A 60,948-nucleotide genomic window follows, 5' to 3' on the forward strand; every position below is an offset into this window, starting at 1 on the left:
TGGCCTAGGCAGTCATTGGCAGTGACACTCAATCCCAAGAGTGATAAAGTCTCTGAATTAAAGTTCTAATGCACATGATAAAGTGTGATGTACACAGTTTAAAGAAGAAACATAGTGATCTTTAACACCTTTTGGTTTGTTTACCAAATACAACCACTTGGCTCCATGTGTAACTAGCTCAGGGTAATAATCTTCTTCCTGTTCTGTTATTTAGGTAAATCTGTGGGTGTCGATATATCTACTGTCATCCCGTTCAGTGGTAAAGGTCACATCCTCAAAGGCAGCAGTCCTAACTCAGCCATTCAACATGAGTCCCCAGGGAATATTCCTGCGAGATTGCTCACTCAGTCATCCCACGGTGCTCCGTGGGATTCTGAACCTCCTTTGCGGTCCCGGACTGCTGAAGCTGCTGTGAAGGCCTCAAGTTCATCTAACTCTCTGCTGTCAGATTTGGGGTCTCCTGGAAGCCCACCAAGAAGTCCAGGAGACCACCCAAGCTCAAAACTTGCTAAAAAGTCTGTTTCCAACAGCAAGGCTTTTGTCAGCATCGATGGATCACCTGTTCGGATCAATGGTGCCATGCTAATGAACTCTGTGAATAAAGTGCCAAAAGGTTGCCCGAAAAGGCTCATCTCTGACTTGGACAGATCTCCTCTCCAAAGGGACAGGGGAGATGAGAAGAAGGCAAGGCCTGATCCACCCTTTCCCAGAGGGACCATTTTGCATGCCTTTGGTAAATTGACTACAGTCAGACAGGGAGGTCAATCCACTGGGGCAAGCACTTCCAGTGAGGCGGACTCTGAGAATCTGCAGAGCCCGAAAGGTGCTGCCGTGTTACCACTGCAAGCCGGTGCTAAGGCTGGTAACAGTGGTGGGGATGATAGCAATATGCCTGTTAACTGCCCAGTCTGTCAATCTGCTGTCCTGGCTTCGGAAATTAACCAACACTTGGATCTGTGCCTTCAGTGACAGAGTTTATTATGAAAATGTAAATTGTAAATTCACTTCAGAATTGTCAGGGTCGGTAAGAATCAAGAGGGTGGGAGTTAATTTGGGAGTGGTTTATTTTGCCCACAGATATCCTGTGTTTTAACTTAATCCCTGCTGTTTGTCTCTGTGAGACCTTTTAAAGTGAGAACGTATACTTGGAACATTTATTGAAAGATGATACTTTTTACAGTTCTTTGGCATTTAATTGTATTAATGTTAACTGATACTTCTGTAATTCTGACAGCCAGTTAAAATGGTAAATATTTTTCAATGCAATTTCTGTAAAACTGTTTTTGGATCTAAGTTATTTGAACAATTTTTTTTCCTAATAAAGATGACAGTGACCTATTTTCCATTGTGTTTGTACTGGCGTAGAAGATGAAACAATACCAGTAGATGTATGTTGCCCCTGAGATAGTTGCATTCTTTAAATTCGCATCTCTTGATTCATCTACGAATCTGCTTTGATAAACTTTTAACAAAGCTACCAGAATTTCTTCCTAAATATCTCTGCTCTGGTCTTTTCTTTCACTTGTGCTCATTAAAACCCCACCTTCTGACCAAGCTCTTGATCCACACTGTTCTGTTTGTGACATGACATCAGTTATTGCTTGCTCAGAACTCCCCTAAAGTGCTCCCTCATCTTCCGCTGTGTTCAAAGTAGTTGTTGATTTGATCAATATGCTTGAGCCACATATTTTGGGGTTTTAGAGCACCAAATATGGAACACAGAACACTGCAACACAGTTCTGGTCCTTTGGCCCATGAACTTTTAACCTACTCTAAGATCAATCTAACATGCATATCAGCAGTGTGCCCCTATACAAGTGTTTAAAATCCCCCTAAATCTATCTGCCTCTGTCATCATCCCTGGCAGGGTGTCCCATCCACCCACCCTCCACTCCTTTTCAAAAAAATCTTGCCTCCTGCACTTTCCTCCAATCATCTTAAAATTATGCTCCCCCCCCCCCCCCCCCCGGGTATGAGCCATTTCCACCCTGGTGAAAAGCACTGGTTGTCCACTCTATCTGTGCCTCTTGTACACCTCTATTAAATTACCTCTTGTCCTCCTTCACTGTTTTTAAAAGAACAACTCCGGTGTCAGACACCATCTTGTTGAAGGTGGTCAATGCTCGGCACCTTTGGTCCACACTTGGCTTGTCTAGGTTTTGCTGTATGTAGGCATAGGCTACTTTATTTTCTGAATTGTTACCAAGGTCACCTACACACGGTTTGTATTCTTCCCTTTGAAGCCTTGTACATTCTTCCCATGACCATGTTGGTTTCCTCCAGGTGCTCTGGTTTCCTCCCCCATTCCAAAGATGTACAGTCAAGCATGTTGTGGGTATGCTATTTTAGTGCCAGAAGTGTGGTGACACTTGTGGGCTTCCTCCAGCACAAGCTACGTATTTCACTATGTTTTTGTGTAGATGTGACAAATAAAGTTAATCTTTACTCTCAATTCCACCAAGTTCTGTCTCACTTGGGAATATTTGGATCAGATTTGCCTCACTGCAGTCTGCCTTGCTCTCAAACTGATGTGTCCTTTTATCATCCCACTCTTATGCTCCAAAGTTAATCCTGAACTTCTCAGCACCCATGATGGGTTTGCCAAAGCAAAAATCTAAATCCAGTCTGGAAATTCTGCTTTCTATCTTTTACTCTATTGCTGTTTGGCCAATTCATATCTTTTGCTACTACCAGCCTAATATTTTTGCACATTAGTTTACTGAATTGTCCTCATTGGATTTGGAGCTACCAATAGTGCAACTTCCTCCTCCTGTTTGCACTTTCATTGAACCCTTGTAGTCTTCTATGATTTTGGCATATTCTGGTAGCTGATTTTTTTTTCCCTCTCTACTGTCCATTATTATTGGACCCCTGCTTTTTATCCCCATCTCCCACTTGACAGATCTCTAATGAAAACTAGGCTGGCATTCATGCTTCTCCTGAAACCATGTTTCCATTATAGGCATGGTTAGTTCCACCTGTTGATGCCTTTAACTGATCTGCATTTTACACTACATTTATTTAAGTACAAGCTCCATTTTTTTTGCCCAGTTTTATTTTCCATCTTACAAACCCTTCATTTTAAATTTTTGACTTCAAGACCTGTGATTTTTTTTTTCCCTTTTGAATCTTAGCTCAGCTTCCCTTGACCCCTAATAAACTTCATTAAACACTTAAGATACTGGTTTTGCCAAGGACATTAGTTTTGGCCTTACTAAGTTTGCCTTCCTCAGAACTCGTTCCAATAAAGTCTTCTCTCCTGTATCATCTCTTTAGCACTGCACTTATCCATCCAAACCTAGCACATAGTACTGGGAGTAATCTGGAGATCTCTACTTTTAAGGTAATAAAGTACTTCAGTGCAGAAACAAGCTCTTCAGATTATCTATTCTATGCCAAACTGTTACTCTGCCATCTAATTGAACCACACCTAGACCATAGCCCTCTATACCATTACCCAAACTTATTAGTCAGGTCCTGACTAATCTCTTTCCTAACTCCAAACTGCCTGCAGAACCTCAATCTGTATTCTTCCCACCTCACTTGTAGAGAAGCTTTCCTCTCCAGAATTCTCTCCCTGTACCCACCCACTCACTTTCTAATGTGCATGTCCAGACCTGTACACTGCAGTGACTGACTGAAACAATGTGTTTTATAATTAGGCTTTTCTCCTTTCGAAATCTGACATCGTATACAATCTTATGACCAAGGAACAATTCTGGGTACCATACCGTTAGAGCAGCGGTCCCCAACCACCGGGCCGCGGCGAAACGATACAATTTGGCGACATGAGTCAGCTGCACCTTTCCTCATTCCCTGTCACACCCACTGTTGAGCTTGAATGCACGCGAGATCATGACCCGCGCGTCATCCATGTCAGCGCAGGAAGAACATCAACTCCTCGAGCTTGTAAATGACGGCGGGCTGAAAATTATGTTTGACATAACATCTCTGCCGGCATTCTGGATCAAAGTCAAGGCTGAATATCCTAAGATAGCTACGGAAGCACTGAAAACGTTGCTTCCATTTCCAACGTATCTCTGCAATGAATGCAATGAAAACTAAATTGCGGAATAGACTGGACATAATAAACCCCCTTCGAGTATCGCTGTCTCCCATCACCCCTCGATAGGACTGTCTTGTTGCAGGGAAACAAGCCCAGGGCTCCCACTGATTCAGCGATGTTGGTGTATTCCAATGGTTTTATATGTTCATACGAGGAAAATATGCGCTGTATGTTTGATAGCCAAACGTTACTTAAAATGTTATGATGCTATTATAAGTGACTTATAAAACCATTTAACAATTACAGCACGGAAATAGGCGATCTCGGCCCTTCTAGTCCGTGCCGAAAGCTACTCTCACCTAGTCCCACCGACCTGCACTCAGCCCATAACCAACCATTCCTTTCCAGTCCATATACCTATCCAATTTTTCTTTAAATGATAATATCGAATCTGCCTCTACCACTTCTACTGGAAGTTCTTTCAACACTTACTTCAAGCTCCCCGTCCTCCCCGATGATTGACTTATCACTGTATTCATGCGAGGCAAATAAGTGCTGTGTGTTTAATATTAAATTCGTTAGATAATCCCTTTTAGAAACGAAATTGAGTGTATTAGACACTTATTACCAATATCCCGGTCGTGATTAACACCCCCCCCCCCACTTCCACCCCCGAACAGAATCACCAAAAACGGTTTGCAGAGAATAATATCGGCAGGTACACGCTACGCGGGTCACGCATACGCACTGGTGCCCGCGCAAGGCTTCATGATCATTGTAGTCTTTCTCGGGGTAAACGCTACTCTTGTCCGTTGGCAACCCTACCACCAAATCCCGCCCCCCCCCCCGTGGTCGGCCGGTCCGCAAGAATATTGTCAATATTAAACCGGTCCGCAGCGCAAAAAAGGTTGGGGACCCCTGCTTTAGAGAGTGAAGAACTGAGGATTTCTAGTTGTGTGCAGGAATTGGAAGTTAGGTCTGTTCATCAAATAGAAGCTCAAGAACCAATTTTACAGAGGTGATTAAAATTAAGTATTTTGAGCAAATACATGTTCAGTGGCTTGAGTCATGAGTTTAAAAATGTTGTAGATATTTGGGTTAGCCAGCATCTATGGAGAAATTGAGTTGATTCAAAACACTACAGTGCTGGTTTTCTGACTAAGATAATGACCGACCTGTATTTTCAGCGTTTGATTTCCAACATCTATGTTAAAGATTGGTTTTATTTGTCACATGTACTTCAGAACATACATTGAAGTGCATTGTTTGTGTTAATGACCAACATAGCATGCCTATAAAATTACTAACCCTAATGTCTTTGGAATGTGGGAGGAACAAACAAGCTCCAGGAATTGAACTGAACCTACAGCTAGTGCTGTAAAGTGCGCTAACTTCATGTTACCATAGTGCCCTCAAAAGTCTAAGGCACCGGGTAATCCCAAGGGGTTTCCCATCCAAGTAGTTATCAAGCCTGAGTCACTTCAGCTTCTGAGATGGATGAGAATGGTATTTTCAGGCTAGTATGGCTGTAGTTTTATTCTAAGCATACATGTAATTTTGTTCCAAACATGGATTTATCATTAACAACCAGCAAATGAGAACATATTTACATGCACTGAATATTTTAGGATTTATGGTGGAAATGGATTTGGTTGAAGCTACAGAAAACTGTATAAGTAGTAAAATTGAATAAGTAGAAAAAGATGCAGGCTTATGAAGCAGGAACCAGGTAGTAGGAATTAAATGGAGAGGCTGGGAGAGGAGCTGGCACAGACTTAAGAGCGGCATGGCTTATCGTGCAGCAGTTTTGTAATTATATCAAAACTCTTCCATCTTGTTTTGACTAACTCACACTACCAATTCAGTCCCTCATCTCAACCTCTTCAGAACATATCAAATGTGATCAAAGACTTAATGCCTTTCAGATTGTAAAAGATAAAATGCTGTGAAACTTTGATATGGTACCTGATATTTGCCAAAAATACTTTTCTAAAGTTAATTATAATGATTTGGAGAAACAAATTGCCTCTTGTCGTCAAGATTTCTTTCATTCATCAACCTAGTAGCTGTGTGCTGCAGATTAACAGGGGGAGGAAGTTGTTGCTGTGGGTGAGCTGGCATCCTTTGTATTTAATCCACAAGTTAACTGACCTGGGTTCAAATATAGACTGATTACAAAATTGTCTTATTAATCATGTTGATCAGCAAAGTGCTTAAATTGTATTTAATCTCTACTTCCTCGATATGAAGGAGTTTATAGAAGGTATTCATAATTCAAAAATATTGATATCCACTTAATATTTTTTAAAGACAGCAGTTAGCACATTCATTCAGAAATGATTCTTTGGCTTGGGATAGAATTATCCAATTCTGAAATTCCTAAGACTGATTGAGGATTACCTTTGGGAAGTAAGACCATTAACTGGTCAAGAACAAAAATGATTCTGCAGATGCTGGAAACCCAAAGCAACACAGACAAGTGCCTGCAGTGTTCCTTCAGCATTTTGTGTGTGATGGATTGGTCAAAATGATTTTATTCAAGTGATGACAGAAGTCACTGCTAATCCCAATTATAACAAATTAAGTGTTCCTCACCAGTATGAATTAGGAGCACACACAAAAAACATTTTAAATTAACCAGAAATAAATTAGGCCACTGAAGTATGAGGTGATCTCACATTAGTTAAGGGAAAGAAACACAAAGTACGATTATCAATAAATTTAGGCGTTTAATTGGATTAGCACTGTTATTAAGGAATATTGCAAATATCCAACCACATTTTAATTGTTTTTTAAACAAAATGGTTGGAGCAGGGTTTCATATTACTGATATGGTTGAGTTCCATTACCTGTGAACCAATTCATCTGAATGTTGGCTGTTAAACTAATGTATCGAAGTGACCACTTCTTTAGAGACAATTACTGAGGTAACCATGTGACACTTCATGTCTTCAATAACACATACCCATATTTCAGGAGTGACCCTACTATCAGAGTAACCACAATCTCCATTGTGGGATTGACCCAAATATCTGAACAACCACAATCGCCAGTTTAGAAGTGAAGTGACCCAGATACATATCAGACAAGAACCGTGCACTGTCTGTTCACTTCAGGAGTGATCCAAACATGGCTCAGTTTTAGAACTGAGCCAATCAGCAAAGTGAGGGCACAATTCCCATTTCTGGGGTGGCCCGAACTGACAATGAGTGTATATCAGGAGTAAACCAATTATGAGGCAGGCTGTAAACTCTGCATTTCAGTAGTGACCACACATCCCCACTTCTAGAGAAAGCTAACTAACAGAGTGACCATGTATGAGCTAACAAGCAGAGTGACCATTTTGGAGTGGTTCAATTTCCGGAGTGATTTCCTGGATCCAAATAGAACAAATTAAACAAACCTTCAACTGCCCCTCAGCACGTCCTGGGTGGTTTCAAATCTATTAAATTATCTCTCCCTCAAGTGCAATCGTCACAATATGGAAAAGCCACCTCCAAACTAGACAGCTGCAAAGCTAAAACTTTTTCTGAATTCTGACAATGCTGTCAAGCACACAGCAAGAACAGATGTTAACTGTGTGTGGCCATTTCATTAACATCCATGTACAAAGTAAAAAGTGCTCAACCCTGGCCATTTTTGCTACCTTTCTTAACATTGCAATTCCCACTGTCTGTTGTGCCCTGGATTAGATTAAGTGCTTTTACCCTAGGCATTTTCTGCATTTGCAAAAACTTCTGATTTTGTTGTCCCATCCACAATATAAAAGTTAAAAAAACATTGTTCAATTTTAAGGGACTTTAAGAACAATATAAACCCCACCACCACCTGTGTTTGAGCATGCCACCACCCTTGGCATTTAAGGCTGTATGTGAACTGAAGAGATGAACTTAGGTGAAATTTTGAGTCTGAGGCAAATGCAAACAGGCCTCTCTTGCTCAAAACAGGTCTTACTCCACAGTAGCTATTGCTTGGAAATGGTGACAACAAAAAAAGCCTTGTCCAAGACTAGATTTTGAAGACAGATCCACCGAATCTCCAGATTAAACAAATGCTTCACAGAAATTTATGATAAAACAGCATTGTCCCATTAGAGGCTAAACATTATACTGTAAACTTGACCTTTTAGGCTCTGCTGCACTTTTAACTGAATGCGGTTCTGAAGAACATATTTCAATACTACTATGTATTTACATGAAACAAACTCTCCACTTACATAGATTATAAAAAAAAGACACAGGTGAAAGCAATTTGAAGCATAAACTGAGTAGTTACAGGCATTTCCTGCTTCTGATCAGTGCAGATCATGTTCTTGTGACCTTGCATTCTTGAGTAAGTCGCCAGCCCACTAGATCCATTCGCAGCAACATTTTTTGCCAGCTGCATTTGGTTCCCACTTTCATTGACTTATAAACCTAACAATTTCCACCTTATCCAGGAACAATCATGCATTGTTAGACTGCACTCAGAGTCTGGCTACAGCAGCACTTTTCACTGGCATCCTGGGCACTGCAAAAGAACAGAGAGACAGCTTTTTAAAAATCTTATATACACCTCAGATAACTATTTGGTCCATCATACTCAAATTAACACAACTTACTATGTAAAACAAAATAAAAGTAGAAAGTTCAAAGATCAAAGTACATATATGTCGTCATATACAACCCTGAGATTCATTTTCTTGCAGACATTCACAGTAAATACAAAGAAACACAACAGAATTAATGAAAGGGAGTCCTGCCAAATATTAATGGATTAGGTGTATAAGATGGGGATGAATTTCCTTGAGCAGGTTAGTGTGGTGGTGTGATAAAGCGTAATATTTTACAGCACCAGCAAGTTTAGTCCAATTCCTGCCACTATAAGAAGTTTGTATATTTTCCCTGGGACTGCATAGGTTTCTTCCATGAGTTCTGTTAACTTATATATTTTTTAATTTGCACCTTAAAGTCTATAACCAATCAGAAAATTATAGAGTACAGCTACAAGGCATGACATTGTGTACCCCCAATCTGTTCCAATCACGTAGCAGCAACTCAAAGCATAAAAGCATGCAGACATGGTCAAAAGGTTCAGATGTTGTTCAGGCCAACCATCAAAATGGGGAAGGAATATTATCTAAGTGATTTGACAGTGGAATAAATGTTGGTGCCAGATGGGGTGGTTTGAGTATCTTACACAGCAGTCTCTAGAGTTTACAGAGAATGGTGCAAAAAACAAAAAAAAACACTTAAGAGTGAGTGAAAATGCCTTGTTAAAGAGAAAGGTCAGAGGAGAATGGCCAGACTGGTTCGAGCTGACAGTACTCAAATAACCACATATTACAACAGTGGTGTGCAGAAGAGCATCTCTGAACGCATAACACGTCAAACCTTGGAAGTGGATGGGCAACAGCAGCAGCAGACCGGAAACGTACATTCAAGTAGCCACTCTTTAGCTACAGGAGGTACCTAATAAAGCTGCACTGAATGTATGAAGCAATCTAAACCACAAGGCTGGCAGGGAGTTATAAGGTGTTCATGCAATTATTATGCTGGTGGAAACTGATGATAAGAAAACTTACCCAACATGTCCACCACCCTACTGACAGTCTGTTTATTAACCTTATAGACGATCCCATCAGCTCTGCAATGAAAGAGAAATCAATCAGATGCAAATACCATTTCTGAAACAGAATTGTTCAGATGTGTTTTTTCGATACATACGTCTTAAGTTTTTCCACAGCACCTAGACGGCTTAAAGCAGCCAGTGCATTTTTTTGCATATCCACTGAAAGGACCTCATTGTACTTTATGGCACCTGTAATCAGAAGAGAAAGGGCAAGTCAGCCTCTGATGGAATGACACTGGTACTGTAATAAACCAGGGATATGATGCTGGACAACTGATTATTTTAATCATAGGTCACAAATTCTCACCCAGGTCTGATCAGCAATGGATTCATACTTGTACACTCTGCAGGTCTCTAACATTCAAGTTTAAGTTCATTGTTGTCTGACTGTACATATATAAAAACAAACAAAACAACATTCCTTTGGACCACAGTGCATCTGCAAAACACCGCACTCAGCACATAACCAAAATACTACCACTAGTTAATAAAATTTCATTCCAAAATGCATGCAGTGCACAGCACAGATAAACAGTAAATAGTACAGAACTCGGTGGTGGCAGGGTATTCGTTAGTCTCCCAGCCTGAGGAAAGAAGCTGTTTCCCAGTCTGGCAGTCTTAGTCCTGATGCTCCTGTGCTCCCTTCCTGATGGTGGTAGCTAACAGAGATTGTGGGATGGCTGGTGGGGATAAAGCGTATGGAGGACGAGAGGAGTACACCTGATAATTAGTACAACCCCCCAGCACCTCTAAACACAACAGGTAGACATTTTTTTTAAAGTTATAGCTACTTGGCCCATGTGAATAAGGCCTTAACAATGATGCACTCAGGAAACAGGATAGAAGTACTGTGCTTGAAGTATTGTGAGCAGTTTTGGGCCCCTTATTGAAGAAAGGATGTGCTAGCATTGGAGAGGGTCCAGAGGTGGTTCGCAAGAATGATCCCAGGAATGAAAGGTTTAATGTATGAGGAGCATTGATGGCTCTGAGTCTGTACTCGCTGGAGTTTAGAATTTGGGGGTGGGGGGGGAATCTCATTGAAACTTACCAAATATGGAAACGCATAGACAAGAGTGAGCATGGGGAGGATGTTTCCAATAGTGGGAGAATCTAGGACCAGAGGGTACAGCCTCAGAATACAAGGACATTCTTTTAGAACAGGGATGAGAAGGAATTTCTGGACACAGGGTGATGAATCTGCAATTTGTTGCCACAGTCAGCTGATCAGGGTATACTTAAAGCGGAGGATGATAGGTTCTGCATTCATAAGGGTGTCAAAGGTTATGGAGAGAAGGCAGAAGAAGGGGATTGAAAAGGATAATAAATCAGCCATGGTGGATTGGTGGAGCAGACTCGAGGGTCAGATTGGCCTAATCCTGCTCCTACAGCATGTCCCATGGTCTTAACTGCTCCAGTGAAGGTATACTCAACACCTCACAATCCCAGTTCAAAACAGGCATCATTAAAATCATAATCACAGTTACTTTTATACAGAAGCTCACTGATAATGCAAAATCAAAGCTTCCAGATCCAAATACATCAGGGACACCAAGAAGAAATCAGTGGGAATGGGTACCTGTTAGAATGAGCTCCGCTGCATAGTTTCGGAATGCAGCAATAAACTTCTTCTCGGTAAAATCATCCGTAAATTCAGAGTGTAACAGGTACTTGCAAATAACCTACAAATTCAAACATTTTTGAGAGACTTCTGTAGAGTTTTTTGAAAAATGAAAGCATTTACTTAACCATACATATTTGTAGAGAAAACCAGAGAATTAAAAGGTTTGTTTACAAACAAAATAAAAATCCTGAATTTTAAAAATTAGTGTTCTAAGATGCACCATTAAACACTTAAAAAAATTAGCAGAGGGTGCTTTTTTCATTTCTTAATGTTTGCGAAATATTGAAGCACAATAGAGTAACACAGAAATTAAAATATTATACAGAACTGTAGAGCACAGGAACAGGCCCTTGGGCCCACAACGTTGTGCCGAACCAATTAAATAAATAATCAAATGGCCAACTAAACTAATCCCTCTGCCTATACAATGTCCATATCCTTCCTTTCCCCTCACATTGATGTGCCTATCTACATGTCTCTTAAAAGTCCCTATTGTATCTGCCTCTACCAGACAGCGCATTCTGGGCACCCAACACTCTGGATAAAATACCTGCCTCTCACATTTCCTTTGCACTTATTCCCTCTCTCTTTAAATGCATGCCTTCTGGTATCAGACAATTCAACCACGGGGAAAAGCTACTCTCTGTCTACTCTCATAATCTCATATGCCTCTATGCCTCATAATCTTATGAACCTCTATCAGACCTTCCCTTAGCCTCCGCTGCTCCACAGAAAACAAACCAAGTTTGTCCAACCTCTCATTATAGGCACTTGCCCTGTAACCTAAGCAGCAATCAGGTAAGCATCTTCTGCACCCTCTCCAAAGCCTCCAAATCCTTCCTATGACGGGGCACCAGAACTGTATGCAATATTCCAGATGTGGCCTAACTAGTTTTTTAGAGCTACAACACAACTTCCTGACTTTTCAACTCAATGCCTCGACAAATAAAGACAAGCATGCTATATGTCTTCTTATCCCCTGTCAACCTGTGTAGCCACTTTCACGGAGCTATGAACTTGGACCCCAAGATCCCTCTGTTCATCAACACTGTTAAGGGCTTTGCAACAACATAAAATGAGCCACCTCTGTCAGTATCAAGGGCTACAATTTCAGTCTACCAGCATCAATTAGGCTATTTATACTGCCTTATTGTTGCTGCTGACACCAATGTAGCAGAGTTTGTCAGACAGCTATAGAATTGTTCAGTAAAGCATGGCAAAGACAAAAGCAGTCACTAATCAGAGCTGGTGGGCATCCACAGTTTGGCTTGGTTTAGCAGCATTCAATAATGTCAGCAGATGATCACACTGTACTTGCACAGCTGTATTTTAGGCTGTAGTTATTTGTGATAAAGGGTTTGGGCAATCAGTTGTCACTAGCTGCAACACAACCTATGCAAGTTGTGAAAGATTTTACAAGTCTCATACTGAGGCAACGTGCACAGTGACTCAGGACAAGTGTAAAAAAATGGAGTAATTCTTGAATCTACAACCATTCATGGTGTATATAAAATAAGCTCTGGAGAAACCATACCTAAATTGTGCACTTGTACAGATATACACAAAAACACATAATCAATGCCTTATGCTCAATTATTTGGTATTATGATGTACACTGCCTAACACTACAGGGATGAGGTCTAGGGCACTCTTATTATGATATCAGCCTAATCATTTGTCAGAAATCACATGGGAATATAGTAATACACCAGTCTTGCTACTAAAAGGGGTTGCAATTAATTAATTTTTGAATAACCTAATTTTTAAACAAATGAATCTATGATCAAGGATATTTCCCAAGTTGACTTCACCATGATTGTGCCACATGTGTTCTTAACATTTGCAAAGATAATCCCCTGCACAAACAAGCATGATAATATAGGCAGCAATTCAGTACTTGCATCTATTATATATACTGGAGCATGTCAATTTATCCAGTGGTTATGCTTCAGACACTTCCCATCAATCACTGCCTTCACAGTTAGATCTAGTGGTGCTTCTGTCCGGCCAATATTTAGATTACACCAAAATGGACAGACAATCTTCTTATTATCACACAGCTGCTATTTGTGACAGAGGTTGGGCATAAAAGGCTGCTGCAATTTTAATATTACAGGAATATTAAGAGTTAAGAAACTGTAAAAGACCCTGATGTGAGTTATATACAGGCCCCTGAATGGTAACCAGGATGTGAGCTACAAATTACAATGGGAGACAGAAAAGGAAAGTAAAGAGGGCAATGTTACGATTATCATGTGGATTTCAATATGCAGGTAGATTGGGAAAATCAGGTTGGTACTGGATCCCAAGAGAGGGAATTAGTAGAATGCTACAGGGTGGCTTTTTAAGAGCACCTTGTGGTTGATCCCACTAGAGTAAAGGCAATTCTGGATTAGGTGTTGTGTAATGAACAGAATTTGATTAGGAAGCTTAAGGTAAAGGAACCCCTTTAGGAGGCAGTGATAATATGATAGAATTCACTGCAGTTTGAGAGGAAGAAACTAAAGACAGATGTATCAGTATTACAGTGGAGTAAAAGGAAATTACAGAAGCATGAGAGAGGAGCTGGCCCAAGGTTATTGGAAGGGGAGACTAGCAGAGATGATGGCAGAACATTAATGGCTGGAGATGTAGGCAGATAAAATGTAAAGTGAATGTAAAATATTACATATAGGAAGTAGAAATGTTAGATATAAATATATAATGGGGGAGGGTCTTGAGTTAGAAAGTGCACTGCATGAGAAGGATTTATATGTCCTGGTTGATCTGTCACTGTCAAAATCTAGACAACGTACAGAAGCAATTAGGAAGGCTAATAGAATGTTCAGCTATATAATGCACCCAGTGGATCTCCTTAAGCTGTATAATGTGCTTGTGAGGCCACACCTTGAGCACTGTGCACAATTTTGGTCTCCCTATTTTGTGAGGGATGTGAAGGCACTGGAGAGAGTTCAGAGAAGGGCAACAAGACTCATTCCAGGTCTGCAGGGTATGAGTTATGAAGAAAGATTGAAATAATTAAATCTTTTTAGCCTAAGTAGATGTAGAATGAGAGAAGACATAATAGAAGTGTTCAAAATTATTAAGGATATAAGTAAGGTGGATGCCAGCTGCTACTTCAAAATTAATCCATCAATGAGGACACAGGGCCATAGGTGGAGACTGGTTAAAGGGAGATTTCAGACTAACAGCAGGAAGCATTTCTTTTCAGAGCGAGTTGTGGATACATGGAATAAACTACTCAGTTGTGTAGTTGAGAGTAGTACCTTAGAGACTTTCAATTATAAACTCAATAGTTATTTCAACATAAGACCATAGGAGCAGAATTAGGCCATTCAGCCCATCGAGTCTGCTCTACCGTTCCATCATTGCTGATCCTGGATCCCACTCAACCCCATACACCTGTCTTCTTGCCATATCCTTTGATGCTCTGACCTATCAGGAAACTATCAACTTCCGCCTTAAATATACCCATGGACTTGGCCTCCACTGCAGTCTATGGCAGAGCATTCCATGGATACACTATTCTCTGGCTAAAAAAATTTCTCCTTACCTCTGTTCTAAAAGGTTACCCCTCAATTTTGAGGCTGTGCCCTCTAGTTCTGGATACCCTCACCATAAGAAACATCCTCTTCACATGCACCCTTTCTAGTCCTTTCAACATTCGGTAGGTTTCAATGAGCTCCTCCTTGCATTCCAGCGAGTTTTAGCCCAAAACTGCCAAACATACTATTTGAAAGCCTATGTATGATTCCCATAATGGCTTTTTCACCCTTGCAGTTTATTAACTCCACCCACAAAGATTCAACATTCTCTGACCCTATGTCACCTCTTCCTAAAGATGTAATTCCATCTCTTACCAACAGAGCCACACCACCACCTATGCCTTCCTGCCCGTCCTTCCGATACAAAGTATGTCCTTTGATGTTAGGCTCCCAACTACGGCCTCCTTTCAACCATGACTCAGTGATGTCCACAACCTATCTGTAATTGTGCCAGGAGTTTGTCCATGCTACATGCATTTAAAAACAACACTTCCAGTCCTACATTCTTCACTCTTTTGAACTTTGTCTCTGTGGTACAATGTAACTCTTTGCTCTATCTGTATTTATACCCAATCATTGGCTTGTCCTTCCTTATATTCATGTTACATCCATCATCTACTATGTGAATGTGTGAATAGGAATTTGGCAAGCTTTGCTGGGCGAAATGGCCTGTTCTTCTCCAAAACTTTCTAATGTTCTGATGTTCTGAGAGCAATTCAGAAGGTACTGGACAGATACATCCCAAAGATGAAGTATTCTATTGGAATACAGATATCTAGAAATATTTTCAGCATAGTATTCAAATCAAAATCTTCTAGATTAAAGTAATCCATTTTAAACTATGAAGAAACAATAGTTGGTGTTTGAACAGGAAAATCGCCACATACCTGATAACCTTCTAGAAAAGGTGTAAACATCACTGATAAAAAGGAAATAGTGGCATTCCCCTTCTCAGAGATGTAGAGATCTGCCTGAGATCCCTGAATAGCACCACTCTTCATCAGCAAGTACAAGCCTTCATCAAAATCCTGTGGATAGAAAGAGAGCAAGCCAGTTACACATTAACAATATTTAATGCTGAATGAACTGTGGTTCATGGTCAAGCAAGCAAGGAAGACAGGATGTCAAGTGACACCAGTATTGGCCAATTGTGTGACCAACAAATTCTATATTCACTTACTGATTTAGGATTTGGGTGTAATACAAGTCTAAAAAAAGTACCCATCTTAAAAATGTTTTATTTTTTAAAAATGTTAAGTGCATTATTGGAACCAGGATGTTGTCTAGTCCTTTGAAGAAACTTCTTCCTACTTAGGATAGAAATGTTATGACAAACACTCAACATACATTTCAATTTTCTGATCTTAAAAGTTTAAGTGACTTTATGAAGTGTACCACCTTCTTAGTAACACAGCTGATTTTTTTCCTGTCACAGATCATTATGGGAGTAGAAATATCCATTTCTAACTTTTCTCCAAGGGTTACTTACACTGCACTTGGCTAAGATTTACACATGTTTTACTTTACATTACCTTGACATGATTCCCTGGTGAGAAAACAAACTCGTCAGATAGAACTTCACGCAGGTAGCTGAAGCAGCCGTAAATGTCCTCTGAAAGATGTCAGAAAAGGGAATTAGGTGCAATCTGTAGTTCTGGTTAGAAAACCTGAAGCCTGATATGCTTTATTTTATTTATTTGGAGATACAGCATAGGACAGACCTTTCTGGCCCAACAAATCATACTAACCAGCAACCCACCTATTTAAATTCTAGCTTAATCACAGGACAATTTACAATGACCAGTTAACCTACTAAGTGGTACGTGTTTGGAATGTGGGAGGAAACCCTGCAGTCATGAGGAAACATACGAATTCCTTATAGTCTGCACCCAAACTGAACTCCAATACTCCAAGCTGTAATAGCATCACCCTAACCACCACGCTACATGGTGCCCCTTCTCTTACTGGTATGCAGAACTGGATTATACTTTAAAACATATCTTTACTTGTGTTAGCAAACAAAGGTGCAGTCTCTCATCATCTTATACTGTCAGTTTATTCAGGTCATCTCTTGGTACATTTCATACAACATACACCTTGGTAAAACCCACTATCAGATACCATTCCTTAGTCAGTAGGAAAGGGTAGCAGGAGATGTGCTACATTATTGGAGAATGCTGTAGAAGAGCGACAGAAATTCATCAAAACTTTGTTAGAATCAAGTTTTGTCCCTAGTTGGAATCTCAAATTCAGTGTTTCTTTGTTGGTGTGTTTAAAGTCCACAGACAAATAACAATATGGATACTAAGACTGGCAGATTCAATATATCCAATTTAATTAAAAAAGGCCTGAACAGGATTTTCTTTTGTTGAATTTGAGTTTAAGGTAGCTTTTCAAATTAAGAAACTGAGCCTGGTGCCAGAAGATAACCCCAAGAGCCACCAAAAGGAAAATTAATGACAAGATGGGTGAAGAGAAGATGAAATAAACTGGTAAGTTTTAAAATCTTGCCACAAGGAGGAACTCCTGGCAGGTTGGAGCTTCACAGTTCTGAAAGTCTGGGAAACAATTTATAAAGAATCAGAATCAGGTTTAATATCACTGGCATGTGTCGTGAAATTTAACTTAGCAGCAGCAGTTCAATGCAATATATAATATAGAAGAAAAAAAGGTAAAAATAAATAAGTAAATCAATTACAGTATATGTATATTGATTAGATTAAAATTGTACAAATGCAGAAATAATATATATTAAAAAATGTAATGTTCATGGGTTCAATGTCCATTTAGAAATCAGATGGCAAAAGGGAAGAAGCTGTTCCTGAATCACTAAGTGTGTACCTTCAAGGCTTCTGTACCTACCTGATGATAACAGTGAGAAAAGGGCATGCCCTGGGTGCTGGGGGTCCTTAATAATGGACGCTGCCTTTCTGAGACACCGCTCCCTGAAGGTGCACTGGGTACTTTTGCAGGGTAGTACCCAAGATGGAGCCGACTAAGTTTACAACTCTCTGTAGCTTCTTTCAGTCCTGTGCTGTACACTACCACCCCATACCAGACAGTGATGCAACCTGTCAGAATGCTCTCCACAGTACATCTATAGAAGTTTTTGAGTGTATTTGTTGACATACCAAATCTCTTCAAACTCCTAATGAAGTATAGTCGCTGTCTTGCCTTCTTTATTATTAAGATTATTAAGGGATTGGACAAGATAGAGGCAGGAAATATGTTCCAGATGCTGGGAGAGTCCAGTACCAGAGGGCATGGTTTAAGAATAAGGGGTAGGTCATTTAGGACAGAGTTGAGGAGGAACTTCTTCTCCCAGAGAGTTGTGGAGGTGTGGAACGCGCTGCCTCAGAAGGCACTGGAGGCCAATTCTCTGGATGCTTTCATGAAGGAGCTAGATAGGTATCTTATGGATAGGGGAATCAAGGGTTATGGGGACAAGGCAGGAATCGGGTATTGATAGTAGATGATCAGCCATGATCTCATAGTAGTAGTGCAGGCTTGAAGGGCCGAATGGTCTACTTCTGCACCTGTTGTCTATTGTCTATTTATAACTGCATCGATATGTTGGGACCAGGTTAGATCCTCAGAGATCTTGACACCCTGGAACTTGAAACTGCTCACTCTCTCCACTTCTGATCCCTCTCTGAGGATTGGTATGTGTTCCTTCGTCTTACCCTTTCTGAAGTCCACACTCAGCTCTTTCATCTTACTAATGCTGAGTGCACGATTGTTGCTGTGACACCATTCCACTAGTTGGCATATCTCACTCCTGTATGCCCTCTCATCTCCATCTGGGTTTCTACCAACAATTCTACCAACTATCATCAGCAAATTTATAGATGGCATTTGAGCTATGCCTAGACACATGACTGTGTGGCTATAGACAGTAGAGCAGGGAGCTAAGCACATACCCGAGGTGCACCAGTATTGATCGTCAGCAAGGAGAAAGTATCACAGATTGTGGCCTTCCAGTTAGGGTGTTGAAGATCCAATTGTAGAGGGAGGTACAGAGGCCCAGGTTCTGCAACTTCTCAATCAGGATTGTGGGAATGATAGTGTTAAATGCTGAGCTATTGTCGATGAACAGCATCCTGACATAGCTGTTTGTATTGTCCAGGTGGTCTAAGCCTGTGTGAAGAGCCATTGAGATTACATCTGCCATTGACCTATTGTGGTGATAGGCAAATTGCAATGGATCCAGGTCCTTGCTGGGGCTGGAGTTTACTCTAGTTATGACCAACCTCTCAAAGCATTTCATCACTGTAGATGTGAGTGATACTGGGTGATAGTCATTAAGGCAGCCCACATTATTCTTCTTAGGCACTGGTATAATTGTTGCCTTTTTGAAGCAAGTGGGAACTTCTGCCCGTAGCAGTGAGAGGTTGAAAGTGTCTTTGAATACTCCCACCAGTTGGTTGGCACAAGTTTTCAAAGCCTCACCAGGTACTCCGTTGGGGCCTACCGCCTTGCGAGGGTCACCTTCTTTAAAGCCAGCCTAACAATGGTGTCTGAGACAGAGATAACAGAAATTTGACCTGCTGAGTTCCTCCAGCATTTCATGTATGTGTTAGTCATGAGATATGTTGTTGTGGCAAAAGTACAATGCAATATTTAATAATAAAAGCCATAAATTACGGTAAGCATATATAAAAAATAAATATTTAAGTAATGCAAAAAAATAGATAAAAATACTGATAAAAATTCAAAAATCTGATGGTGGATCTGGAAACACTGAGTATGTGTCTTCAGGCTCCTGTATCTCCTCGACGGGAGCAATAAGAAGAGAGCATGTCTTGGGAGATGGGGATCCTTAACGATGGGTGCCACCTTTTCAAGGCATTGCCTTGCGAAGGTGCCCTGGATGTTCAGGAAACTAGTGTCCACGAAGGTGCTGGCTGAGTTTACCACTTCCCGCAGCCTTTTCCCAATCCTTTACAGTTGCCCTTTCCACTCTGATCCCTTGAGGAGGACTGAAGTGTGTTCTCTCAACTTCCCCTCCAAACAGGCCAGATATCACAATCAATTCCTTGGTTTTACTGACATTGAGTGCAAAGTTGTTGCCTCGACACCACTCAACTAGCAGCGTTACCTTGCTCCCATATGCTTCCTCATCACCACCTGAAATTCTGCAAACAATAGTTGTATCATTGTCAGATCGATAGATGGTGTTTGAGCTGTGCCTAGCCACAACATCGAGGGTGTAGTAAGAGTACAGCAGTGGACTAAACTCACATCCTTGAATGATTGTCAGTGAGGAGGAGATGTTATTTCTGACCCACAGACTGCGGTCACCTATTCAGAAAGTCAAGGATCCAGTTGCAAAGGGAGGTACAGAGACCTAGGTTTTGGAGCTTTTGATTAGAATTGAGGTTATTAATGTGTTGAATGCTGAGCAAAGGTGATCAAATTTGTAAACAATTACTTGGGTTTAAATACAGAAATACATATTTATCACTTTAACCTTTAATTTGTTGTGCTTAGTAAAATATTGGGTAGATTGAATAACAAAATTAACTTCTGTTGACGTTAAGTCTCAGGTCAGGCTCAAGGAAGATCATATTCTCTTTTGACACCTGAACAATACAAGTTTACCCGTACTCTTACATTTCTTGTGGAGTTCAGTATCATTATTTCTATGACCAATGCCTAGAATAGAAAGTCTGCAGAATTTTTTAAACAATGATTCCCACTGCCAGCAGAGAGACAACCTTCACTGAATTTGTCTGGTGTACATTCTGTGGCCACTTTATTAGGTACACCTGCAGATATCTAATCAGCCAATTGTATGGCAGTAACTCAATGCATAAAAGATGAAAACATGGTGAAAAGGTTCAGTTGTAATCCAGGCCAAACATAAGAATTGGGAAGAAATGTGATCTAAATGAGTTTGACCGTGGAATGATTGTTGATGCCAGATGGGATAGTTTGAGTATCTCAGAAGCTGCTGATTTCCTGCGATTTTCATGCACAAATGTCTCTAGAGTTTACAGAGAATAAGTACCCCATAAAGTGGGCACAGTTTGTAGATATAAATCCACATTCCTTAGATGAAAGGAAAACCTACTGTCTCATTTTAGATGAAAGATAGTAGACATATTTCTAGAAAATTGCATATTTACCTCTCCTGCAGCTTTGTGTGCTTTGAAATGCAATTGCTATCAAGGCAGGGCGTACAAAGACATGCAGTATCTGATTTCTGTAGGAAGCACACACTAGCACTGAGACTGTGTGCTTGAAAATCTTTTCCACTGTGAACTTAGCTGGAGTGTCTTCTTGGCAGAGCATGACCTGGTTTTTGATTGTCTTCACTATATTGTGGTGTAAGGCCAGATTAGAACGAATCACTTTGTCAGGTGTTACGTTTTCTGCAACAGATCACAGATTATCAGTGCATTTATTTCACTGTACACATGCAATAGAAACAAAAAAACTGATAGATGTTGAACATATCAATAAGTGTGACTAAAATTTTGAAAAATTAGAATATTTAATAACGACTATGATTTTAATTTTGGTTCAAAATGTTAGTCTAGTCTGTCAGTGGCATCTTTGGATTGTGAGATTAGAGATTTGAAAGAGGCCAGCTTCATATGTCACATCAACATCAAAACAAGCAGTGGAATGCATCTTTTGCATCATGACCAACCCAGTCCAAGAATGTGCTGGGGGACAGCCTGCAAGCGGCACCATGCTTCTGGCACCAATATAGCAGGCCCACAACTTACTAACCCTAACCCATACGTCTTTGGATTGGGAGAGGAAACCAGAGCAACTGGAGGAAACGCACACAGTCACGGGAAGAATGTACAAATTCCTTATATACAGTGGCAGTAACTGAGCCTTCATCTTACAGCTAGGACTGTTAAGTATTACGCTAACTGCTACACTACTGTGCTGCTCCTTTTTTAACAAGGGAGAAAAGACTGCCTTTCAAAAGTCTCAGCTTTTGATCACTGCAAAATATATCATTCCTCCATATGAAGAATGTATGATAGAATGCTGAGATATAACGATCAGCAGACAGATGGTTAACAACACACAGTATTTGACCTCAACAGAATACACAAGTTAGCTGCTGAAGTTACAACATTTGTACCTTACTGCACTCTCACGGTGCTGTACTTAATACGCTTCAGGTACCACTATGTGTAAACTATCAACATGCATACTGTTCAGAGAAAGCCATAAAGATCTAATCTGGCCTATTACCACCCCCATCTGTCCTCTAGACTCTTGGCAAGCGACTTTACCTGTGCCTACATGGTGAAAAACATTTCACTGTGCTACAGGGTGAAAAGCCATCTAGTGGTACTTTATGATCATCTGTTCACTCACACTCCTTTTGGTTTCCATCAAAATCACAGTAATTTTTAAAAAAATCAAAGTATGTACAAGTCACCATACGCTACCTTGAGATTCATCATCTTGCTGGCATTTACAGGAAAATACATACAATAGAATTTATGAAAAACTATACATAAAGACTGATAAAAAACCAATGTGCAAAGACATCAAATTGGAAAGTACATTAGGGGTATTGAAGAGACTCTCAAATAGACACATGGATGATCAATAAAATGGAGGGAAGGGTTAGAATGATCTTAGAGTAGGTTCAATGGTCAGCACAACATCATGAGCCAAAGGGCCTGTTCTGTGCTGTTATGTTCTGTATTTTAAAACAGTGCAATAAGAAATAAGACTGAGCACCAGTTGTATTTCCCTAAAGCAAGCCTGGAGGTTGTGGAATCAGTTCAGATTGAGGTAATAACTTTGTGAACTGGGTGGTGTGGGACCCAAAGTTCCTGTACTTCTTGCTCAATGGTAGTAGTGAGAAGAAAGCATGGCCTGGATGGTGGGTCCTTCATAATGATGCTGCTTGCTTGTGGCAACACTCCTTGTAAATATGCTCCATGGTGAGGAGGTCTTTCTACCCACTACTCTCTGTAGACTTTTCCATTTCTCAGCATTGGTGTTTCCATACCACGTTCAAGGCCATTCTCTAGTCACTGTTACCACCGACTAAGGAGCTGAATTCCAGAGATTGCCCTTGATGTAGCATTTATCTGACTATGGCATCAAAGAACTCTAGTATATTTGAAATTCCTGACCAGCAAGCAAACAGAAAACTTTTTACTGTCTACAGGGATACCCAAAACAATCTTCTTTGAGGATCGTCACCTTGTCATGGTGGAGAAGCTCGAGTTCCTGTGATCTTGAGAACGATGATGTCTGGAGCTTAGCTCCTGGTAGGGTCATCCATGGCAGTAAGGCCAATACGGAATTTCCAGACAAAAATGATCCAACCAAGACTCAACAGTGCAGCTGGCAGAAGATGATGACACATCACAATATTCCAGATTAAGTCCTGTGGTGATCCCAGATTATCCTCTACAGCCACCTTTTTTTTCAATGCCTATTATACCACTGGTGTTAAGGGCAGCAATGAAGGTCCTCCAAACCTGTATACAAGGACTCTTCATTGCTGTTTCCATAACAATTTTTTTTGACCAGTCAAGGTGGTTAGCCCTGAGCTGAACCCCCAAAACCTGGAGGACTGGTGGACCACTCCTAGTCTGGCTTCTACCCTTTGACCTATTTGGCATGGCTGACCCTACCAAGAGCCAAAGCACAAGGCCCTGACCCCAGCCAACATAGGTCCCTGGGTCATCGAGGCATGCAAGCCTCCAAACCCTACAAGGTTGTGATCTGCTCAGAGGTCTATAACCACCTGAAGACCTACTAATAGTCAACCCCTTAGGGGAACACCATACTCAACTTGAGTAATCGCACTATACTATTATTACCCAATGTAAAGGAAAAGGGCTGTAGGTATTGAAAGTGAATCATCTCTGTAGCTGAAGATCAAGATAAAAATGTTCTTGTTATGCTCATTTAATCTCAATAATAACATGCCAGTAACATAGGGAGACATTTCAAAGCAACAAAAAAAAGAGAGGTTAGCATTACTCTTTGAAGGAGTTTTAGCAAAGTAACCAGCTACTGTCTCTGTTCTTGGTCAACAGCAGCTGCCTGACTGGAAAGGAAATGTGCAAATAGGACCAGACAATGTCACACCTGCTGGACCCTTACAATCGGAATAATAATTTAGGTAAAGTTCTGGAGGGAAACAAATATCCATGAGTTGTTGTAAAACAGTATTTTTCATGAGGAGCTTTAACGTATTATGTGTCACTTGGTAAAACAGGTATGGGTTGGGGACATCGGATGTTTTCAAAATAAATAATTTTTATGAAAGTAAACCCTTACTTACCTGGCCAGTCGATGAAAGCACCAAATGTTTCTGCAATTGCTTTGAGCCATAGTGTCTGCCTAGTTAGATCTGACAGAGTTAGGCCTGGCAGGTTCTGGATGACCACTGTAGCCATCAGTACCCAGGGACTCATTACCATATTTTTCTGTTGAAGGATTACTATTCTATGGCCGAGAGCATCAAGAAAACTGTACACATCTCCAGAAGGCTTCCGTGGAATATGCCTATTTGAAAGTTCAAAAGAATCATGTTAAAAAGGTCTTTCTTTGGGCACCTTCTTATTCAGTTGGAGTTGGCAGAAACATAAACACACAAAAGCAGAGTCACAATAGTCAATTTTATCTCAAAAGCTGATTGTACACACGTATTGAGCTCAGTGTTTTGCATATTGAGGGTTTTGAACTTTTAATGAACATTTATACCATATTAATCTTGATCTTATTACCACACATAACTTCTGCCTTTGGTTTACTTCAATCAAACCAGGACTGGGACAGGGAACCCCACTGACCATGTTATAAAGATATAGAAATTATTTGTTTTAATGTATTGCACTAGGGGATGTTCATGATGATGTTTTAGTTCTTTTCTCTTCTCCTCACCTGCCCATCTCCTTCCTCTGGTAACCCTTCTCCTTCCCTTTCTCCCATGACTCACCGGTCTCTCCCATTTGATTCCTTCTTTTTCAGCCCTTTACCTCTTCTACCTATCACCTTCCAGCTTCTCACTTCATCCCCTTTTTCCCACCCATCCACATTCTCCCTTACCTGGTCTTAGCTGTCACCTGCCAGTTTGAAATCCTTCCTCCTGCCGCCATCCTCCTTATTCTAGCTTCTTCCCCCTTGTATTCCAGTCCTGATAAAGGGTCTGGGCCCATAACGTTGACTGCTCATTCCCCTCTGCCTGATATGCTGAGTTCCTCCAGAATTTTGCATGTGTTGCTCTGGATTTCCCGCATCTACAGAATTTCTTGTGCTTATAAGAAATAAGAGAGCTTGGACACATACATGGAATTATGATGTAGTGGCCATTACAGAGATTTGGCTGGCACCAGGGCAGGAATGGATTCTCAATATTCCTGGATTTCAGTGCTTTAAAAGGAATAAAAAGGGCAGAAAAAGGGGAAGAGGGGTGGCATTACTGGTCAGGGATACTATTACAGCTACAGAAAGGGTGGGTAATGTAGCAGGATCCTCTTTTGAGGCAGTATGGGTGGAAGTCAGGAACAGGAAGGGAGCAGTTACTCTATTGGGGGTATTCTATAGGCCCCCTGGTAGCAGCAGAGATACAGAGGAGCAGATTGGGAGGCAGTTTTTGGAAAGGTGCAAAAATAACAGGGTTGTTATCATGGGTGACTTTAACTTCCCTAATATTGATTGGCACCTGATTAGTTCCAAGGGTTTAGATGGGGCAGAGTTTGTTAAGTGTGTCCAGGACGGATTCCTGTCACAGTATGTTGACAGGCCCACTAGGGGGAATGCCATATTAGATCTAGTATTAGGTAATGAACCAAGTCAGGTCACAGATCTCTCAGTGGGTGAGCATCTTGGGGACAGTGACCACCGCTCCCTGGCCTTTATCATCATCATGGAAAAGGAAAGAATCAGAGAGGACAGGAAAATTTTTAATTGGGGAAGGGCAACTTATGAGGCTATAAAGCTAGAACTTGCGGGTGTGAATTGGGATGATGTTTTTGCAGGGAAATGTACTATGGACATGTGGTTGATGTTTAGAGATCTCTTGCAGGATATTAGGGAAAAATTTGTCCCGGTGAGGAAGATAAAGAATGGTAGGGTGAAGGAACCATGGGTGACAAGTGAGGTGGAAAATCTAGTCAGGTGGAAGAAGGCAGCATACATGAGGTTTAGGAAGCAAGGATCAGATGGGTCTATTGAGGAATATAGGGAAGCAAGAAAGGAGCTTAAGAAGGGGCTGAAAAGAGCAAGAAGGGGGCATGAGAAGGCCTTGGCGAGTAGGATAAAGGAAAACCCCAAGGCATTCTTCAATTATGTGAAGAAAAAAAAAGGATGACAGGAGTGAAGGTAGGACTGATTAGAGATAAAGGAGGGAAGATATGGATTTTAGTAAGGCATTTGACAAGGTTCCACACGGTAGGCTTATTCAGAAAGTCAGAAGACATGGGATCCAGGGAAGTTTCGCCAGGTGGATTCAGAATTGGCTTGCCTGCAGAAGGCAGAGGGTCATGGTAGAGGGAGTACATTCGGATTGGAGGATTGTGACTAGTGGTGTCCCACAAGGATCTGTTCTGGGACCTTTACTTTTCGTGATTGTTATTAACAACCTGGATGTGGGGGTAGTAGGGTGGGTTGGCAAGTTTGCAGACGACACAAAGGTTGGTGGTGTTGTAGATAGTGTAGAGGATTGTCGAAGATTGCAGAGAGACATTGATAGGATGCAGAAGTGGGCTGAGAAGTGGCAGATGGAGTTCAACCTGGAGAAGTGTGAGGTGGTACACTTTGGAAGGACGAACTCCAAGGCAGAGTACAAAGTATATGGTAGGATACTTGGTAGTGTGGAGGAGCAGAGGGATCTGGGGGTACATGTCCACAGATCCCTGACAGTTGCCTCACAGGTGGATAGGGCAGTTAAGAAAGCTTATGGGGTGTTAGCTTTCATAAGTTGAGGGATAGAGTTTAAGAGTCACGATGTAATGATGCAGCTCTATAAAACTCTGGTTTGGCCACACTTGGAGTACTGTGTCCAGTTCTGGTCACCTCACTATAGGAAGGATGTGGAAGCATTGGAAAGGGTACAGAGGAGATTTACCAGGATGCTGCCTGGTTTAGAGAGTATGCATTATGATCAGAGATTAAGGGAGCTAGGGCTTTACTCTTTGGAGAGAAGGATGAGAGGAGACATGATAAAGGTGTACAAGATAATAAGAGGAATAGATAGAGTGGATAGCCAGCACCTCTTCCCCAGGGCACCACTGCTCAATACAAGAGGACATGGCTTTAAGGTAAGGGGTGGGAAGTTCAAGGGGGATATTAGAGGAAGGTTTTTTACTCAGAGAGTGGTTGGTGCGTGGAATGCACAGCCTGAGTCAGTGGTGGAGGCAGATACACTAGTGAAGTTTAAGAGACTACTAGACAGGTATATGGAGGAATTTAAGGTGGGGGGTTATATGGGAGGCAGGGTTTGAGGGTCGGCACAACATTGTGGGCCGAAGGGCCTGTACTGTGCTGTACTGTTCTATGTTCTATAATTCTACCTGTTTTTTTTAAATGAAACTTGATCACTTCTTTTTATAACATCTCATTTCTGACATTGTTCCAGTATTCCAGGCTCATGTCTAGCCTGACAAAGTGCCTAACAATTAACATGTGTAAAATATTTATTGTACAACACAGAATTATGATGTTTTATTTTATTAACACGCTATTTTAGATATTGATAACTGACCTGGGTAACAAATTATAATGAGCTCTCCTAACAATTCCTGTTGCTATGGATCGCACTGACACAGGTTGGCCAAAGTAAACATGTATGCTTCCAAAGTTTTCACTTAGAATCTTCCTAGCCTTCAGCAAACCCTATGAAAGAAAACTGGTTTGGTCACCAACTTCCATTTATTTTTCTAGAAAACAGCTAAATTAGAGACATTACAACAAGAAATATGAACACACCGAAGTTGATTCCTTTGGCTTTGGAACGCCTAAAAGTTCATGTGCATAGAGGGACTCCTCCAGGATTCGCTCATAGCTTATACTTATGGGAATTAAGTACATGTCAAATACCTCCCCCATCAGAAAAGGTTCAATTGCTATGTTTAACAGCCCTGTAAGAGAGAACATTTAAAAAATGTAAAGTGAAAAATACAAATTGTCTACAAATATTATTGCTTAAAGCATGCAATATTCACATTTACATTGGAAGTGCAAGTTCTAAAATACAAATATATGGTAAAATATAATGAACTTACTTGACAGCCACTTGACACTGTATCTATCAGCCTTAAACCAGTGACACGTTTGCCTGGCTCTGAACTGCATGGAATCCAAGCATTAGCAGCACGATGCTGGTAAGACTATTATTTTTTTTTTAAAAAGAGGTTGAAAAGCATTTAACTTAATGATTGTCTGTTGCCCACAGATCAAAATCAAAATTAACCTTCAGATTGATATCCCTCTTGCAAAGATAGAATTATATTGCATTGATTTGAAATATAGTTGGCCACTTTCATGCTGAAAATTACAAACATAAACACAAGCGATTCTGCAGATGCTGGAAATATTTAGGAGCACAAAGTGTTGAAGGAACTCAGCAAGTCAGACAGCATCTATGGAGAAGAATAAAGGAGCGTGAAGTTCGAATAGGAGACTGGACTGCTGAAATTGAGAAGGTTGATGGCTCTTTGGCAGTTGGTGATGAAAAGATCCAAAACAGGGTGTCCACAAAGAAGAGGAGGCTGAAGGAGTCATTGATGAGAGTGGGGTGTGGGGAATCCTTGCCAAAGAAGTAGCCTTCGAAATAGGGCGACAGAAGAAGAGCTCAGTGTCATGGCAGGTGCAGAACTCACTGAGGTGGACATGCAGAAGGACAATTTTAAGGTCCTTGCTGAGAACAGAAAGTTCCTCCTCAGAGAGTGGAAGGTCATGAAGACACAGCAGGCATTAGAGCCAGGCAGTCTGATGAAGGGTCTCAGGCTAAAACGTTGACTCTTTATTCCTCCCCATAGATGCTGTCTCACCTGCTGAGTTCCTCCAACATTTTGTGTGTGTTCCTCCTATTTTGTTAATATTTTTGTGAACAACATAAAATTATTTTCCAAGTGTTAGGAACATTTCAAATGTTTAAGTGAACCTTTGCACAACTGCCATCCGTGACTTTGTGGTTGCATTCTCAAACTCTATCCATTCTAAAGACAAGCAAAATGTTTATCCTGCATAACGACAGACTACTAATCACTGAAGCTCTTATGAGATATTAAACCATTAGCTCTCTCATTTGAATGTAATGTAATAAATCATGTGGCACTCTGCTGAAGAGGAGTAAGGGAGTACCCTGATATACAAGCTAATATTCATCTATTAACCATTATTAAAAATTGATATGGACATTACCCTTGCATTTCCAGCTTATTTCTGTATGCAAGTTAGTAGTTCCTCCAAGAGGACACAACCTTGTCGTTCTTTGGAGGCTTGCGTATCTCGGTGACCCAGAGAACTATGTTGGCTGCAGTTAGGGTTTTATGTTTTGGCTCTTGGTAGGTCACTCATGCCAAACAGGTCAAAGGATAGAGGCCAGACTAAGAGTGGTCCACTGGTCCTCCAGGTTCGGCGGCTCAGCTCACAGCTAACAACACTGACTGGGGAAACAAGACCGTTACGGACACAGCAATGAAGAATCCTTCTGCATCTGAATGCGATGGTATTCCTGAGTCTTCACCCAGGACTTGTATGACTGATGGCAGTGCGAATCGAGAGGAAGTTACTGACATGATGAAGGAAGCCCTGAACACCACCAGAGATGGAGGAACTGCCCTAAACATCAGTGGTGTAATGGGCAGTACTACTACTAATAATAAAATTAGCAGTTGTTACATTACGTCAGTTCTTTGAGGCATACTTACAAGGTGAACTATGCTCATTAATCTAAGATCTCTTTTTCTTAAATAAAAGACAGAAACCATTTTAACAAACTGAGGTTGAGAAATGGGGAAGTCAATAGGCACTTTCCTTTCCCTATTAAAACAAAATCCAATATCAAATCAACATGCTGTACACCAGATAAATCAGACTGAATTCAAGCCAATTGAGATTAAGAGTTGGTGCAGTCAGAAGGCAGGCAACATTTTATTAGAGTGCATCCACATTATACAGAAAATCAAAACAAATGCCCACCTTTGTCAGTTTCATAACTACAGCCTGAGAATCCCAGATATTTGTTTTCACTTAGCTGCATACCACAGAGTCACACAAGCAATTACAGACAAATTGACCTTCCGATCACATGTAAAGAGAGTGTAAAAAAAATTTGCTGTGGGTAGAGAAATGCTAAAATGCTTTATAAAATATCAACTAGGAGTGAATGAAAATTAAAAGACTGCAGAAGCTGGAGATCTGAAATAAAACTCAAAAACACAAGAAACATTCAGCAAGTCAGGCAGCATCTGTGGAAAGAGAAACAGAGTTAATATTTCAGATTGGAGAACCTTATCAGAACTGGCAGAGAAGTTGTTTTAGAGAGAATAGGGGAGGGACAGATTGGACAAAGGAAATATCTCTGAATACAAGAGATTCTGCAGATCTACACACATAAACTGCTGGAGGAACTTAGCAGGCAGGCAGCATCTATAGAAAAGAGTAAACAGTTGATGTTTCCGGCCGAGACCCTTCATCAGGACTGATAACACGAAACATCAACTGTCACTCTTTTCCATAGATGCTGTTTGGCCTGCTGAGTTCCTCCAGCATTCTGTGCCTGTTGCATTGGATTTTTAGCATCTGCAGATTTCCTCGTGTTCATGCTTCTGCAGATGCTGGAAATCCAGATTGGAGGCCTCTGACTAATGGAGTGCCGCAGGAATCGGTGCTGGGTCCATTGTTGTTTGTCACCCAGATCATTGATCTGGGTGATAATGTAGTAAACTGAATAAGCACATTTGAAGATGACCCTATGAGTGAGGGCATAGTGGACTGCAAGAAAGACCATCAAAGATTGCAGCAGGATCTGGACCAACTAGAAAAATGGGCTGGAAAATGGCAGATGGAATTTAATAAAGTGTGAGGTGTTGCACTTTGGGAGGACAAACCAAGATAAGACCTACATGGTAAATGTTAGGGTAGTGTGTCAGAACAGATAGATTTGCAAACACAGATCATTAATTCCTTCAAAGTGGAATCACGGGTAGATAGGTTCATAAAGAAAAGCTTTTGGCACATTGGCATTCAGAAGTAAAAATATTGAGTACAGGAGTTGGGATGTTCTATTGAAGTTGTACAAGGCGTTGGTAAGACCTAATTTGGAGTGTTGCGTCCAGTTCTGCTCACCCACCTACAGGAACAATATCAATAAGATTAAAAATGTGCAGAGAAAATTTACAAGGATGTTGCCAGGTCTTGGGGATATGAGTTACTGGGAAAGGATGAATTAGTTAGATTTTATTCCCTAGAGCACAGGAGGATGAGGGGATATTTGCTAGAGGTATTCAAAATTATGAGGGCATCGACCAGGTAAATGCAAGCAGACTTTTCCCACTGAGATTGAGTGACACTATAACTAGAGGTCATGAGTTAAGGGTAAAAGGTGAAATGTTTAAGGGGAACCCGAGGGAGAACTTATTCAGAGGGTGGTGTGAGTGTGGAACAAGCTGCCAATGGAAGTGGTGGATGTGAGTTTGATTTCAACATTGAAGAAAAAATTGTATAGATACATCCATGGGATGGGTATGGAGGGCTCTGGTCCAGGTGGAGGTTGATGGGACTAGGCGGATTAGACAGGCCAAAGGTCCTTTTACTGTGCTGTACTATTCTATGCCTCTAAAGTGCTGGAGGAACTCAGCAGGACAGGCAGCATCTATGGAGAACAATAGACAAATGGCATTTTGGGCCTTCATCATTTAGTGGGAATATTTCTGACAAGTTGAGACCATGCTATTGGGTTGATAGCTTATGAGGGCAGCTAGACAGGGAGAGAAAAAAAACAGGATTGGGTTTGGGGTGGGGATAAAAAAAGGGGGTGGCTTATTAATACCTTTTGCTGCAAGACCATGACTGCTTGCAAATATTTCATGAACTCCGGCCTTAAAAATATTTTGGATACAGTTCCCTACTACCGAGCATGAAGTTAAATCGGTGCTCCCATGCATGGTCTATCTTTAACTTTACAGTTTCCCACACCTTTTGTTTCTACCACTGGTTTAGTGCTAATCCAGTGTATACTTTTTTTCTGCAGTAGATTGTTTTGAGACTTCAGATTGGTTCTGGTGCAATTATCATGAGTGATGAGTCATTAACACATACTGTACCTTGATTGTAAACACAAGGGAATGTGCAGGTGCATACACCAAATACTGGAGGAACTCAGCAGGTCAAGCAGCATCTATGGAAATGAATTAACAGTTGATGTTTCGCGCCAAGACCCTTCATCAGGTCAGGAAAGGAAGGGAAAAGGCGCCAAAATAATAGGGTGGGGTGAGGGGAAGGAAGATAGCTAGGTGATAGGTGAAACCAGGTGAGGGAGGGGGGCAAAGTGAGAAGTTGGGAGGTGATTGCTGGAAAAAGTTGAAGAAGGAATCTGACAGTAGAAGAGAATGAACAATGGGAAAAAGGGAAGGAGGAAGAGCACCAGAGGGAGCTGATAGGTAGACGAAGAGAAGAGAAGGGGGAGAGAAAGTCCTTGCTTATGTTGGGTAGAATGTACACAGAGAAGCTGATCTCTTGCAGATAATCATGAAGGGCTGCAAGTAACCAAGGCCTCTTCTCGATGGTAAGTATCCTGAACACAGTAGGTAATAAAAACAAATATGAACGTCATCATGTTTTCAATCTGCTCAAGATCAAGTATTTCAAAAGGCACAGAAACAAACCATTTTATTCACCTAATTTTGGTGTCAGTGACTTTCCAGTACGACTTCTTGTGCCCTCCACAAAAAATTCAACGGGTGCATCGCCATTCTGAAAAATGAACTTTAAGTTAATACAGAAGCTTTGACTGCAGTGAAAACACAGCACCCATTAGAATCAAACAAATCATTTCTAAGCAGAGAAAGATTTTTACCAGAATCGTCCTTTTGCAAGCAAAAAGGTTTATTAAGCAGTTTGAACCAGTTCAAAGTAAGTTTATTATCAAACTACATGTCACCATATACTACCCTGAGATTTTTTCCTATGGGTATGCAGGGTAGAACAAGGAATATAATAGAGTCAGTGAAAAAGACTGATAAGCAACCAGTGTGCAAAAGAAAGTAATCTATGCAAATTCAAAAACACAAAACTAATAAAAAATAAATAAATAAGTTATTCACAATGCAGATTTTTCACGATGTAAATGTGCAAATCATGGGACTAATTTGGTGCTCTTTGAGCAAAGCTTATTATCACAAGAAACAGGCTAGGTTGAGGTGATGCAGCCCATACAGCCTACTTTGCTATTCAATAAGATTATGGCAGAACTTCTATATGAAAAGACTTCCGTTAGCATCACTGAAACTTCTTTCCTTTTGAGAAAAGGGGCCTTGTCTGTTCATTTTTTCCTGCCAAGTCCACATATCTTGATTTCTTTAATGGACAAAAATTCATTGATGTCTGGTCAAAATGGTGTCTGTGAACAACGATTTCATGGGGAACATCTTCTAGATAGTAAATCTTTCCAATTATTTCACTTTTCCACGCCTTCTACCTGTTCTTTTTGTCTTATTTCTGTTATGGAAACTGTTGAAGCCTGTGACGTACAGTTCGAATCTTGATCGAAGGATCCAGCGCTGTGCTGTGTCCAGAAAGCTGCCCCGTGGAGATCAGCTATGGAGGGTTGCTGACAAGGTCCAAGAGCATAAACTGACTCGTAGAAAAGACCAGAGACGAAGCGCAGGGTCATGAATGACTCCATCTCGAAGCAGTGAGGAAGATTGAAGCATCCAGGTGAATGCAGAGGAGGTCGGTGACGGCTCGGCATGAGACAGTTGGCAGCCGGATCGACAATTCGATCCCGGGTGGATGGCATTCGGCCCTAGATCAGCAGTCACTCTTTACAGAAGGACTGAGTTCGTGCAGCCGCTCTCCTTGTATGCAGCAAAGAGATGGTTCCCATATTCTAAGATTTATGTGATTATTGGACTGTATATTGGTTTCCTTCTTTTTTCAGTGTTTTCTTTCTTGTGGTCGATTGGTGGGTGGGTGACCTGTTAATTTTTTATCTATGGGGGGGTTGGGGATCTGGTGCTACTGTCACTGTTCTTTTCTGCAAGTGAGGGGGTCGGGGATTGTGTGTAGAGGATTGTTGATTGTTTTGGCGGCTGTTTTCTGCTGCAGGTGAGGGGGGATTTGGGGGTCTAGGAGTTTTGTTTCTTTTCTTTTACATTACGGTTTGGGGGGCTGGGGTGTTGACATCTTTTCTTTCAACAACAGCCATTTCGTATTTAATGGCTAATTGGAATAGACAAATATTATTCATGCATATTTTGACAATAAAATGTTCTCAGCTCTTCAAGGTATATAACTTCAAAGCACTATGTTATGTCTGTACAGACTACATATCAATTAAATAAAAGCACACACAGGGGAGAAGGCTTTAACTGGTGTATTCACTTTGCAACGAGGGTGAGACAGAGAGAACAATGTGCATGCATAGACAACAGATCAATATGTAGTGCAAAGGTGGGGGGGGGGTATTGCTCTAAAAGAAACAGATCCAAAATTACACACTACATCCCCTTCAAAGGAGGCTTCTCCTCATCTCAGAATCGTTAATCTGGGACGTTTTCTCTGTAATTCTGGCGTCCCAGTTGTTCCTTTCAAGAAATGCTGTCCTCACCAAACAGTTGCTACTCAGCATTTCTAATAAGGTCTATTCCATTCTCAGCATGTCCCTCCATTCTCAGCATGTTCATGTGTCTGTCTAAATACTTCTTATTGTACCTACTTAGACCATTACGCCCAGCAGCTCATTCCAGGCATGTACCACTCTGTGTAAAAAAGCATCCCTGCACATTTCCTTTACATTTCCCCCTCTCACCTTAATGCAATGTTCTCTGGTTACCATTTCTACCCTGAGAAAAAGGTCTTATCTACACTATCTATGTTTCTATACTTTAGCAAACATGTCACAGGTCTCCCCCCAGTCTTTGATACTTCCCTTATATTCCCGCCTCTCATTATAGTTTAGCACTGTAATCCCAGTAAACCTCTTCTGAATCCTTGCCAAAGTCTCTACAACGTAGAGTCTACATCATTCCGGTAATTGTTTAAAGGGAACCTTGATTTTAATATAACAATAGAAAATGGACCAAATTACAAAACTCAGTATTCATAGAAGAATACTGATTCATTGAGACTGGAGGCTGAAGACGGCCCAGACTGGAGTTAGAGGGCTGAGTACTTGTGTAAGTGGATGGAAGGGAGGAAAGGGGCTTGTCGTACTGTTGTTGCTTTATCGCTTGGTATGTTCTGTTTTGTTGTAACCTGTGTTGCCCTGCTGAAAATGGCGGGCATGCTATGTTGACATTTGCAGGCTGCCCCCAGCACATCCTTGGGCATGTTGGTTATTAATGCAAATGATGCATTTCACTGCATGTTGTTCTCATGCATATGTGATAAATAAATCTGATTCTAAGTCATCATCAGTAGTAAACACAATACTGACCCTTAGAATTGTTTTCACATATTCAGAGAAAACAGCCCAATAAAGTCTATCTCCTCCAAATGAACGTCGAATGAAAAAAGCGCCCGACATCCTCAGCATCTCACCGACTATTTTCATTCCCATAAAATCTGAAGAGGAAGCAGAATAATTGTTCAAATACAGATTATGAGAATTAAAGATCATGTTAAGTTGAGCCATATCCCACTCTTCAAAGACCAATTAACTTAATCACACACAGTTTCTATATTCAAATTGATACTTGCCCATTCCAGCAGCAATAACTGGCAAGGAGAGGTCATAGGTGTACATTATATATGACAACATGAGGAAGTCTATGTAGCTGCGATGGCTTGGTAGCAGAACCACTGGATATTCTTGAATAGCCTGATGGAGCTGAAAATGAACATCAACAATCTCAAATCCTTATTTAATACATATGAGCCATACTTTAAAGAAAAATGGTTCACTAAAATGCAAAATGTGGCACCCTGAGCATTATTCAACATGATGCAGGAAAGTTGATCTCCTTAAAAGACAACATTTTGATAGTCTAAAGCTGGGGTTCCTAGCCTTTTTTATGCAAGAGACCAATACCATTAAGCAAGGAGTCCATGGACCCCAGGTTGGGAGTCCCTGCTCTAAAGAGATTATCATTGTGGAAAGATAGACCCTAGGATTGGAGGGTGTTGTCCAAACAGCTTATTTTCAGCATAGGTCAAGCATGTTCACCATATCAAAGACAAAGTATGTATATGTCACCTTGACATTTATTTTCTTACAGGCATTCACAGTAGAACAGAGAAATACAAAAGACAAATGCATGAAGGTCATAACAACACCTGAAGGGATGGGGAGAGAATTCAACGTTAATTATCAAAATTTGTATAGTGCCTTAAAGGAAAAAATACATCCCATGGACTGAATCCATTTTGATATAATAGCTCCAGCACCCTGAGTTCAAACCTCACACTTGGGCACTGCGTGGAGGTTGCACATTAATCCTGCCACCACATAGACAGCCCTTCAGTTCTCTAGGTTCCTCCCATAAGCCAAGGGCATGTTGGCTGGTAAGTTCACTGGCTTCTGTGTACTGCTCACGGAGTGGGACAGGGTTGATTGGGATGCAAGAAGAAAAGTGGGAATGGTGAAGATGTTCGTTGTTGATTGTTGGTGTAAACACTGTCGGCTGAAGGCCCTGTTTCCATGACTCCGTCTTCTTCACAATTTTTAAAATCTGATTTCAAGAAAATAATCCTTGCAAATCGTATGCCTTTACTTTCAAAGTGATACCATCTGTAACTTCCATAGTCAGCCAGGAAAGCTGCAACCTCCTAAAGAGCTTCTCTTTCTCACCAGAATAACCTTTGCAGAGATTTATGGAACTTTTCTTTAAATGTCTGAAACTACTGATCTATCGTCTTAACCTTCTCTAGTCCACTTTAATGAACCACTTATCCTTACCATTGCTGTTGATTTAGGACAGTAGTTTCAGACCAAAGTTTCTTCCTGAAACTGAATTTGAAGTTCTACTACAATCACTCTCGGGGGGAGGGGGAATCCTCTATTGAGTCTTACCATGAACAGTGCGGTTATTTTTTATGAAAGCATACCCAACACATTTTCTTCATGTTCTTCAATTCTTCAAAAAGTACAGATGCAAAAAAGAAACATGGGTTCTTTTTGAAAAAAAAATTTCTCCTGAGCAAACCCAAATGGCTAGTTAAATATCAGCAAAAATAAATTCCAGTGGAAATATTTGCAGGGAGTTACTGGACAATATTACAAAAGACAGAACTAACCTTCTGAATCCCTTCTTCATTTACATGCACTTTCTGAAATAGGGCTTTAAAGATTTTGCTCAGAGTGAACGCAAAGAATCGCACAACGCTTAAGTGAAGACTGTGGCCCATTTTCTCCAAAATGTCAGCTGCTTCATCACTGATGATATCCATAGATTCACCAGTTTCTTTTGCTAGCTAGAAGTAAAACATAACATTTCAACAACATCTTACACAGACAATTTTCAAAATCCCCTAATATTTCCCTAAAATGACAAGAAATCTTTTACCATAGCAAGTACATAGTAAACGACTTTTGAAGGTGGCGTTTCCAAGTGGTCTGTTTACTCTCTAGTAAATTGGAGGAGTAATGAAATGCACAGAACTTGTTCTGAAAAGAATGATTAACTATATTCAATGGAAAGTTTATAGTTTATATTAACTGACCTTATACTAACTGATTAGATTAGTTTACAGTGGTCTATAATTGTATGATCTCTCATTCACTTCTCTTAAAACAGTGGAGATAAATTGACAATTATCCATATCTAATGAATTGGTTCAGAAATTGAGAGAATTTTACCAGACTAGTTATGGGTATCTGCATCATTCATATCAATTCCTTTAGAATACCAAAAACATTCAATCATGGGGATTTCTCACATTTAATGCCATTACTTTCTTTATCACAATTATTTTGTTTACTCCCTGGTTTAATATTAGAATCCTCAGAATCCTCTTAATTGTGATACCAGATAGACAGCTGACTGCTCCCTGAAATTCCTGCCAACGCCAGTATTGCCTGCTCTGCATGCAATAAACAGAACCTGTCTTTATTTTGGCCAGTTTTCAAATATACATTTCCGAGCAAACAGAACACATTTTCACGCTTCTTTCCAAACAACTAGCAGAGATATGATGGGTCAAGTGGGCTCTCTCTGCATAATTATCATTTTTTTCTTACCACTACTGAGTGGAGTTCAGTACCTCAACCCACGATTATAAGATTAAGTCAAAAGCAAAGCAATCATATGATCAGGATGTCACAATACCAATAGAATACACTGCTACAATTTCATTTAATGTTGCACAATTTTAATCAACCTAAATCCTAATATTTACTCATACCTGCTTGATAACATATTGCACAGGATCAGATTTCAACACTGCATTCCTAAGAGCACTCGGTGTTCGGGGTACAAGGTCCTTGTAAACCACTGGAGTGTAACATCGCATGGCATATTTCAGATCGCTGCTCTGCCTGCGCTCTTCCATCAAATCTTCAAATCGCCCTCGTTTATTCAGTGTTGTATCCTTTTGCTGCAATTCAAAAGCAGAAATTAAAACTAGAGTGAGATAGATTTACAAATCCAGTCAGACACAAGTTCCAGGAGAACTGGTCACAAGGGCAGGGCAGCTAGCACACCCGGAGTTTGGTGTCCCATCATCATCTTGGATGGGGTTCGATACCAAAGATCGAAGCCTGAAGTTCAATCGGAAATCTGGAAGTTGTAGCTCGATTGCCAAAGCCTGGAGAGCGAAGGCCCATTCTGGAGCTGGATAAGTGCGAGAGAGTGCGAGTGTATATGCGCGCCCATGCATGGGTGGGAGGGACAGAAGGGGTTTGTTTTGATGTTGTGGTTTTGTTGCTAATTGTGTTCTAACGTGTTGTGTTCTGTGGAACATTGCGGGCATGTTATGTTGTTGCTAGAAAGTGTGGTGACTCTTGCAATCTTCCCCCAACCCCACCACCTCCAGCACTTCCTTGGGTGTATTGGTTGTTAATGTAAGTAAAGCATTTCACTATATTTACTGTACATATGATAAATAAATCTGAAGACTATACATTAATAAAATAAGTATTCTCCACTACTTGTATCCTACAGTGCTAAAAACTAAGGGCTGGTGCTGTTAAACACCAAGATACACTTGAACTATTTTGGATGATGTTCAGTTGGACGTTAAGTTCTTAAACAAACTGTGCAAGAGTTCAACAGAAATATTGGCTGTGATGTCACATGAAGTGGAGTGGAATTCCTGTTAGTAATTTGCAAGTTTCTTTATATTGGTGGCATCTTGCCAAGATAAAGAAAAAGTTTTACAGGGTATGTGCCTCAAATATCTTGACAAAGAGTCAGCAGGGGTTGGTTGAGTCAAGTGTCCTACCTCTATGTACAGTTAGAGAGATTCCAATCATGTACTTTACTTTACAATCTAAAATCACTTCTATTAATACTACTAACTCAGCAAAAAAAACATATCATTGCACAGAAGTGTTTAAACATGTCAGGCCACTTAAGTATATATAGCGACAAAACCAAAAACTCAAGGAAATGATTTTAAGGAGCATCATAGCAGAAGTAGGAAAGAGTCGGGGAGGTTCTGACATGGAATGCATGTACATGTCAAATTTGGCATGTGTCTTGAAACTTAACAATCTTTACTGATGTACCACAGAAAGCATCCTCTTTAATTCATCATGGCTTGGTAAGCAACAACTCTTTTCTCACTGCTGCCATCAGGTAGCAGGTACAACAGCCTCAGAACTTGCAACAGTAGTCTCAAGACAGTTATCACTCCTCAACCACCAGGCTCTTGAACAAAAGGGGATAACTACTCTCACTTGCCCATTACTGAGATGTTCCCACAAACAATGATCTCTCGTTAAGGACTCTTTATCTCATGTTCTTGTTATTTATTGCTATTAATATATATGCTTGCAGTTTGCTGTCTTCTGCACTCTGGTTGATCTTTCATTCAACCTGTTATAGTTAATTTTCTATAGATTTGCTTAGTATACCCTCAGGAAAATGAATCTCGGGGTTTTATATGATGACATATATGTACTTTGATAAGAAAATATACTTTAAACTTTGCTCTGCCAAAGACCACATAAATCTGCAAAGATTTGTAGACACATTTGTGGAGTCCTGCCAACAGGCTTTGGCCTAAAACGTCAACTGTAGTCTTTTCCTAGATGCTGCCTGGTCTACCATTTGTGTGTGTAATTCTGAGTTTCGCTATTACTCTTCCATCCTACGACACTGATGTACTGATGTGATGAAATGATCTGTATGGACGGTCTACAAAACAAGTTTTCGCAACACCACGACACCTCTCCATTTCCTTAATGTCTGCTCTCACGACACACCTCCATCTCCAGATTCCCTTTGTCCTCACCTTTAATCCTCTAATCCCTGCACCCAGCATATCCTTCTTCACCATTTCATTCAGGTCCAAAGTGATATCTTTCACTCTACCCCACCTTTCTGTTTTCCAAATGGACTACTCTTTTTGTGACTCCTTGCTCTGCTCACCACTCCCATCCTCCCCTCCCCGTCCTTTAGTTCTTTATCCTGTAACTGTAGGAAGTGTAACACTTGTTGCTTCATCTCCTTCCTCACCACCATTCAGGGACCTAAGTGGCACCTCTAAGTGAGGCAGAAATTTACAAGAACCTCTTCCAACCTGGTCTACTGTAGTCAGTGCACACAGCATGGTCTTCACTACAATGGAGGAACAAAGAACATAATCAATGACCATCTTGCACATCGATGTTCTGTCCACAACAGCTCCCAGTCGTGTAGTTTTGATTCTCTTTCCTGCTCTGACTCTGGTCTGTCTGTCATCAGCTTTCTCCATTGCTACTTGTGGCCAAAAAAAAAAACCTGGAAAGGGATGGGCTCCGCCAGGTCTCAGATGCCCAAGACACGCTGTATGATGATTGGTGCAAAAAGCTTGTCATGACGGTGCCCCGATGACGCCACCAGGAGTTAAGGGCGCGCACGCGCGCGCGCACACACACACACACACACACACACACACACACACACACTCTCTCTCTCTCTCTCTCGTGACCAAACACAAATTTGAAGAACAAAATGCAAACACGAGGAAATCTGCAGATGCTGGAATTTCAAGCCAACACACATAAAAGTTGCTGGTGAACGCAGCAGGCCAGGCAGCATCTCTAGGAAGAGGTACAGTCAGGACTAACTGAAGAAAGAGCTAGTAAGAGATTTAAAAGTGGGAGGGGGAGGGGGAGATCCAAAATGATAGGAGAAGACAGGAGGGGGAGGGATGGAGCCAAGAGCTGGACAGGTGATTGGCAAAAGGGATATGAGAGGATCATGGGACAGGAGGCCCGGGGAGAAAGACAAGGGGGAGGGGGGAAGCCCAGAGGATGGGCAAGTAGTGAGAGGGACAGAGGGAGAATGAATGAATAAATAAATAAATAAATAGATAGCGGATGGGATACGAAGGGGAGGTGGGGCATTAACGGAAGTTAGAGAAGTCAGTGTTCATGCCATCAGGTTGGAGGCTACCCAGACGGAATATAAGGTGTTGTTCCTCCAACCTAAGTGTGGCTTCATCTTTACAGTAGAGGAGGCCGTGGATAGACGTAACAGAATGAGAATGGGACATGGAATTAAAATGTGTGGCCACTGGGAGATCCTGCTTTCTCTGGCGGACAGAGCATAGGTGTTCAGTGAAATGGTCTTCCAGTCTGCATCAGGTCTTGCCAATATATAGAAGGCCGCATCGAGAGCAATAGACGCAGTATATCACTCCGGCCGACTCACAGGTGAAGTATCGCCTCACCTGGAGGCCCTGAATGGTGGTAAGGGAGGAAGTGTAAGGGCATGTGTAGCACTTGTTCCGCTTACACGGATAAGTGCCAGGAGGGAGATCAGTGGGGAGGGATGGGGGGGGACGAATGGACAAGGGAGTTGTGTAGGGAGCGATCCCTGCGGAATGCAGAGAGAGGCGGGGAGGGAAAGATGTGCTTAGTGGTGGGATCCTGTTGGAGGTGGCGGAAGTTACGGAGAATAATATGTTGGACCCGGAGGCTGGTGGGGTGGTAGGTGTGGACCAGGGGAACCCTATTCCTAGTGGGATGGAGGGAGGATGGGGTGAGAGCAGATGTGCGTGAAATGGGAGAGATGCGTTTGAGAGCAGAGTTGATGGTGGAGGAAGGGAAGCCCCTTTCTTTAAAAAAGGAGGACATCTCCTTCATCCTGGAATGAAAAGCCTCATCCTGAGAGCAGATGCAGTGGAGATGGAGGAATTGCGAGAAGGGGATGGCATTTTTGCAAGAGACAGGGTGAGACGAGGAATAGTCCAGATAGCTGTGAGAGTCCATAGGCTTATAGTAGACATCAGTACGTAAGCTGTCTCCAGAAATAGAGACAGAAAGATCTAGAAAGGGGAGGGAGGTGGCGGAAATGGACCAGGTAAACTTGAGGGCAGGGTGAAAGTTGGAGGCAAAGTTAATGAAGTCAACCAGCTCAGCATGCGTGCAGGAAGCAGCACCAATGCAGTCATCGATGTAGCGAGGGAAAAGTGGGGGACAGATACCAGAATAGGTTTGGAACATAGATTGTTCCACAAAGCCAACAAAAAGGCAGGCATAGCTAGGACCCATACGGGTGCCCATAGCTACACCTTTAGTTTGGAGGAAGTGGGAGGAGCCAAAGGAGAAATTATTAAGAGTAAGGACTAATTCCGCTAGACAGAGCAGAGTGGTGGTAGAGGGGAACTGATTAGGTCTGGAATCCAAAAAGAAGCAGAGAGCTTTGTGATCTTCCTGGTGGGGGATGGAGGTACATAGGGACTGGACATCCATGGTGAAAATAAAGCGGTGGGGGCCAGGGAACTTAAAATCATCGAAAAATTTCAGAGCGTGAGAAGTGTCACGAACATAGGTAGGAAGGGATTGAATAAGGGGGGATAAAACAGTGTCGAGGTATGCAGAAGTGAGTTCGGTGGGGCAGGAGCAAGCTGAGACAATGGGTCTACCTGGACAGGCAGGTTTGTGGATCTTGGGTAGGAGGTAGAAACGGGAAGTGCGGGGTGTGGGAACTATAAGGTTGGTAGCAGTGGATGGGAGATCCCCTGAGCGGATAAAGCTGGTGATAGTGTGGGAGACAATGGTCTGGTGCTCCTTAGTGGGGTCACCATCGAGGGGTAAATAAGAGGAGGTATCCGCAAGTTGTCGCTGTGCCTCGGCAAGGTAGAGGTCAGTAAGCCAGACTACAACAGCACCCCACCTTATCGGCGGGTTTAATAGTAAGGTTAGGATTAGTGCGGAGGGAGTGGAGAGCAGAGCGTTCTGAAGGAGTGAGATTGGAATTAGAACAAGGTGCGGTGAAGTCGAGACTGTTGATGTCCTGTCGGCAGTTAGCGATAAAGAGATCCAGAGCAGGCAGAAGACCAGAGTGGGGTGTCCATGAAGAGGAGGAGGGTTGAAGACGGGAGAAGGGGTCATCGGTGGGGGTGGGAGAGTCCTTGCCGAAGAAGTAGGCTGGAAGGTGGAGCCGGCGGAAGAAGAGTTCAGCGTCATGGCGAATGCGGAACTTGCTGAGGTGTGGGCGAAGGGGGACAAAGGTGAAGTCCTTACTGAGGACAGTAAGGGCCTCACCTTACTTATTTGAAGAACAAATCTTGTATCTGATTGGACAGGTGGCAACCAATCATATGCAAGGTAGTGTAGTAGTTAGAGTAACACTTTCTAGCACCAGTGATTGTGATTGGGGGTCAATACATAACACTGTCTGCAAAGAGTTTGTATGTTCTCCCTGTGACAACATGGGTTTCCACTGGGTATTCCAGGTTCTACCACGTTCCAAAGACTTATAGGTTTGGGTTATCCAAACAATGCACTTCACTGTATGTTTGGATGTACATGTGAAAAATAAAGATAAGCTTAATCTTTAAATCTTTGAATGCCAGATTCTCCAATTTCAGGTAACCAACACTGCCAGTGTTTTCCTCCCACACCTGATCACTGCCCACCTAGGTTTCTTCTTTCCTTTATTTACCTTTCCCATTCCCTCACTCTCACACCTGGCTCCATTTTCCCACCATCACCACCTCCCCTGGATCCACATATCACACCTCAGCCCCTGTCCCACAGCTCCTCTATACTGCCACACACCAGAAACTTATCGTCTTCCCCCTCAATCCCGACGCAGGGTCTTGACCTGAAATGTTGACAGGCACCTTTTGCCTCCACAGATGCTGCTTGAGACACGGAGCTCTTACAGCATCTGAAGTCTTTGTCTTCAAGAGATGCACTTCTGTTTGCTGAGCCCAGCATATAGCTGTCATTCCATTTTGTAAACATTCCTGTAAACCTTGCAGTTACCACTAGTTCTCTTCGGAGTCACTTTCTAACTTTCAAACAATCCTTTCATAACTAATAACACACATCAAAGTTGCTGGTGAACGCAGCAGGCCAGGCAGCATCTCTAGGAAGAGGTACAGTCGACGTTTTGGGCCGAGACCCTTCGTCAGGGCTTTCATAACTAATCATTGTTTGTCTTCTTCAGTAAAAAAATAACTGCTTATTGTCAGTTTTCTGTTTCTCACTATCTAATTTGCAGAAATTGTCAAATTTTGTGAAAATATACTTAAATGGAGCAAAAATTCAAAACACTCATTTAGAAAGCTACTTTAGAAATCAGTCATTTACAAATAGCAATTAAATGAAAGTTTAAGGATTGTTTCACATTTATCAGTAAACTCGGGTCAACGTCCTCAGATGTACTACTCATCCTTAGCAATAAAAGGATTATAAATTCAATAAAATTATGAATTTATGGTTTGTTCAAGTTCAGGACGACATATACCCCATTCTTTTTTTTACCTGGCCATTCTTGTTCTCCTACTCTTTCCCAACAGACCGACCAGGAATATTTTTCTAACTCTTCAAATATTTGTCCAGTTACCTTTTAAAAGTCACAGATGAGTTGATCCACTGCACTTTCAGTCTTGTGTATTCTGGATAACAATTAATCATGTAAAACGACTATTCTTAAATATCACGTATGAATCTTTTGCCAGTCTCTTTAAGAACTGTGCTTTGTTCCAAGTGGATGGATTAAGGGCAAGTTTCCAAGGCTTTTTACACATCCTTGGGAAACCAGTCACAAACTTGAGAAATAAGATTTCTAGTATCACCTGATAATTTCTGGTCCACACAATTTATACCAGCCATTACACTCTCAGTTATGAACTTCATTTATTTTCAACTGGTTTCTTATTCAGTTTCTGACTCTCTCTCAAGATTGCTTATCTCAGCTGTTTAAGACACTACATTTCTTTTTAGCCTTTAACAACCTGAGATATCAAAAACACATCCTAGCAAAAAGCATGCTTGAAACTTATTCACGATTGTCATGTAGGAAACAGAAATGTCCTTTTGCAGAGCAAACTCGTATCAACAGGGTGACGACAAACACCGATCTCAGTGATATTTGCTAAGGCATAACATGACTGGATCAAGGCCTTAGCTTAATGTCTCAGCCAGAGCAAAGCACCTTCAGTAATACCATGGAATCTTACATTTGTGAATAAATCTCTCAATCCACAATGTTCTGGTTTAGATGAGAGTGTCATCACTGACCCTTAACTATTTAGGCCGTAAGAGAAAAGACAGCGTTCAAATGTCATCCACTGATTAAAACCACAATTTATCACTGGTGATCGAAGATGCATTTCCGAAAGCTAGATTTCTCTCTGCTGACACCATATTGACTGATTCACTATCCAATAAAACTTCATCAGCAATTCCAACATGAAGAATGTGCTTTCCTAATCCATTCCTCTTGGGGTTTATTTCACTGATGTTCTTGGGAATCTAGCGTTTCCACCTCACGCTTAAAGGTTGTTATTCTCCATCTCTGTAGCTGTGGGCCGACCCTCCTCGGAGTGCAACCATCTGTCACCACTGGCCTCGCAATCGACAGCCTTCAGGCGGGGCCCAGGGTATGCTCCACGCAGGGAGACGGCGCCCAACAGGCCACTTTCCCTCTGTGAACACCACCCCGCACTCACCGAGTAAAGGGACTCCACAGTCGAGCCCGCCATGGTGATCCGGGCCATGTGAGGCATCCGCGGCTCATAATACCAACGCCTGTCACCAAGCAGCAGCCGAAAGGCAAACCACCACCCCGGCAGGCCGCGGCTCCGCCCACCATCCTCGCAACCAACCAATCGCTTTGTCGTCTCCCCTCCAGCAACCGCAAACCCCGCCCACTGTCCTCCCACGAATAACCAATCGCCTTTCTTCCTCCCGCTAGTCACCACAGGCTCCGCCCCCGCCAACCGCTACCCAAACCCAACAATAAGCTCCGCCCCCTCGTGGGACAGCGCCCGCTGATGTGAAAACGTCAGCGAAACTCTCTCCGCCTCACGTGGCGTATGACCCGCCTCGGCTTGATGGCCTGACGTAGGAAAACGTAATGACATCAGACAGTGCGACGACTGACGTAAAACGTCTGTGTGACATGAGGGAAGGGCAGGCAGCTACAATGGGTGAACGGGATACCGGCGAGGCCGAGCGGCGGCTGCTCGACTGCATCCTCGGTCAGCTGTATCAGTACGGTGAGTGAGTGAGGGAGGGTCAGACTGTATCAGTACAGTGAGGGAGGGAGGGAGGGCCAGGCTGTATCAGTACGGTGAGTGAGGGAGGGAGGGAGGGCCAGGTTGTATCAGTACGGTGAGTGAGTGAGGGAGGGTCAGACTGTATCAGTACAGTGAGGGAGGGAGGGCCAGGCTGTATCAGTACGGTGAGTGAGGGAGGGAGGGAGGGCCAGGTTGTATCAGTACGGTGAGTGAGTGAGGGAGGGTCAGACTGTATCAGTACAGTGAGGGAGGGAGGGCCAGGCTGTATCAGTACGGGGAGGGGGGGAGGGGGGGAGGGCCAGGTTGTATCAGTACGGTGAGTGAGTGAGGGAGGGTCAGACTGTATCTGTACAGTGAGTGAGTGAGGGAGGGAGGGCCAGGCTGTATCAGTACGGTGAGTGAGTGAGTGAGTGAGTGAGTGAGTGAGGGAGGGAGGGAGGGCCAGGTTGTATCAGTACGGTGAGTGAGTGAGGGAGGGTCAGACTGTATCAGTACAGTGAGTGAGTGAGGGAGGGCCAGGCTGTATCGGTACGGTGAGTGAGTGAGTGAGGGAGGGAGGGAGGGCCAGGCTGTATCAGTACGGTGAGTGAGTGAGTGAGGGCCAGGCTGTATCGGTACGGTGAGTGAGTGAGTGAGGGAGGGAGGGAGGGAGGGAGGGCCAGGCTGTATCAGTACGGTGAGTGAGTGAGGGAGGGAGGGAGGGAGGGCCAGGTTGTATCAGTACGGTGAGTGAGTGAGGGAGGGTCAGACTGTATCAGTACAGTGAGTGAGTGAGGGAGGGCCAGGCTGTATCGGTACGGTGAGTGAGTGAGTGAGGGAGGGAGGGAGGGCCAGGCTGTATCAGTACAGTGAGTGAGGGAGGGTCAGACTGTATCAGTACAGTGAGTGAGTGAGGGAGGGCCAGGCTGTATCGGTACGGTGAGTGAGGGAGAGCCAGGCTGTATCCGTACGGTGAGTGAGGGAGAGCCAGGCTGTATCCGTACGGTGAGTGAGGGAGGGCGGGCCAGGCTGTATCCGTACGGTGAGTGAGGGAGGGCCAGGTTGTATCAGTACGGTGAGTGAGGGAGGGAGGGTCAGACTGTATCAGTACAGTGAGTGAGTGAGGGAGGGCCAGGCTGTATCCGTACGGTGAGTGAGGGAGGGCCAGGTTGTATCAGTACGGTGAGGGAGGGAGGGTCAGACTGTATCAGTACGGTGAGTGAGGGAGGGAGGGCCAGGCTGTATCAGTACAGTGAGTGAGTGAGGGAGGGAGGGCCAGGCTGTATCAGTACGGTGAGTGAGTGAGTGAGGGAGGGAGGGCCAGGCTGTATCAGTACGGTGAGTGAGTGAGGGAGGGCCAGGCTGTATCAGTACGGTGAGGGAGGGCCAGGTTGTATCAGTACGGTGAGTGAGTGAGGGAGGGAGGGCCAGGCTGTATCAGTACGGTGAGTGAGTGAGGGAGGGCCAGGCTGTATCAGTACGGTGAGGGAGGGCCAGGTTGTATCGGTACGGTGAGTGAGTGAGGGAGGGCCAGGCTGTATCAGCACAGTGAGTGAGTGAGGGAGGGCCAGGCTGTATCAGTACAGTGAGTGAGTGAGGGAGGGCCAGGCTGTATCAGTACGGTGAGGGAGGGCCAGGTTGTATCGGTACGGTGAGTGAGTGAGGGAGGGCCAGGCTGTATCAGCACAGTGAGTGAGTGAGGGAGGGCCAGGCTGTATCAGTACAGTGAGGGAGGGAGGGCCAGGCTGTATCAGTACAGTGAGTGAGTGAGGGAGGGCCAGGCTGTATCAGTACGGTGAGTGAGTGAGGGAGGGCCAGGCTGTATCGGTACGGTGAGGGAGGGTCAGACTGTATCAGTACGGTGAGGGAGGGCCAGGTTGTATCGGTACGGTGAGTGAGCGAGGCTGGGTGAGGGAGAGCCAGGCTGTATCGGTACGGTGAGTGAGGGAGGGTCAGACTGTATCAGTACAGTGAGTGAGGTAGTCTGGGCGAGGGAGGGCCAGACTGGCCACACTGCCTTCTGGATCGCGGTGGTCCCTCTGTAGAAGGATAGGGCTACGCCGACCACCCACACGAGTCGGTACAGAAATTGCTGAAAAGGCTGCGTTTGAGGGTTGAGAAGTGGAGTTGGTGTTCTCCCCGCATTTCCCCTTCTCCATTCACCCACACACTAGGGATATTTTACCGTGGCCACTTAACCTACCAACTGCTTTGCTTTGGAAGAATTCAGCCGGTCAGGCAGCATCGATGGAGGGAAATCGACAGCTAACGTTTCGGGTCAGGACCCCTCATCTGGACTCAAAATGTGATTTATTATCACCGCCTGCCCCCGAATTTCTTTTGTGTAACAGTAATAAACCTGATTCTGATACCTCCAACACTTCCTGTGTTGCTGCAGATTTCCAGAATCTGCAGGGTCTTGTGTCTCTGCACGTCTTGTGGATGTGGTACATTTTTGTACGATAAGATGGGTCCTTGACCTCACCCTACTGTCTGCCTGCACTGTACTTTATCTGTAACTGATAAACTGCCTTCTGTTGCCTGTCCTTGTGGTGTGAAAATGTACAGATGTTATGAAATGATCTGTATGGATGGCAGGTTTTTCACTGCACCTCAGTATGTGTGACAATAATAAACCCCAGTAACCAATGTGGGAGGAAAGCAGACTACCTGGGGTAACCCCAGATGTTCACAGCTCCACACGGCACTGGAGGTCAGCATTCAAGTTTATTTGTCAAGTCTACATCAAAACACCCAGTTAACTGTGTTTGCATTAACACCCAAGGGTGTTCTGGGAGGCAACCCGTAAATATCACCACACGTTCCAGTGCCAAGATAGCATACCCACAGGCTTTTCCTGGCGGGCTTGCAGATGTTCACAGACTCCACTCTGGACAACAGAATTCAGATCCAGCCCTCAGGCCTCAGTCGTGAACAGGAGGCCTCGAGGGATCAAAACTGGCTCTCTTGCGCCGTTAGCCAGAGACTCTGCTGCCGTGCATTGCAGTCAGACTGCCGAGAGCTTGCAGAGTTCACAGAGCTCTCGGGTCACCGAGATTTGCTTACAGGTCATGACAGAGGGAGTGCAGTGACAGTGCAAGTGATTGACACCTCTACTGTGGGTCTGTCCCTGAGACTGTGTTCATGCTGTCGCAACTGATACATTTCATGTGGCAAATAAAGCTGATCTTTAAAGATCAAAGGTCAAAGCAGAACTGGTGGTTATTAAATGGTAATTGTAGATGTCTTGCTTTATTTATTTACTCACTCACTCATTCCTATTTGGTGATGCAGGACAGCCATTGAGCCACACTGCCCAGCAACCCACCCGTTTAACCCCAGCCTAATCACAGGGCAATTTACAATGACTGATTGACTTGCTAACTGGTACATCTGCAAACTCCTTCCAGAGGATGCCACAATTGATTCTGAACTCCAATGGACGCTGTGAGTTGTAATAGCCTCGCGCTAACTGCTACAATACACAGGTTTATGAACCAGATTTAGCAGCAGCCTCAGGAATGAGAATCAGGTTTATTATCACTACTTGTGTCGTGAAGTTTGTTATTTCATGGCAGCAATACAGTGTAATACATAAAATATAAATTATAATAAAAAACATGTAAAAACAGGTAGTGCCAAAAAGAGAGAAGATAGTGAGGTAGTGTTCATGGGTTCATTGTCTGTTCATAAATCTGATGGCGGAGGGGAAGAAGCTGTTCCTAAAATGATGAGTGTGTGTCTTCAGGCTCCTGGGTGATGAGGGTCCTTAATGATGGATGCTTCATCTTGAAGATGTGCTCAGTGGCGTGGAGGCTGGTGCCCATGATGGAGCTGGCTGAGTTTACAACTGTTGGATTCTGATGTTTTTGATCTGAGGTTCTTTAGGAAATCAAGAAAGTGGCACAAAATGTGTAGCATGATTGTTTTATTAAGCACTAATAGAACAGAGACAATTAGAAACGGGGAGAAGCAGAGGTCTAGTAGGGGAAGGAAAGAAGTCCAGAATAAAGAAGGATCTTTGGTCAAGATGTCAGCTGTTTATTCATTTCCATTGGTGCTGCCTGACCTGCTGAGTCCCTCCAGCATTTTGTGTGCGTTGGTTTGGATTTCTGGCATCTGCAGACTTTCTTGTGTAAAGGTTAAAGGTGGCGAGTTTACAGCTCAACTCTTCTACCCCATAGATAAGAAACATTCCATTCAAATTTCTAGATAAGAGTTAACCAATTGGAAGAGCCCCTATTCAAATAATGTGATGCCAGAAAAGCTTTCAGAATGATACAAAAGAACTGTAACCACTAGGGGACACACTGAGCAACTGCAAATACATACTGTGACCATTAGGAAAAATACTTAACGGTTAAATGTATATTGGTAGTTATATAAAATACAAACAGACAGACACTGTTAAACTGCACAGAAAATAACAATTATACAGAAAATCCAACTCTACCCTATGCAGCTTTTTCTGATCCTGTGTTGTGGCCTCTCTGTACCAGATGGTGGTTCAAATGCTCTCCACAGTACATCTGTAGAAAACCTGAACTGCATCGTGACCATTTGTTCCAAAACAGGCATCTCACTCCCAGTCTCCTTTATTGACTTTTTATTTAACATTGACTGTTACAGGGGAAGCTGATGTGGATAGAAAGAAGAATAAGAAACCAAAACTAAAAGGGAGAAAAGGCAAACTAAAGGAAACAGAAGAGAAAACGTTTGGCTCTGAGCCTCAGCCTGTGCTACCCGCTGATGGAGAGCCCAGGACAAATGATTTCCACACAAAGAAAAGGCTGATCTCTTCTGGTCAGACTCCGAAGTGCCTGGAAAGGCTGCGTCAAGAGCTGCTTGGTTCTGAGGATGACTGGACTGCAAGCACAAAGGAAGAAGGAGGAAAAGAGCCCGATCGTCAGACTGTAACCGTGGGCCAAAAGAGGCCAGTGGAAGTTGTGTGCTTCACGGGTGCTCGCAGGAAAGGGAAGCCTCCACAAGAAACAGAGCAGCTCAATAAAGTACGTTTTACAGTTCATTATTCCATCAGTTCAGCCCTGAAAGTGCAAATGAGCAGCTCTCCCTCTGACTCTGATCCTCTTTCTGCAAGTTCTCACAGCTGACTGCTAACCAGCTCTTGTGAACTTCTTTCCTCTGGTTTCCATCTGGTATGGTGAGTCTGTCAGCGACATCTGCTGTATCTGGTGCTCCTGGTATGGCCTCTCCTACGTTAATGAGACCTGACGTAGATTGGCGGACTGCTTTGTCAAACACCTTTGCTCTGGTCTGCCACGACAGGCAGGATTTCCTGTTGGCCACCTCTTTCAATTCAACTTCCCGATTCCATTCTTTCTTGTTAGTCTATGGTCTCCTCTTCTGTTACAATGAGGCCCCTCTCAGGTTGGAAGAGCAACACCTGGTAGCCTGCTAGGGTGTCCTCCATCCGGATGGCTTGAATATCAATTTTTCTAACTTGGGGTAACTTCTCTCCTCTCTCTTTCCCTTTCCCATTCTGTTTCCCCTCCCTCCTTTTGGTTTTTTTCTCATCTCCCCATCACCTCCCTCTGGTGCCCCTCCTTCTTCCCTTTATCCCATGGTCCACCGTCCTCTGCCTATCAGATTCTTCTCCCCTCTTCCCTCCCCCCCCCCACCACTACCACCTTATTCTAGCATCTTCCTCCCCTCCCCTTCCTTTCCAGCCTTGATGTGGGATCTTGACCCAAGATGCCGATTGTTTGTTCCCCTCCATTGAGGCTGCCTAACTTGCTGAGATTCTCCTGCATTTTGTTTTGTGTGCGTTGCTCAAGATCTCCACCATCGGTAGAATCTGTTTATATCAGCCATTCCCTCCTGTCTCCCAGGTGCCAGGGCCCAGGACACAGGACACTGGGTGGCAGTCAGGAAGGGGAAAGGGTTTAAACATCCATTGGACAGTGGCTCCTGTGGCCATCCGCCTCAACGGCAGATGTATCACTTTGGATACTGTTGGGAAGAAAGCCACAGTGAATGGGTCTCTGACTCTGCAATTCAAAAGGGAAGGAGGGAGAAGAGGCGAGCTGTGATGATAGGGGTTTCATTAGAAAAAAACAGAAAGGAGGTTCTGAGGGTGAGAACAAGTTTCCTGGATGGTATGTTGTTGCCTGGGTCCGGGATATCACAGATCAAGTCCTCAGCATCATTAAGTATGAGGGTGAACAGCCAGAAGTCGTTGTTCGTGTAAGTAGCAATGGCGTGAGGAGGACTAGTGACGAGATTCTGCATAGGGAGTTCAGGGAGTTGGGTGCTAAGTTAAAGGGCAGCACCTCCAGGGTTGTGATCTCAGGATTGCTTCCTGTGTCACGTGCTAGTGAGGCCAGTAATAGGAAGATTATACTATTTAATACGTGGCTAAGGAGTTGTGTAGGAGGGAGGGCACTAGGTTTTTGGATCATTGGGCTCTCTTCCGGGGAAGGCGGGACCTGGATAGAAGGGGCAGTTCGCACCTGAACTGGAGGGGACTAATATCCTAGCAGGAAGGTTTGCTAATGCTGCACGGTGGGGTTTAAACTAGAGTTGCAGGGGGATGGGAACCAGGGAGTCAGATCAGTTGGTGGAGAGGTTGTGGAGACATGTTGGTAAGACCTCAGACAAAGTCAGGAATCAAAAGTGTGACTAGTGTGCTGAGCTGTGTATATTTCAATGCAAGAAGTATTGTAGGAAGGACAGTGAGACTTGGTTGTAGAACAGGCAACTCAATATTCCGGCATCTGTTTAGATGGGACAGCGGGAGGGATTAAAGGAGGAGGGCTGGCGTTACTAGTCAGGGAAAATGTCACAGCAGTGCTCCATCAGGACAAACTGGAGAACTTGTCTAGTGAGGCGTTATAAGTCGAACTGAGGAAACAGAAAGGTATGACCACGTTAATGGGGCTGTATTACAGAGCACCCAACAATCCAAGGGATTTAGAGGAGCAAATTTGTAGAGAGATCACAAACTGTTACAAGAAACATAAGGTTGTGTTAGTAGGTGATTTTAACTTTCCACATATTGACTGGGCTCCTTAAACAGTACATAGAAGTCCCATCAAGGGAGTGTGTGATACCTGATTTGCTATTTGGGAATGAGATGGGGCAGGTGTAGAAGTTTGTGTAGGGGAACACTCTGCATTTAGTGGTCATAATGCCATTAGTTAGAAGATAATTATGGAAAAGGATCAGTCTGGTCCTCGGGTTGAGATTCTAAATTGGAGAAAGGCCAAGTTTGATGTATCAGAAATGATCTGGCAGGAATGTACTGGGACAGGCTGTATGTGCTAAGTGGGAGGCCTTCAAAAGTGAAATTTTTGAGAGTACAGAGCTTGTTTGTGCCTGTTAGAATAAAAGATAAATATAACAAGTGAAGAGAACCTTGGTTTTCAAGAGAGATTGAGGCCCCAGGTAAGGAAAAAAAGGAGGTGCATAGGACATATAGGCAGGTAGGTACAAATAAGGTGCTTATGGACTATAAGAAATTCAAGAGAATACTTAAAGAGATCAGGAAGGCTAAGAGAAGGTATGAAGTTATTCCTGTGGGATTCTACAGATGTTAAGAGCAAAAGGACTGCAAGCAACAAAATTGGTCCTCTGGAAGACCAGAATGGTGATCCATGTGTGGAGGCAAAAGAGATGGGGGAGAGATCTTAAATATATTCTTTGCATCTGTATTTACTCAGGAGATGGACACAGTCTATCAAAGTGAGGCAAAGTGGCATCAGCTTCATGGACCCTATATAGATTACAGAGGAGGTTTTTGCTGTCCTGGGGCAAATCAAGGTGGATAACTTCCCGGAACCTGACAAGGTGTTCTCTCAGACATCATGCCCCCCCCTCACCAAAATCCCCCTGATTGTGTGGATGCTGAGTGATTCGTTACCCTGTTACAAATCAGTACCATGGAATAACACAGTACACCGCAGACAATTAAAAGATTTAGCTTTATAATTCTTAATTGGACTAAAGGGTTAGTAAAGAAAAAGCAATAAAAGAAAAGGGCCCATTTTAAATGAAATAGTCTAATGTGCACAAGTTGGAGTTCACAGTTTCCCCTTTGTCGATCCTCCTTCAATCTCCCCAGGCTTCATCGAATCCCGGCCCCACTCCGGGTTGACTCCTCTGATCCCTTCTCTGGAGCATTTTCTCTCTTCTCCCCTTTCAAAAGCCCCAAACCTTGGTGACCCTCACCAGAGAAACCTCCCCTGAATCCATTCATCCCCATTGAATGGCACACATTTCTCCTATCTCTTATCTTCACCAGTAACCCAAACAAGCAGCTTACACAGAGAAGAGAAAAGCATACAGAGAAAAAATATGGACCATGTGAACCAAGGCATTACATTAGCACTAGAAGAGGTACCAGAAGGTTGGAGGATAACGAATGCTCTAAACATAAACCAGGAAATTATAAGCTGCTGAGACTGACATCAATTCTGGCAAAGTTATTGGGAGGTATTCTAAGGAACTGGATATATGTCTTTGGATAGACATGGACTGATTAAGGATATACAGCATAGTTCATGTGTGGTGGGTCATGTTTAATAGAGTTTTTCAAGGAAGTTATCGGGAAAGTGGATGAAGGCAGTGGATGTTGTCTACACGGACTTTAGCAAGGCATTTGACAAAGTCCCGCATGGGTGGTTAGTCAAGAAGATTGAGTTGTTGGCATTCAAAATGAGGAGGTAAACTGGATTAGACTGTGGCTTTGTAGGAGAAGCCAGAGGCTGCCTGTCTGACTGGAGTCCCACAGGGATTGGTATTGTTTGTCATCTGTATCAACTATCTGGATAATAATGTGGTTGACTAGATCAGCAAATTTGTGGATGACACCAGGGTTGGGTGTAGTGGACAGCAAAGAAGGCTTTCATGGCTTGCAGAGGGATCTGGATCAGCTCAAAAAAATGGGCTGAAATATGTCAGATGGAATTTAATGCAGACAAGTGTGAGGTGGTGTACGTTGGTAGGACCAACCAGGGTAGGACTTACACAGTGAACAATAGGGCACTGAGTGTGGTAGAACAAAGGGATCTGGAAATACAGGTCCATAATTTATTGAAAGTAGTGTCACAGGTATATAGTCATAAAGGAATCTTTTGGCACATTCATCCTCATAAATAGAAGTATTGAGTACAGGATTTGGAATGTTATGTTGAAGTTGTATGAGATATTGGAACAAGCTGCCAGTGCAAATGGTGCACGTGAGCTTGATTTCAATGTTTAAGCAAAGTTTGGATAGATACATGGGTGATGGGGTATTGAGGACTATGGTCCTGGTGCAGGTTGGTAGGAGTAGCCAGTTTAAATGGTTTGGCATGGACTAGATGGGCCAAAGGGCCTGTTTCTGTGCTGTACTTTTCTGTGACTCTATGACTCAGTAATGGCAGTCTAGGACCAATCTAAACTGCACATCCGGTTTGCAAGAAAGATGTGATGGAGTGAGAGATTTGTATTTAACTGGTTTAATGATTAGCCACAGTTTGCTGGGTTGGAAATTCCCAGGCTATTGTGTTGCAAAATTGATGGAGACAGCACGACAGCGTTGCAGTTAGCGTAATGTTATTGCAGTGCCAATGACCTGGGTTCAGTTTCCACTGCTGTCTGTAAGGAGTTTGCCCGTGACCTTTCTTCCGTCTGCTCTGGTATCCCTCCATTTTCCAAAGATGTATGGGTAGTGGTTAATTGGTCACATAGGTGTAATTGGGCAGTGTGAGCTCATTCTAACAGAAGAGACTGTTACCATGTTGTATCGCTAAATTAAAAAAAACATTAAAACGCAATAGTCCAAAGACATAGCAGTTAGGTTAATTGGTCATTGTAAATTGTCCTGTGATTGGGCTTGGTGAGTTAGGTGGTGGTGCAGCTTGTTGGGCTGGAAGGGCCTGTTTGTGCTGTATCTCTGAATGTATAAATAAAAATAAACATGGGTGCAAATTATGTGGCAGCTTAAAATGTGACTTAAAGGACCTCGTTCTTATGTAATGTTGATATTCCTCAGCTATTGGGCAACTGGTTCCCCTCGGGGACAGTATTGTTGAAAGTGGTTGACACTGACTAATTTTCTGAAAGACTCAAATATCTACCTGCCCCTTGCTAAACTACTCCTTTATGCACAGTATGGAAGGGGCAGGTGTCCATACTGTAGGAAAATATTGCAACAAAAACTGCTTTTTCAGCAGATTTAAAAGTTGAAACAATGACTTTATATCTTTACATGTTTAGGTGACAGATGCAGCTGAGAAGAACAACACAAAACAAAATCCATTCAATTTGGAGAGGGTAAGTCTTGTATCAGTTACTTTGATTTTGGTACATAATCCATTGATTCGGTCTTCTGTGCCAAGGCACTGAGAATCCTCTCATCTTTTGTCAAGCTTTTACAGGCCTTATAAAGGTTGAGGAATGCGATGGTGATTTGAGGAAGGAAAAAATTATAAATTAAAAAATGTGGAGGCAGTGGGAGGAGGGGCTCAAATTATTTGCACAGACACATTGGGTCATTTGTGTTGACATTCAGCACTACCTAAGGATGTGTTGGGGACCGCTCACGCATCATAGCTCAACAGAACAACGAAGAACACAACAATCAACAAAACAACAGCAAAACAAACCCCTTTCTTTCTGTAGGGTCTTTTATTACCATATAACAATTACAGCACGGAAACAGGCCACCTCGGCCCTTCTAGTCCCTGCCGATCTCCTACTCTCACCTAGTCCCACCGACCTGCACTCGGTCCATAGCCCTCCATTCCTTTCCTGTCCCTATATCTATCCAATTTAACTTTAAATGACAACCTCCCCACCCACTCTCACAGTCTTCCAATCCCAGGACAAGCCTCCAGGCCTCTGACTTCAGACTCCTAGATCTAGGGCTTCGGCCGTCAGCCCCTGCAGAGTGACCGCTGGTCACAACCAGGGAGGATGGTGAGAGTGTGAGTGGGTTGTGCTGCATGAGAAAGGTCATACTCACTAATTCATTCCCACTTACCATATCTGCAAGACATACACAACCAGCCCTTGCAGGCAGACACCATTGATCTCAGCAGGTTGGTGGACCCATGGCAGAATCGCTGACCAGGTTCACTGAGAAGAAGCTTGCATTGTGCCTCCAGATCTTCACTCCAGAGCTGGCAGCTGAACACTGTTTATGAGAGTCCACAAACCTCACTATTGGTGCCTTTTTGCCTTTTGCTTTACAGGCCCGTCTGGAAGTGCACAGATTTGGCATCACAGGATACAAAAAAGAAGAACAGAGGATTTTAGAACAAGAGAGAGCCATTATGCTTGGTGCTAGGGTAGGTCAAAACAAAAACTTTCCCCAGGCAGATAATCTGGTCAACCATTCCAGTTAGCCCCACCCCTCCCTATCTGTTACCCTCATCACTGCACTGTAAACAATAAACTACTTTTATAATTTACCTTGTAAATACATGCTGGTAGTCATGTATTTATGCACATTTTATTCTATATCTGAACTTTAACCTCCAACTTTAATTTTTATATCATTCCTTATTCCTGTTAATTGTTGAAAATTATCTTTTGTTACCTGTCATGTCAACACACCACAGCATGTAAATGTGTCGCATATAGTGAATGAATCTGATCCTTGATGCATGCACATTTGTTTGTATCCTTCTGTAGTTCTTCATACCAATATCTCTCTCCATGAGATTGATCCACATAGGAGAATATCGACCTGTGCTAACTGCAGTGTTTGAGAGAAAAGGTAGAAGAGGGCTGAGGGTTCTAGCCCTTTGCTCTGGCATTCATACACCTTCGGGAAACTTGATCCTATTTCCATTTTCTGTTTGAATTCTTTAGACCGTGGGAGGAAACCTGAGAACCCAAAGGAAACTGGCATGGTTACAGGGAGAACTCCTGACAGACTCCGAATTCTGGTGGAATTGAACTCCAACATTGCACTAATTGCTATGCTACCGTGGCAGCCAATGTGCCACACTGAAAATTGTCAACATTGTAATCATCATAAATGTTTGAATTTGAAAATCACAACTTAACAACCCTTTTGCTATTTTTATTTCAGCCCCCAAAACGTGAATATGTAAATTACAAAACTTACCAGGAACAGATGAAAAATAAGTCTACAGTGAAACAAGTAAAAATGGTTAGTGCTGTTCTATTGTTGGACATGTTTTCAGCAGAACAAATTGATCCTAAACTTCAACATTGCTGCATCCTTGTGAAACATGTTTCAGAATATATTTGAATAATATTTGTAATTTGTTATTGTTTATTGGTTAAGAGACAGCATAATCATTCAGTCACATCATCTCTTGTTCACTTCACTTCAGAATGCAAAATTGGCCCCATCGAGGGAAAAGAAAGTGGAGGAAAGGTAAGCAAGCTGTGATACCTGTTGTGTGTGACAGAAGATCTGTGTCTCCTTCTTTGTTAGATTTTCACAGAGCATTGAACATTACAGCACAGTACAGGCCTTTTGGCTCTCGATGTTGTGCCAACCTATTAACCAACTCCAAGATCAACCCAACCCTTCCCTCCCACATAGCTCTCCATTTTTCTGCCATTTATCTGTCTATCTAAGAGTCTCTTAAAAGTTCCTAATATATCTGCCTCTCCCACCATCCCTGGCAGTGGCAGTACCTCCCACTCTGAGTTTATAAAATAAAACTTACCACTGACTTCTCTCCATTCATTCATTATGTGCTGTGGGTGATCGTGGTCTTAGCCATGAATTTTCTTGGCAAATTTTTCTACAGAAGTGTTTTTTTTAATATATGTGCATGTTGTGGAATACAGAGTTCATGGGTCAGTTGGGATCAAAAATTACATTCTGATGTAATAGGGTCTCAACCCTAAACATTAACAAATCCTCTGCCCTGCATTAGATGTTAATTGTCCCACTGAGTTCCTCAAGTAATTTGTTTATTACTTCAGATTAAAACATCTTCAATCTTCCCTGCATTACGTATGTGGGAGGGAAAGGTTGGGTCTTGGGGTAGGTTAAGAGATTGGTACGACATCGTGGGCCAAGGAACCTGTATTGTATGTTTTATGTAAAATCCATCAATTAATCTCCGGTCAATTAGATGATTCACAGTTAACCTCGCCAGTTATAAGTGTCGTGTTATAGGAAGCAAAGACTTTTAACTGCTGACATTAATTGTAATTTGGTTTCCACAGGCGGAACAAAAAGGCTGACAGGTCCCTCACAGAACAGCTGGGAAGATTTAAAAATGGAGCGTTGATCCTCAGCGACAGTGACATCAAGAAACTCAAAAGCAGTTCAATGTCAAAACGCACGTAGTTTTGTACAGTCCCAAATGTGTGGAAAATAAATTATTAGTCAAAAATATTGTGCAGACATGGTCAGTGGGTGTTTGTTTTCATTCTGATGTGTGTTAAAAGAATTTCTGATTGATTTTTATTAATTATCAAAGCCGCTGCACCTAAAATTTAGCTTTTATATTATTTCAGTTTTTGGTAAATAGGGTCAAAAAATGCTTACCCAAGAAGTGGATTTATTTGAAAATTACAGGAAATCATTGGAACAGTTTGTTGTACAGATGAATGACCTATAAATGGGTAAATTCACAGTCAAAGTATGCACAGAATATGTCAACGTGTACTTCCCTGAGATTCTTTTTCCTTATTTACTGTAGAGCAAGGGAATACAATAGAATCAATGAAAAAGTACACAGAAAAACTGAAACCATTGTGCAAAGAAGACAGTGCAAATATGAAAAAAACACAAATGAACAGACATTCAGATTACAAAAGTTGGCTGTGATTGCTGGCAGCTATGTACTGTATCTGTCAGTTCATTCAATAAGGCCTGCTGAGTTTCATATTTCTGGAATATGAGCTCTGGAACAGGATGGGTTATTTGTTTCTTGTGAGCATTGGCTACAGTCTTTCAAGTTTGGACTTATTACTTTTTTGGGACAAAGCTCTATTATAGAAATAGTAGCAAAATTTGGGACACAAAGCTTTGGATTATTTTTGAATAATTTGTTATTGAATCCCGCGCAGTCCTGAATCTGGGTGAGAATAGGCTAGAGTTTTCAGTTGTTGGTTGGTCAGCCTAGGATATCTTTTGACAGGGACTGAGCTGCTTCATCATAACAGGATTCTTTACAGTGGGAGGAATGGGGAGATCTTGGAATCATAGCAGTGTGGAGGAATAGAGGGATCTTGGGGTTCGTGTCCATAGATACTTCAAAAAAGTTGCCACAGGACTTGACAGGCTGGTGTGTTGGCCTTCATTTGTCAGAGGATTGATTTCAAGAGCAGTGAGGTAATATTTACATCATTAAAAACACTGGTTAGGACATGTTTGGAGTACAGTATTGTGTTCAGTTCTGGTCACCTCATAGAAATGATAGATGCTTTATAGAGGATATTACCAGGATGCTGCCTGGATC

The 60,948-nt window shown here is 42.5% G+C and overlaps 3 protein-coding genes across 5 annotated transcripts in view; 2 read left to right on the forward strand and 1 right to left on the reverse strand.

Moving 5' to 3' along the window:
• sprtn (SprT-like N-terminal domain) overlaps positions 1–1,339 on the forward strand; it is a 10,219-nt gene extending 8,880 nt beyond the window's left edge. Inside the window, exon 5 of the mRNA XM_072250895.1 lies at positions 215–1,339. Within this exon, the coding sequence (XP_072106996.1) occupies positions 215–969 (755 nt within the window). The 3' untranslated portion in view covers positions 970–1,339. The remainder of the gene's footprint in view (positions 1–214) is intronic.
• Positions 1,340–6,715: 5,376 nt separating this feature from the next.
• gnpat (glyceronephosphate O-acyltransferase) lies at positions 6,716–46,151 on the reverse strand. Of its 3 annotated transcripts, none has more exons than XM_072250872.1 (16): positions 46,001–46,151; positions 38,291–38,482; positions 37,184–37,360; positions 35,648–35,777; positions 35,385–35,512; positions 32,626–32,701; positions 27,710–27,861; positions 27,486–27,616; positions 24,063–24,286; positions 20,911–21,156; positions 16,315–16,394; positions 15,670–15,810; positions 11,193–11,295; positions 9,712–9,805; positions 9,570–9,631; positions 6,716–8,515 (listed from the first exon to the last, which is right to left on the reverse strand). In XM_072250872.1, the coding sequence occupies exons 1-16, from the start codon at positions 46,055–46,057 to the stop codon at positions 8,472–8,474; spliced, it is 2,037 nt and encodes a 678-aa protein (XP_072106973.1). In that variant the 5' UTR covers positions 46,058–46,151; the 3' UTR covers positions 6,716–8,471. The 3 variants fall into 3 exon arrangements, with proteins under 3 accessions (XP_072106973.1, XP_072106980.1, XP_072106986.1); XM_072250879.1 differs by lacking the exon at positions 46,001–46,151 and adding an exon at positions 44,893–45,992; XM_072250885.1 differs by lacking the exons at positions 38,291–38,482; positions 46,001–46,151 and adding an exon at positions 37,453–37,523.
• Positions 46,152–46,393: 242 nt separating this feature from the next.
• On the forward strand, positions 46,394–59,877 carry fsaf1 (40S small subunit processome assembly factor 1). Its single transcript, XM_072250908.1, has 7 exons — positions 46,394–46,549; positions 51,179–51,558; positions 56,768–56,824; positions 57,745–57,840; positions 58,590–58,670; positions 58,858–58,901; positions 59,708–59,877. Exons 1-7 carry the CDS (start codon positions 46,408–46,410, stop codon positions 59,829–59,831), a joined length of 924 nt encoding a protein of 307 aa, XP_072107009.1. The 5' UTR covers positions 46,394–46,407; the 3' UTR covers positions 59,832–59,877.
• The last annotated feature ends 1,071 nt before the right edge of the window (positions 59,878–60,948 follow it).

Source organism: Mobula birostris, chromosome 2 (assembly GCF_030028105.1).
Source record: "Mobula birostris isolate sMobBir1 chromosome 2, sMobBir1.hap1, whole genome shotgun sequence".
Taxonomy (NCBI): domain Eukaryota; kingdom Metazoa; phylum Chordata; class Chondrichthyes; order Myliobatiformes; family Myliobatidae; genus Mobula; species Mobula birostris.

Excerpts from the sequence above, each read along its gene's own strand:
- gnpat (XM_072250872.1), bottom strand. The coding sequence starts at position 46,057 with ATGCCTCACATGGCCCGGATCACCATGGCGGGCTCGACTGTGGAGTCC. Across the intron at positions 27,617-27,709 it reads AGCCAAAGGAATCAACTTCG|GGTTTGCTGAAGGCTAGGAA; the intron begins GTGTGTTCATAT and ends TTTCTTTCATAG. Across the intron at positions 24,287-27,485 it reads CATTATAATTTGTTACCCAG|GCATATTCCACGGAAGCCTT; the intron begins GTCAGTTATCAA and ends ACTTTCAAATAG.
- fsaf1 (XM_072250908.1), top strand. The coding sequence starts at position 46,408 with ATGACATCAGACAGTGCGACGACTGACGTAAAACGTCTGTGTGACATG. Across the intron at positions 46,550-51,178 it reads CGGTCAGCTGTATCAGTACG|GGGAAGCTGATGTGGATAGA; the intron begins GTGAGTGAGTGA and ends TGACTGTTACAG. Across the intron at positions 58,902-59,707 it reads GAAAAGAAAGTGGAGGAAAG|GCGGAACAAAAAGGCTGACA; the intron begins GTAAGCAAGCTG and ends TGGTTTCCACAG.